Genomic DNA, 69646 nt, shown 5'->3' on the forward strand with positions numbered 1-69646 from the left:
TGAATTTTTAAAAACTGTTTTCTTTTGATTATCGTTAATACAGTTAAAACTCATTAACTGTATTAAAAACTCCTTAATTAAAAAAACATCATTTTGATGCAGGGTGGAGGGGTGTGTGTGTGTGTGTGCGTGCGTGCGTGCAGGGGAGGTTGGTGCAATCTGGGGAAGGGTGGGGTGAGGTCCCAGAAAGGACAGGGAACCAAGAAAGGGAGAGGAGGGGCCCAACTTAAGAAATTTTGTAAAAGAGTCAACAGGATGTTGCTGAGTGGGGGGGACCAAGCTGACTCTGAGGTTTGCAGTCTGAAGATGCTATAACCTAGATGTGAGATGCTGTCTGTTAGAAGATGTCAAACCCACTCCCTTCTTCATCCCCAGTGCCTCGCCCAAACTTCATCCATCAGTCCTGCCCGGAAGGCCCCACTTCCTGCAAACAGGGTGCCTGCTGTGGCAGTGGGGCCACAGGGCTGTACCCCAAAGTGCCAGGAGGGGGGGCAGCCTGCATGATGAATTCTAGGGCAGAGAAGGGAGACAGAGGCCCTCATTCCCCTTCAGCACCAGGAAATGCCCAGCTGATGAGGTTGTGGCTCACACAGTCCTCCCCCACTCTGTCCCCCAATCTAAGTCTTGCAGAGAGACACAGTGGTGACTGGGCAGTGGAGGGGCAAAAATCACAGATGCAGAGAACCAGGGACATTCAAGGGACGGGTTAAATGCTTTTGTATAGTGATTGGCTAATAAAAGGCTCTTGAGACCCAGTTGCAAAATTGGGATTTTTTTTTCCCAGCCACACTCAGCCTCCCAGGTAGGTGTAGATTCTACAGAAGGCTCTGCTGACCAGTCTTTCTTTGATACCTCATCTCCCATCCCCCAGGTGGGTAGGTGTCCTCTGCCTGGAGTCCTCCCATCACAGCATAGATCACTCTGTGTGGTATTTGCCATCAAGATCTGCTGACCCAGGGCTTCCCTGGTGGCGCAGTGGTTAAGAATCCGCCTGCCAATGCAGGGGACATGGGTTCCCAGCCCTGGTCGGGGAAGGTCCCACATGCCGCGGAGCAACTAAGCCCGCACCACAAGTACTGCAGCCCGCACGCCTAGAACCCGTGCTCCACAACAAGAGAAGCCACCGCAACGAGAAGCCCGCGTACCGCAAGGAAGAGTAGCCCCCGCTCGCCACAACTAGGGAAAGCCCGCGCACAGCAGGGAAGACCCAACGCAGCCAAAAAATATATGTAAAAAAAAAAAAAAAAAAAGGTCTGCTGACCCTTTTCATCCTTCTTGGCTCCTCCAGCAACGTCCACACTCTCTGCATCTCCCTCCCCTGCTCCAGCCCCTGTCCCTTCTCTGGCTCAGTCCTGACCCCACCCATCTGGCTCCATCTCTCCCAGACTGACTGCTCTTTGTGGGGCTGAGCACGGAGCGGTTGTTCATTTGGAAAGCCAGTATCCTTAGGCTCAGACCTAAGGTTTCAGCTGCACCTGCAGGGAGGTCTGAAAGGCTCAGACTCCGGCACTGGTTTGGAGACAGCTGCGGGGACCAAGAGACAGCTGGAGGGGACTGGTAGCTAGGCTGACCCCCTCTTCACCATGACAATAAGTGCAGAAGGCCAGGGCCCTCGAATGTCAGAACTGGTCCTGATGCCAGGTGAGTGAGGGCTAAGAAAACATAGACATGGGGTGGGGGTCAGGGTTCAGGGGTGATTCAGGGTGAATTATGGGGGGCCATGTGGGACCTGCCTCCTTTGTCAGGGTCCAGTAGGGTCCCAGTTTGTTTGGGGGTGGTGCAGAGTCAAAGCTGACAGGACCCACTGGAACATTTGCTGCAGGAAAGCTGGCATGCAGCTTCTGGAAGCTAGCAAGTGAGACCAACTCAAGCTTTGTGAGGGGCAGAAGCATATCTGAGTTCAAGACTTGGCTCTGTGCAATCTTGGGTGAGTGACTAAACCTCTCTGAGCCTCCATTTTTCCATCTGTAAAGTGGGATATTCACTGCTACCACCCCACAGGGTTGTGAGAAGGTGGTCCTTGTTGGGGCTCAGTAAGTTAACTCATGTTTTCACTCGGCAAACATTTATTGCCCCAGTGGTTAGAAAACGAGGGAAGTCAAGCTTGTCAAGGTCCCCCCGACTGTGCCCGGCACTTTGCCTGCAGGACACAACTCACTTCCTACTCACAAGGCAGCTGGGAGGTAGGTTCTGCTGTTAGCCCTGTTTGACACAGGAGGAAACAGGTGTGCCTTGGAGGAAGCCAGGGCCCGGGGGTGGCTTAAGTGGTGACCCCTAGACCCAGGACCTGGCCTAGGCTGGGCTGGAGGCCACAGGACTGGACCTTCTGGCCAGTGCAGCCAAGGGAAATGAGACCCGCATTGCAGGGCCTGGCTCCTGGCAGGATCCAGGCAGGCAGGTGGGATGGCAGGATCCCAGGCCCCTGTCCCGTTCAGATCTTCTCCACGTAGTTTCCTGGGAAAAGGCCCTCCTGGCCATGCAGCCGGCCTTTCCACCAGCCTGAGGCATCTGTGGGAGAGAAGAGAGCGTGAGGCTGAGCTCAGCCCGCTCCGGAGAAAGCCTTTCATGCTGGCTCTGTGTCTGTCTTTCTGTCTTATTCGTCTGCACTGGCCTGGCATAAGGCAGAAGCTGAAAAGAGAAGACAGAAGGGCAATTCCCCAGCGGTCCAGTGGTTAGGACTCTGCGCTCTCACTGCCGAGGGCCCGGTTTTGATCCCTGGTCCGGGAACTAACGTTCCACGAGCCGAGCGGTGCGGCAAAGAAAAGAAAAAACATGTCTTTTAGGGGACTTCCAAAAAAAAAGAGAAGACAGAAGGAAGGGAGGGAGCAACGTGTGGGTTTTCCTTGCCACTGGCTCACACTCTGACATTTTCTAGACCATTCACTTGTGCTAGTCCCTCATCCATCTCCTCCTATAGGTCCCTCCCCATAATCCCCTTGGTGGAACAAGGAATGACCCCTAAGGGTTCCCCTACCCACCTGCAGAGGGTGCTGTTGAGTCCCAGGCTCCTCTAGGGGCAACCCAGGGGCAAGGTAGGAGGTCTGGAGGCCTGGGCCATCCAGACATGGCCCATTTCCTACTCACAAGTAGGTTCTGCTATTAGTCCTAGTGCTTGACAGGTGAGAAGAATGAGGCTGGGGTACGGGGTGCGATACAAGTGAGGCCAGGCTCCCAGGGTGGCTTAGGAGGTGACCTCCAGACCCTGGCTCCTCCCATTTCTGCCCTGGCACACATACCTTCCATGAGGATCTCGATGACCTCGTTCACGTTGAAGCTCAGCTCGTCCACATCTTGGCCCACGTACTGGTACAGTGCCCGGCACCTTGGGCCATGTGTCCGTGGCTGGGGCTTAGGTCGGCCCACACCGGGCACAGGTCTCTGCCCTATGCTGCGCTTCCTCTGCATGCTGTGGGCACATGGAGGCACTCGTCTTAGCCCCAGACACTCCCCCACCTCCTGGGGCTGCCCTCCCACACCACCTACCCAGCCATGCCCTGGTCAGGCACATTGAGGAATTCTGTGTTGTGCTCCGAGGGGGGCCGTGCCCGTGGGCGTCTGCTGGCCCCCAAGGCTGAGGAAGGAGGGCCCTGTGGCGGCTTCTGGGAGCCCCGTCTGGATGTGAACTCCAGGGGTAGGGGGCCCCCTCTGGCAGAGGGAGGCACCCCATTGCGATCCAGGCCTGCAATGAGATGGGGGCATTTGTCAGGGTGATGCTAGGAGGATTTGGGGGGACTTGGCTCCAAGTTCCCTGTCTGAGGGAAGAGGCAGCTACTCTTAACCAAGTATGGTAAGGAATGGCCTGGAGGGAGAGACCCTGGGGCTAGGAGGCCCTAGAGGGAGACTCTGAAGGGGTAAGATTTTCCCCTACCCTCTTCTGTAGGAGGGTTTTTGTGGGTGGGTCTTGGAGGATGAATAAGAGCTCAAGTGGAGTAGGAATTTGGGAGACAGGCAGAGCAAACAGCCCAAGCAAAGGCCTGGAGGTAAGAACAAATTTGGTAAGTTGGCAAAATAAGATGTAGCTTGCATGACAGGAGTGTAAGGTGGGAGGAGAGAAGAGTTCAGTGGTTAGCTGGGTTCGGATTCTGAAGGGCTTTGAATACCAAACTAAGCTTTGGCTTTATTCTTTGGGAGATGGGGAGCTATGGAGAGTTCTGGACAGAAAAGAAGAGCATGGTCAACTCTGCTTGTTAGATCCTGTCGACAAGAGGTCTGGCTTAGGCCTTGGAGCCCACAAGAGGCAAGGAAGACACTTAGTGGGGGGTGTTTCTTCACCTCTAGGGGGCCCGGGAGCTGCCCGGGTAGGGGCCTGGGCCGACCTTCTGGGTTTTCCCTGGGCCATTCCTTTCCGTGTAGGCTCTGAAAGGGAAAGGGGAAAAGATGTAGGGATTTGAGTGGTGACTAGACAAGGTTCTTGGCCCCGCCCACAAGTCCAATCCACTCTGTGGCTCCGCCCCGGTCCCCGCCCCCCCGGCTCACTGGCTCTCCCATCAGGTGGGAGCCCCTTAGTTACTGGAACACTGGTTCCGCCCAATAATTGGCTCCGCCCCTCCGGGAACCTATCTCTTATTGGTTCCTGGGCCCGCCCACTCCAAGGCTCTCCCCATTCATAGTCGGCTCAAGGGTGGACTCCCTGGCCTCGCCCCTTCCATGTTTCTCGCCCACTCATTGGTCACCTCGCGAGCCCTGCCCTCTTCACGGCCGCGTTCTCTCTTTCGGTCTCTCAAGTCCCGCCCCTCCATGGCCCTCACCCACCCTTGGCCCGCGCCACTGGCTCCGCCCCCACAGCCTTGATTGGTCCCTATGGCTGGTCCCGCCCCTAGGGGCGTAGACTCACTGGAGTTTTTGGGCAGTCCGTCACCCACGCCGACCGAGAGGGTCCGGCCGCTAGCCTTGAGCATCGCCACGTCGCCGGAGCCACGGGAGAAAGTGACGCTGCGGGTGCCACCTCCGCCCCAGCCCTCCTTCTTCACCCGGAACTGTAGTCTGTGAGGAGAGGAGGAAGCTGTGGGGGTCCCCACCTCCCCCCAAGAGGGGGTCACCTCCCCATCCCATCCTTGCCGGACCCGGGCTGGGGTGGGAGGGGGCGAAGCACGGGCTTATTTCGGCCGGTCCGTGAGGCGGAGGAGGAAGCACTGTGCCCAGCCCGAGGATGGTGCAGGAGGTGAGGGTCGTACGTGTCGCTGAAGGTGAGGGGCAGGGGCCTCCGCACCGCCTCCTCGAAGCGCTTGCACAGGAGGCTGACGAACTCGGTCTTGAAGACGCTCTCCAGGAAGCTGTCGGCCGCGTCTTCTTGGAGGATGAAGAAGTCGTCCTGCCTCGTGCTGGGGGAGGGGCGGGAGGAAAGGCAGGTGAGAGTGACAGGTGAGGCTGGCAGAAGGACTGACATTTGAGATGCGACAGGGGAGGGTCAGGGGTCAGGTAAGGGGCAAGTGAGGGGTTACACAGGTGGGGGGAAACGGGAGAGGTGGCAAGGAGCTGGAAAAGGTGGTAAGGGTCAGGTGAGGGGACAGGTGCTGTTGGCAAATAAGGATCATGAATGCGAGGGCAGGTGAAGGTGACAGGTAGGACCAAGTGAAGGTTGCAGGTACAGCAGCAGGTAAGATGTTCAGGGTGACAGATGGGGTAACAAGTAAAAGGGCAGCTGAGAATGAAGGGGGCTGGCGGGGGTGCCTGTGGGAGCCCCACCTGAGGGAAACTCCCCGTAAGGCCTGGATCTCCAGCTTCTTCTTCAGGACCTCACGCACCTGGCCCTTCTCAGGTCCCTTCTTCACCTTCTCCCGCCCGATCACATACACACACTTGGGCGTCAGGATCAAGTCCCTCTTGATGGCCTATGAGGATGCAAAACCAGAGAGACTGGTGGCAGGAGCCCCGGGCGTCGGCAGCCTGGCCCCAGGGGATCAACCCCAGGCAGAGAGGTAGCCCTGGCAGGTCAGGTGAAGGACAGGTCAGGTGAGGGTCCCTCCATGTGAAGCTACATGAGTGGTTACTTTATGTAAGAAACAGGAGGTTAAGTAAGGGTATATTGGCTAGAAAGGGGTTTTTGCGCAGTGAACAGGTACAGGGTAGGTGAAGGTATGCCTGCTGGACATGGGTGCCCAGGACCGATGAGAGTTTACCTGTGCACAGGTGTATCTGAGCCAGGTGAAGGTGTGTCTAACTGAGAGGTCTGTCTAGACTGGGTGAGAATGTACCTAATGGTTAGATAGGTCCAGGATAAGTGAAGGTGAATCTGTGGTCAGGGCTTCTGAACAAGGTGAGTGTGTAATTATGGACAGATGTGTCTGGCCAGGTGAAGATGTGTCTGATGGACAGGTGTGTCTGGGCTACACGAGGGCGTATTTGATGGACAGCTGTACCTACATTAGTTGAGCCTATACCTGTGGGCAGGTGTGTCTGGGCCAGGGGAGGGTGTACCTCTGGTGGGAGGTGGCCAGGCTGGGGTCAGAGTCCCAGATGTGGCCGCCTGCTAGTGCCTCACCTTGAAGCGGCGGTCGTACTTGTTGACCGAGTCAGCAAAGTCCACTCGCTCCCTCTTGCCCAGGAACTGACGCAGCTCCGGCCGCTCCTCCAGGCCCAGGTAATCCCCAACGAAGTTCCTATTGATGCTGTTCCGTCTCCGCTCCTTCTTGTTCAGCAGGATGTTGGAAGCTGTGGCGACACAGGGTGGGGGGGCAGAGGTCACAGCCTGGCTCCTCCAGGCCCCTCTGTCCTCAGCCTCCCACCTGCAGCCTCTCACCTTCCTCCCGCATCTCCTCATACTTCCGGACTGCCACGTGGCGCCGCCAGGCCTTCTGGATGGTGCGGGCAAAGCCATCGAACTTGCGCTCTCGCATCTCCTCCAGAAGGAAGAGCTGGACAAGAAGGAGGGCCGGTGGGTCCTGGCATCTCCCCGGGGAACACAGTCTCCAGTTTCCCCTGAGCCCACCCCACCCACGTGCTCTTGCTGACAGGCACCCGCACACATGCTCTTACACTGTGGGCAAAAAATTTTGTCTTTCTCCAAATGACTGGACCCAGGGTCCCAATACGGGGCACAATCTTCTGCATTAAACTGTGCATTGGGTTGTGTCCCAATACGGGGCACAATCTTCTGCATTAAATTATAACTGCAGGTTTGTCTTGCTGGGTTCAAATCCCAGCTCTGCCACTTACTAGCTGTGTGGTCTTACCGGAAATGGTGTAACATCATGGTTTCTCATGCTAATTAAGCTATGGAATGTCATCCATGTGAGGTACACTTCAGTTTCAGAGATGTTAGAAATGCAAACCAGTGTGTATCTTGGAAAACCAACAAAGTACTGCAGATGTGAAAATCTGATGGATAGGACTGGGATGTGACCAGCTACCACATGGTTGTGCAGTATACAACCTGCACACCCATCCGTGGCAGCCCTGGAAAGGAAGCTTTCATAGAAAGCAAAGAAAAGGCTTTTGAATTTTAAGAGTCTCCACCCACAGGGGACTTAGAGAATAAACTATATTAGAGCAAGTCATCTGGAATAATAACCAGTGACTATATCAGGGAAAGGAACCTACTGGATATGAAAATATTACAAATCTACAGTAGTAAAAACAATGGGGTGCTGGTCAAAGAATAGAACAACCAGTTGGACCAGGATGGATGATGGGGAAATGTCATAATTCAAATGGAAATTTAGTGACAGAAGGGACAGCATTGTCAACCAGTGAAAATGGGAAACGTACTGAAAATAAAGTCGGGCTTTATTTAGAAAAATAATTGACATTTCACCCAGAGGGGTTTCTCAAATACACAAATATCACATCACTGCTGAAAGCATGGCTGCCACTTTGCTGACCAAGGTGGCTGATGTCTCCCAGAAGCCCCAGGCTTCCCTGCCAGGACTAAAAGAATTCTCACTTTAAAAATATATACCTTGAAGGACTTTTAAAGCTGTGGGTGTTTAATAACTGTGCATAAAAAGTGGGGAGTTCTCACCAGGAAAAAAAAAATCACAGGTTCACAGGTTGCAGGGAGTTGACTGGCATTTACATCTTCTTTTGATTCTCAGACCAATACTCTGTGGGTCCATGGGTATGTGTGCAAAGCACATTCAAGTAATGTCTTGTATAGGGTGTCTGGAGGGCACGTAAATGCATTCTGTGGTTTGCCGAGGGAAGGACAGTTATGAGTAAAGGGAGACCACCATGCAGAACTGGGGGTGGGCCAATCAACCAGGACAGGTGTCCTCCAACCTTGTGATTTCTGCCCAGTGAAGAGGATGTGTTTTCAGTTTGGGAAATGAATCTTCCTGTCTCCAGAGTTTTAAAGGCATCTCCTTTATGCTGGGAAAGGCAGGGGTGGGTGTGCCCCAAATCTGAGCTTGGCCCTGGTGTACTGGGTTGAATAGCATTCTCCCAAAACTCCTATCCACTCGGTGGGAACTTATGATTGTGACCTCATCTGGAAAGAGGGTCTTTGCAGATGTAACCAAGTTAACATGAGATTATACTGGAGTAGGGTGAGCCCTAAATCCAGTCTGACTGGTGTCCTTATAAGAAGAGAGAAATTTGGACCCAGACACACAGAGGAGAAGGCCATGTGTTGCCAGAGGCAGAGACTATACACTAAGGATGTAGAGGTGATACGTCTACACACCAAGGAATGCCAAGGATTGCTGGCAATCGCCAGAAGTTAGGGAAAGGCGAAGAAGGATCCTTTTCTGGAAACTTCAGAGGGAGCATGGCCCTGCTCTTGATTTTGGATTTCTAGCCTCCAGAAATGTGAGAAATTAAATTTCTGTTGTGTTAAGCCATCCAGGTACTTTGTTATAGTAGCCCTGGGAAACTAATACACTTGGGATGATGGGCCATGAAGGCCGATAGGTGTGTAACACATTCAAGGTATTTTGAGTCCACGTTTAGAAGAAACAAAATCCAAATCTAACATAAGTGCATTTTTAGTTGAGAAAGGCTCCAACTCCATTAAGTAATTTAATTCTTTGATCAATTTTTGATCTAGCACAGTTAACTTGTTTCCGTTTTACTAAAATTATTCTCATCAGGATCAGGTTTTTTCCTGTGCAAATTTTCAGTCTTTTTCCTTATAAAACTTTCCCGGCAAGCTTTTACCTTTGTGAATTTCATTATTTCCAGCTGATTCACCTTCTGCACCTCAAAATGTGCAGACTTCAATTTTGGTCAAAATTTGATTTTACCTTCTATCGTCTTAGGCAGCGCTAGCTTTATTTTGTCTGTTTCTTTTCAGTGTCAATTTTTATCTTTTCCTTTCAGAGTCAGATATTGCAATGTGCCAGTAACCAGCAAGCTGGATTCTCTTTCTCTCTCTTTCCCTCCCATTTTCCTTTTTTTTTCCCTTCTGCTCCCTGTTTCCTTTCTTTCTTATCTATTACCACTTAAATTCTTACAGGTGCAGTTTTAGCCATGGACAATTTTGGTTTGTGCTAAGTTTCTACTGCTAACAATATCTACTTTGTATGCTTTGATTCTAGACTGTTTTTATTTCTTGGAGCAAATTGCCTCCATAGGGAAAAGCTCTAGGAGGTAGATGCAGACACATTTGGGGGATGAAGAATCTGGACCTCCCAAGATAGATTATTTTTGTAGCTATGAAATCTCTAGAGGCTCTACCCCACTGTGTTATGTTTTTGCTTTGATGAGAGAATAGTTACTTGTAAGTTACAGTAACATCGAGGGAATCATGCAGACAATCTCCTGGTTGTCTTCATAAAGTCCCTGAGATGCTATAGAGCAGGTGCCATGATTATGCAGGTGATGGGCACCCAGCTGGGCCTGGCCCACGTCCCCAGCATACCTTTCCCTGGTGCTACAGCTTGTCCTGGGCTGGGGAACCTAAGATTCCCTTGGGAGTCTGGTGAACCAGTACAGCTCACTGAGATGACCATTTCCCTGTCTGCTTTCCAATCCTTGCACTGAAGCAGGGGGCCAGATGGGCCCTTAGGGGATTCCTAGCCTTGGTTTTTTGTTATTCTTGTCATTGTTGCTTTTTAAAAAACTTCCCCCACAGCTTTATTAAGATATAACTGACATATAACACCATGTAAGTTTAAAGTGTACATGAATTAATTTGATGCACATATATGTTGCAAAATGATTACCCCATAGGTTAGCTAACCCCTCTGTCCTGTCACATAATTACCATGTCTTTCTTGTGGTGAGAACATTGAAGACCTACTCTCTTAGCAAATTTCAGGTATATAATACAGTACTGTCAACCATAATCACTGCACTGTACATTAGATCCCCAGAACTTCTTTGTCATTGCTGCTTTGTTTGTTTGCTTTTGCCCCTGGAAGCAGAGGTGGCATAATGTCAGTGGTGCTTCTAGCCTTTTCATAAAAGGCTAAGAGCTGGGAATTCCCTGACGGTCCAGTAGTTAAAATAAAATATCCATCTCACGCATATATATGGGCTAAGAGCTGATGACACCGCACTGAAAGGGATTATTCCTATATTGGAGGATGTGGAATGAGGTTTGTCTTGGAAATATCAGGGCCCGAATAGGTCAGGTCTTGGAATAAGAAAATTGCCACTTTGACCTGAATCTCAGGCCTGGGGACTCAAATGTGTTCATGAATGAAGGAATGAAAGAAGAAAAGAGGAGAAAGAAAACAAGATAGGAAGAAGGAGGGCAAAGGGAAAAATGAAGATGGTAGAAAGAAAAAAGGGATGGAGGAAAGAAAGAAGAAAGGAAGGGTCGAAAAGACATTCTGAATTCCCTGGCAGCCCAGTGAATGGTTAGGACTCCAGGCTTTCACTGCTGAGGGCCCGGGTTCAATCCTTAGTTGGGGAACTAAGATCCTGAAAGCTGTATGGAACGGCCAAAAGAAAAAAAAAAAGAAAAAGACATTCTGGATAAGCTGTGAGTTCTTATCTCCTCCAAGGGGATGTCACCACAGGCGGCCATGTGTTTCTTCACTTGCTTCCTGGCCCCCATGGACCGTTCAGCTAATTCAGTTTTTTTTTGAGCACCTACTACATGCCAGGCACCATGCCTCGGACTTTCTGTTTTGTCTAATCCTCGCCCTGATCCTGCGGTGTGGCTATGACTCTCCCCACTTTCCAGATGGAGAAACTGAGGCTTGGAGGGGAGAGGAAGCGTGCCCACAGTCGCACAGTGGCCTCAAGAGCAGGACCATGCAGGTGATGCTGGTGTCTGTCTATCTGTCTCTCACACACACTTACGGACTCAGGGTTCTTGACGAAGACCTTGGTGCTCCCCATCTGGTACTGGTCTGGCTCCATGTTGACCGCCCGCAGCAAGTGCTGGACCCCCTGACGCTCGTCCCCACGCCAGTGCGGCCACGTCTCGGGGGTCAGAATAGCATACCTGAAGGGGGAGGGCAGGGGAGGGTTTGAGCAGCTAGCAGGGCGGCTGGGTGTTGGGGCCAGGGTGTGTGTGGTGGAGGGCGCCTCACCTCTGCAGGAACTTGGCAAACTGGCGGCGGTAGGCGAAACCTGCCCGGCGCACCCTGATGTTCTCCTTTAGGCCCAGATATTCCACCTGGTGCTTGACCCTGGAGGGAGGGCAGCCTGAGTCCCCTGGTGGTCCTGGGAGTTGGGGGGGTGTCTGGATTCGTGCTGGAGGCAGTTTAGGGGGTGAGTTCTGAGGTCTAGGGAGGGAGGTTCACTGCTGGCCACAGGGGCCTGCTTGAGAGTTAGTTTTGTGCATTGGGGGGGCCTCGGTTCTGGGGGATCTGTGTTTGTTCGGGGGTCAGTTTCAGTTTCAGGGGGTGGCACGTGGGGTTTGGGGAATGAGAGGGACTGTGTTAGTCCCTGGGGCATCCTACATACAGTCTGGGGTCCTCCCTTGGGGTCTTGATCAGTGTAGGTATAACCCTGGGGCCCTGAGGGGTTTTGCGCTCGTCCTAGGGGTCGGCTTGGGTGAGCCCTTTGATGGGTCCCACGACCCTGAGGGGGTTGTGGAGGGAGGGTCAGCTGGTGTGGACTGGCCCAGACGGGGCCGGGGGGGTCACCTGTTCTCCTCCCAGTCACGGGGCCTCTTGGTCTCGTTGGGCTTGATGCAGCGGAGGTAGTGGGGGGTGCACTTCTTCAGCGTGGATACCAGGTCGTTGGCTTGTTTCTAAGGGAGCGGGGAGAAAGTGGGGGTGGGGAGCACAGATGTGACCCTCTGGCCCCTCTCTCTTCCCACCCTGAATACAAGAGACAGGACACACTGGCTGGGTGTGTGGCACCTGACGGACCACGGGCTCAGGTGTCCCCGGTCCATTCCATACGTGACTCTGTCAGCACATATCACATGGGGTTAATATGGTGCGTCTACCTGACCCTCAAACCGCAAACCAGGAGCTCACATGTCTGCCATATTCACCACTTAGCCTGGCACATAATAAGTGCTCAGTGAACTTTTTTTTTAAATTAATTAATTTATTTTTGGCTGCGTTGGGTCTTCGTTGCTGCATGCGGGCTTGCTCTAGTTTTGGCGAGCGGGGGCTAATCTTCGTTGCGGTGCGTGGGCTCCTCCTTGTGGTGGCTTCTCTTGTTGAATGTTTGTTGATGGAGTAACTGAGCATGTGGGAGCATGTTGCCCAGAAATTTCTGCTTGTCGTTTGGGGCACAGTACTTTGGAAGCAGAGAATCACGTGTGTGTGTCTGAGAGGCTAGGGTTGTGCATTTTAGTCTCTCAGGGGAGACTAGAAAGGAAATCATTCCAGGTGGGAGGATCGGGGGAGCGGCAGGAGAGACCCTGGTGTGGATCACAGCTCTGCTGTGTGATCTGGGTCAGTGACTGCACCTCTCTGAGCCTTGGCCTGCCATCTGCCAGATGGGACTAGTCCCACGTCTGTAAAGTGTCTTGTGTTTGCTGCCAGCACTGATAAGTGCCCCATATATGGTTATTGAAATATTATTAGGATGGGACACCCATGTTCATAGCAGCACTATTCACAATAGCCAAAAGGTGAAAACAACCCAAGTGTCCATCAATGGAGGAATGGATAAGAAAAAACGGTATATCCGTAAATGGAGTATTATTCAGCCTTAAAAAGGAAGGAAATTCTGACACATGCTTGAACCTTGAAGATACGCTCAGTGAAATAAACCAGTTACAAAAGGATAAATGCTGTCTGATTCCATTTATAGGAGGTCCCTAGAAGGGTCAGATCCATAGAGACAGGAACTAGATGGTGGGGGCCAGGGGCTGGGGGAGAGGATGGGGAGTGAGTGTTTCATGGGGACGGAGTTTCAGTTTGGGAAGATGAGAAAGTTATGGAGATGGATGGTGAGGATGGTGGCACGAATGCAAATGTACTTAATGCTGCTGAGACGTATACTTAAAAATGGTTAAAATGTTAAATTTTATGTATATTTTACCACAATTAAGAAAAAAGTGACATGACCAAAAGACCAAAAAAACAGAAAACATTAGGATGATGGTTCACTTATGGATTTAGGGAGTTAGGAGGACATTAAGGAAGCTGGTCCAAGCTCCTTAACCCCAGAGCTGGAAGAAGACCCTGATGAACAGGGTGCCAGAGGGAGGGGCAGAGGCCCTGGAATGGGGGAGGGATTGACGTTGGAATGAGGGAAATGGACCCATCCCTCCCCATGCCCACCTTGATCTTGGAGCCGGCTGTACTGGGGCGGCCCTTCTTTTCTACATCCAGCTTCTCGGGAAACAGCATCCGGAGGAAGGCCCTGGGTAGGGATAGAGGGGAGGTCGGAGGTACAGCTGGAACTTGGGTGCCCTCCCAGAGGTGGGCTGACTAGGTGCCTGGGACCCAGAGGACATGCTGTACAGTATGGTTCTTCCTTAATGCTAGGGGGTGTGATGGTGAGAATCAGAAAGTTTGTTTTGTCTTTTTGGTTCCTTGATTTATTTGTACTGTTACTTTTTCCTCCATGACCATGTATGACTTGGGTAGCAAGTAAAATAGAACAAAGTTAAGCTAAGTGATGCAGCATCTCGGGCAACAGGGGCAGGTCCCCTGGGAGGAACCTCTTACAGGCACAGGTTTGCACGTGTGTGCAAAGAAATATGGACAAGGATCTTGTTGCTGTAGCTCTGTTTGTGATAGCCATAGATGGGCACAACCTAAGTGTCCATCAATGGGGGATCAGTTAAATTCACTCTGGTGAAACCGAGCAGGACCCTGTGGGGCCTTCCCGGAGACAGAATCCCCTGCCATGTCCCCTGCCTCTTGTTTGTAGAAAAGTTTTAGCCTCCCAGGCCTTCTCTGAGTTCCAAAGAGCAAATTTAATCAGGAAAGTGAGAAAATGCAGAAACAAAGGAAAGCAGCCAAGCAAGACAAAATAATAATAGTTCAGCCATAAAACAAAGTTAAGGACTTTTAGTTCCTCCTCAAGGGCCATAGATAATATCCTGAGCCATATCCTTGAGTTGTTTTGCAGATATTAAAACCCCCATCAGGTAGAAGAAGCTAACTATATGTTGACCACCAGTGCATAGACCCCAGATTAGCTGGAACCAGAAGGTTGATGATGGAGATTCCAGAAACATCACTCTGTTACCTCACCATCAGCCAATCAGAAAATTGTGCATGAACTGATCACACACCCTGTGACCCTCTCCCTCATGCTGTCTTTAAAGACCCTTCCCTGAAAGCTATCAGGGAGTTTGGGTCTTTTGAGTATGAGCTGCCTATTCTCCTTGCTTGGCCCTGCAATAAATGCTGTACTTTCCTTCACCACCACGCAGTGTCAGGGGGTTGGCTTTGCTGCGCATTGAGCTAGGGGCCCGAGTTTGGTTTGGTAACATTGTTACATTCACAGCTTCTTCCTCCTTCTCAGTGAGATCTTCCCTAACCACCATAACCCAGAAGAAGTGGACTGCTTAATAGATGCAGAGTATGTGTTTAGGGTGATGAAATGTTTCTGAACCTAATAGTGGTGATTGTTATACAACATTGTGAATGTACTTAATACTTAATGCCACTGAGCTGTATACTTTAAAATGGGTAGAAAGGTAAATTTTATATTTTGTGTATTTTATCACAACTAAAAGAAAGAAAAAAATGAATGATGCCCTCCTCACTGTCTACCCCTTACCAACTTAGTTTTTCTTCACACTTGTCCCAGTGGTTCTCACACCTCAGTGGGCACCAGAATCACCAGGAAAGCTTGTTGAAACACAGATAGCTGGGCCTCGCCCCTGGAGGTTCTCATTCACAGGTCTGGACTGGGGGCCAATAATTTCTAACAATAATTTCTGGTGGTGCTGAGGGTGCTGGTCCAGGGACCCCACTTTGTGAACCACAGCTCTAACTCTGTGTTTTACAATATGGCAGCCATGGGTCACACGTGGTTCCTGAAGCCCTTATAACGGGGCCCGTCCAAATTGAGATATGCTGTGAGTGTTAAAACACACACTGGATTTCAAAGAGTATGCAGTATGGAAAAAGAGAATGTAAGTATTTCATCGATAATTTTTTAGTACTGATTACATATTAAAATGCTACTTTGGGTAGCTAAAGAAAACATTAAAAAAATTCACCTGTTTTACTTGTTCACCTTTTTACTTTCTTAAAAAAATTCTTTCACCATTTAATATTCCACAGACAATTAGTTCTATGGTAAATCTTTTACTACAATTCTGTTTTTTAAAAAGAACAAACCCTAGACGAAATCTGACCAGCAGATGTGTTTTGTTATGTACACATAGCTTTCTTTTTGTGTGTGTGTATGTGTGGTAAAATACACAAAACAACATACAATTTACCATTTAAATCATTTAAAACTGTACTATTCACTGGTATTAGGTACATTTACATTGTTGTGCAGCACCTTTTTACTTTTTAAGTGTGCTTACCAGAAAGTTTAAAACTACACGGGTGGCAGGAATGGGATTGACTGCAATTTGGCATGAAGGATCTTTTGGGGTGATGCACGTGTTCCAAACTGGATTGTGGTGATGGTTGTACAACTCTGAACATTTACTAAAAACCATTTCTTAAAATGGATGCATTTAATGGTATGTAACTTATACCTGAATCAGGCCATTTAAAAATAACTATGTGTGTGGCTTCAGTTCTATTGGATGTGGAATAATATTGGACAGCATTGCTCTAAATCAATGGTTCCCAAACTCTAATGTACACATGACTCCTGGGGTCTTGCTAAAATGCAGATTCTGATTCAATCCATCTGAGGTGGAGCCTGAGACTCTATGTTTGTAATCAGCTCAGAGGATGCTGACATTACTGGTCTAGTAACCACACTTTCAGCACTATACGAACCACTGTCTTAGAACTTTCACTCATGCTATATTCTATTTGCCTTTTTTTTTTTTTTTTTTTTTTTTTGGGTGGTATGCGGGCCTCTCACTGTTGTGGCCTCTCCCGTTGTGGAGCACAGGCTCCGGATGTGCAGTCTCAGCGGCCATGGCTCACAGGCCCAGCCGCTTTGCGGCATGTGGGATCTTCCCGGACCGGGGCACGAACCCATGTCCCCTGCATTGGCAGGTGGACTCTCAACCACTGCGCCACCAGGGAAGCCCTCTATTTGCCTTTTTTTCCCTCTAGTTCAATGTCTGTCTCGCCACTTGGCTGTCAGCTTGATGAGAGCAGCGGTGTTCTCTGACCTGTTCAGTCCTCTACCCCCAAAAGTTCAAATGATGCCTGGTACACAGCAGCGCTTGAATAAAATCTTGAGGTATAAAAAGATGGAACCCGGTATGCTGCTGTGATCAGGGAGATGGATCCATACATATTAATACAGAAAAATGTATAGCGAGATGTGTTTTCACTGCATAAAAAGGGAAGCTGTCCACACCAGCACAGATGCTTGGGTTTGCAGAGGGCAGCGTTGGAAGGGCCATAAGGAACTGCTGCTAGGGCTTTCCTCACTTCCGCCTGTGGACCTCGGGCTACTGTTTAATCAGAACCAGTCATTAGAAACACAGCCAGCCCCCCAAAGTTTATGGTGTGATGGGAGCTCTGGGGAAGATGGGGTGGTCTCTGGGCCTCCCCCATCCCCACAAGGAGTTGCCCAGAGGCTCCCGCCTGGGACCACTCACTGCTCACTGGTCTGCATCAGCTCTATGAGGTCGGAGAAGAGGACATCACGATTCCTTTCGCAGAAGCCGCTGACGTCATAGGATACCTGGAGGAAGGCGACGTGGTGGGAGTGAGGGACTTAGGCAGAGGGTCGGGGGGGGGCGTCCTGTGGGGGCCTGCTCTGGGGTAAGAGGACTGGGTGGTGTCTACAGTTCAAAATGGGGGGTCGGGGGCAGCATGGGCCTGGGGGCCCTGGAGGTCTGATGTTCAAGGTGGGGTTGGAGGGTTAGGGCTACAGTCTGGGTCAGAGGTGAGGGAAGATGGGGGTTACAGTCCAGATTAGGGGGCGGGGGCTGCAGGCTGGATCCGAGGGATGGGGAGGTGACTGTTAGAGCTCAGATTGGGGGGTGAGGGGCTGCAATCTTGGCAGGGGTGGGCCCCGGGGTTCCACGACTGAATTTGGTGTCAAAAGGTCAGATTGAGCATCTGTATTGGGGTTGGTTGCGGGGCTGGGGGCTGGGGGACTGTGTCAGGAGGGTTACAGCACTGGCTGGGGGTTGGTGGGGGGAGGCTTTGGCCAGGCTTCTGGGCTGGGTCTGCCATCCCCAAGGGGTGGTGCCCTGCATAGTTCCTGTCTGGGCTACTTCCTGATGAGGGAAAATGGGAGCTCCAGCCCATTTTAGGGATTGGTGGGCTTCAGTATGGCCAGGGGACCCCTGAGGTTCTTCGCTGCCCATGTTAAGGTCAGTGGGAGAGTCTTCAGTCTTGTAAACTGGGGAGGGGGACCATGGCCAGGGTCGGAGGCCAGTGGATTTCTAAAGCCTTGGCTAGGGGTCTGTGTGTAGGGGGCTCCAGCCTATCGTGCAGGCGGCGGCTGGCCACGTGGCCCTGGGGACTCCAAGTTGAGATCAGAAGGAGGGGGGCTGTGTCCTGGGTCAGGGCTTACAGCTCAGTTGGGGCTTGGGGGTCTGCTGCTTAATTTGGGGTTGATGGGGGGGAGTTTGTGTCCTGTAGGGGGGGCTGTCCTGTTAGCTGCGAGAGCTGTGGGCTTGATCAGGGGCCAGTGGGTTCCACAGCCCCGGCTGAAGGGCCATGGGTTGGGGTGACAGGCCAGTTCTTGGGGGTCAGTGGGAGGGAGTCTGTGTTTCTGGCCAGTTGGGGGAGGGCTGGAGAAGGGGGTCGGTGGAGCTCTTCAGCCCTGGCTGGGGGTCTGGGCGGAATCCCCCTGGGGTCCATGGGGGCGGGGGTGGGGCGCACCTTGCCCGCGTAGTGGTGTATGACGAAGCCGGCACTCCAGCTGTTGAAGTGCTCGTGGGTGCCCACGGCCGCCTGCAGCTTCTGCAGCAGCGTCTGGTCGGCGCCGCCGCCCGTGGCGTGCATGGTGGCACACACGTCGTCCAGGACGCTCATGATGCCTGGTGGGTTCTGCGGGCGCAGGCGTCGGGTGGGGTGGGCGGGGCAGGGATCAGCCTGGCCCGGCCCTGCCCCCATCTCGCTCATTGGGGAGGGAGAGGAGAGGCTTCCAAATACAAGAGCAAAAGGTGCTGGGGGGGTGCCCAGATGTATGGGGGCTGCTGTGGAAGCTTGCTGGTGCAGGAGAGGGTGGGGGACCCAATAAGGGATCCATGCCTGTATCCCTTCCCCAGACTGAGATGGTGGGGGGACCTGTCAGCTTTGACCCCTCTATCCCCAGCAGCCTGCCTGGGGGGATGTTTGTTGAGTGAATAAGTGAAAGGTGAGCAGGTAAGCAGAGTGTATGGGCAAGGTGGCCGACAGTTATCGTCAGTGGGGCTCCATCTGCCCAAGGGGGAGCATGGGTGAGAAGGGCCTACGGGGGCTGGAACCACCCCGGCTCTCCCAGCTTTCCCAAGCCCAGCTCCGGGGCCCAGTGAGAACCCCCAGGTCTGCCCTGGCCCTCACCAGCTTGTTTTCGATGAGGTCACAGACGATTTTGTTGTTGAAGTACTGGATGGGGGTCCAGCGGATGCCCTCCTGTACGTACTCCTCCTGGTGGCGGCAAAGGGGGCAGGGATGGGACCAGGTGTCTGGGCAAAGGTGCCTGTGTTTCTAGAATTTGAGCTTCATGAGGATGGGTGAAGGAGGTGTGACAGATGTTCCCCCCCACCCCCCATATAACTCCTCTTCCCATCTCATCACTTAGGACTGTCTCTGATAACAAAGCCCATTCCCCCGTGTGGGGCAGGTCGGAAGTTTCCCCAGGGGTCCAAGAATTGAGCCCCAGTTGCCTGAAGTGTGACCTTCTCATGAATACATCCTATTTGGCTCTTTAAAAAAAATCCCTTTCTGGGGACTTCCTTGGCGGTCCAGTGGTTAAGACTCTGCGCTTCCACTTCAGGGGGCATGGGTTTCATCCCTGGTCGGGGGACTAAAATCCCGCATGGAGTGGGCAAACAAAAAAAAAAAAAAAAGAAAAGAATGGTGGTTTAAAAAAAAAATCCCTTTCTCACTTCCTCAGTCACGTCCTGGTATTTGCCCTGAAACCTAGTCTCAGGCTCTGCTTCTATGGGACGGGTTGAATGAAAACAGCAGAGATTTTTGTCTGTCCTGTTCACGGAGGTCTCCCTAGCACTGCAGACAGTGCCTGGTACACAGCCGGTGCTCAATAAATAACTGTTGAAGCTGTGAACAAAGAGGCTATTCCCTAGCCCTTGTCAAACCTTCAGAGGCAGAAAACCTCTCCTGAAGGAAGGAGCTTGGACAGGTCAGCAGAGACAGGTGCCAGTGTGGGGCTGGGGTGTGCCCTGGTTGCTTGGCAACCTTCATGGTCCTGCCCCCACCCCCCATGTCCCCTGCTCCTGGCCACTTGGCTGCCCTTGCCCACCTGTTCAGCCTTCAGGGTGAGTTCGATAAAGATCTGCTGTAGCTTCTCGTTGACGAAGTTGATGCAGAACTGCTCAAAGCCGTTTTTCTGCCAAGAGAGGGAAAGAATGCTTCCCTGAGTGGGCTGATCCTGGAGGCTCCGGGGCCACTGGGCCACCCTAGAGTGGCCGTGGGCCGGTGGCAGTGTCATACGTACCTGGAAGATCTCAAAGCCATAGATGTCAAGCACACCGATACTGTACTCCTCCTGGGGCTTCTGCATGGCACGGTTAATGGCCTGTGATGCGGTGGGGACACTAGGTGAGTGGCCTGCCACTCTCTTGAAATGCTCTTAGCCATGTTCACAGGCTGGGTCCCCTCCCACCTTCCCCACCTCTGTGCATACCCTTACCCCCATCGGTCATTCCTATGAGAAATCCAGGTGTTAGAACATCTGGGTTCCTGCCTTGGGAGCTGGCTCTGCCCCTTAACCCCTCTGCACCTCTACTTTCTCATCTTTAAAATGGGTAATAGTAGTAACTCTCTTAGAGGTCTATTTTCTAAGAATTAAATAAACTGATGCATGGAAAACAGAACCATAGCGGACACGCATTAGGTGCTATGGAATGTTGGCTACTACAGTCACTATTCTTGACCTTGACACGTCCCGTTCTCATCTACCCCCATCTAGTCCATCACTTTGTCCTCCTGACAGCACCCCCCCCACCTCGTGGCTCTCAAATGCACCCACCCCTGTCCATCCCAACAGCCCCCATCTCAGTCCAGGTCTGGACGTTTCCAATAGATCCCTCCTTCCTGGGCTCCATGCCACAGCCAGGAAGCCCCTAAATCTCCCATCAGATCACCTCCTGCCCTGCTTGACGCCTCCTACGGCTGGGCATTGGTGAGGTCATGCCCACCAACGGGTCATGACAGTCAAGAGGCCCCCCCCTCCCCCGCCCCCCTCCACTGCCTCTGGGCTGGTCCAAGCCCAGAGCCTGGTGCTGTCCCCGAGCTCCTCTCCCACGCCCGGCCCCACTTGCCTCCACGAGGAAGTTGAAGAGACGGGAGTAAAGCCCCTTGGCCAGGGCGTCCCGAGTGTACGCCGCCTGCTCCACGTTCAAGGTCACGTCAATGGACTCGCTGCGCCCGCCCCAGCGGCTGTCCATCTTGCGGCTGGTCAGCTTCTCCTGCAGCCGCCCGCTGTCAATGCCCAGGAGGTAGGCGGGGAAGGCCAAGACTGCCAGGTGATGGGGCGGGTGGGGGGAAGGGAGCAGTCGGCCGGGCTCTTGGGTTTCATGTGAGCGCCCCCATCTCTCCCCATTTTGCCCAGTGACACCGATCTTGTCCTCATGGGACCTTACCCCCAGGGGGGCCACACAAGGAGGAAGCAGGTCACACATGCGTACATGCCTCCACTCCGCCCTCCACAGCACCCACACTCACGGTCTGCACTCTCCACCCGGGCATAATTCCCATCTTCGCAGAAGCTGATGTTTCCCAAGTGCAAGATCCCTGCCACAAGCTGCAGGACCAGCTGCTGGACGTTGGACGGGATCCCGATGACCTGCATGGCACTCTGGGGGGCACAACAGGGACAGAGCCTGTGCCACAAATCCCGACCTCCAGCCTGCCCCCTGGGTTAGGTTTTGGGAGCCAAGGCACAGACTTGGGGAGTCAGGACACCTGGGCCTCTGTCCTGGCTCTGTCACTCATTTGCTCGGTAACCTTGGGCAAGTTCCTTCCCCTCTCTGGGCCTTTGTTTCCCAATTTGTAACACGGGATGTTTCCCGGGGCTGGAGGGGCAGCTGGTGCTTACCAGAGTCTCACTGAAGTCGCTCCGGTCATCGGTGCCGTCGACCTTGTAGGTGTCTGCTTGGTTGAGGTAGTAATAGTAGTCGGGGGTCATGAGCCCCAGGTTCTGCCGCTGCTCCTGAGAAGCCCCTTCCAGCAGCTGGAGGGCAAACGATGCTCATGCATGTGGTGATGGACTGGCACAGCCCTCGTAATCCCCAAGTCCTCACTGTCATGGGCTTCCAAATGCTGACCCTCCCATTGTCTCCCCCTGGGCTCCAGGTGGGGCTCCCTCTGCCCCAGCCCCACGGCCCCCTTCCGCGCACCTGGTAGTAGATGTGGAAGTTCCTCTCGTTTTCATTCTGCATGACCACTCGGGATTTCTCCAGCAGGAAGTTGGAGATCTTGCCCCCATCTGGCTCCCCACCGCGGCTGAACTGGATCTCAAAGTACTTGCCCTGAACCCGAGAGAGCCACATCAGCACCCCCAGGGTCCCAGGGCTGCAGGTGAGGAAGGATTGGGGATCGGTCTTATGAGCCTGGCCTCTTTGTCACTCTTCGCCACGTGACCTCAAGTTGCTTTTCTCTCCTCACCTCCCACTTATTGTTCTTTTCACCAGCTCTTTCCCTCCAGCCTTTGCTTAAGCTGTGTCCTGGGCCAGGAATGCCTTTTCCTCCCTCTCTGATGATTCAAGCCCTCACTTGGGGCATTTAGCCCTGTGCCTGGCACAGAGAAGTATCACAGTTTATTGACAGCTCCCCAGTCCCTTCACCATAACACAGAGGCCTCCATGTCTCTGTGGAATGCTACTGGTTCCAATGATCCTGGGTGTCTCCCATATGCTGTCCCTGAGCCCAGAGCAAGGGACCCACACCATCTTTGGTCTCTGACACCATCTGGGTTCCACTCTGGCTGGAGGTTGGAAGGCAGACAAGCCCCTTATTTCTCCTTTCTGCCACCTACATCCAATTACAGTACAAATGACATCATCATACTACACAATTAAACACCTACAATGTATGACAAATACTTATTCTATTGTATAATAAAACTATATAAAATAAAATAGAATTACATATTTTTGAGATTCATTCATGTTTTGGTGTGCATTAGTAGTTTGAAAACACACACTGTGTGATTCCATTTATACGAAGTTCTAGAACTGCTGAAACTAATCCACGGTGAAAAAAGAAAATATCAGAGTGGTTGCTTCTGGGGTAAAGTAGGAGTAGAGATCAACTAGAAAGAGACAAGAGGGAATTTTCTGGAGAGGTGGTGATGTTCTGTATATCGGTAGGGGTGTGGGTTGCACAGGTGTATGCATTTGTCCAAACTCAGTGAATGGTCCCCTTTAGATTTATACATTTTGCTGTTACTTTAAAAGAAATAAAAGAGAACTGCAAAATTATATTGGACTATAATTAATGATCTACATGCTGAAGTGTTTGGGGGGAAAGGTATGATGTCTACAGCTTAGTTTGCAATGCATCAAAAAAAATGGATGAATGGAGATACGATTAAGCAGGTATAGTAAACTATTAATGGTAGAATCTAGGAGATGGACATACAGGCGTTCACTGTAGTATTCATTCAACTTTTCCATGTATATGAAAAATTTTACAGTAAAATGTTGGAGAAGATACTTCAAATATAATTATATTATAAAATATATTAGAAAATAAAAATATAGCTAATAACTATAACTAATAATATTTAGGGAAATTAAAAAATATCATTAGTGTCTTAATTCATTAATCCATTTCCATTTCAGGCATTTACTGAAATTATTGAGGTCTATGAGATGGATATTAACAGCATCCCCATCCCAGCAGAGGAGCCCCACAAGGTTACATTGTTTTTCTTTGTCCAAGCCACACTTCTAAGCCGTGACAGAAACTGATGATAAATCCAAATCCATTTACCTACTCTGTCTTCCATTAGGCTCAGCATAGCACCTGACACAAAGAAGGACTCCAAGAACCACATGATGAAAGAAAGAATGAATGAGGGAATAAATGGGACCTGAAATGTGAATAGGAACAGACGTAGCCTGGTTGCAGCTGGAGGAGGAGTATTCAAGAACACTACACAGACATGTCATGGCCTCCACAGATATGCTGATGGGGAACTCTTTTTCAGATGAACCATGAACAGGAAATGAGTCTCCCAGTAAGGAGCAGGTATTTCCTGTATTCTTGAGAATACAGGTGATAGAGAGAGAGAGAGAGAGAGAGAGAGAGAGAGAGGGGGGGAGAGAGAGAGAGAGAGAGAGAGGTCAGTGAGTCAGTGTGGAGGGAGCATCTGCTCCAAGCAGGCTGCAGAGACTCACAAAGCGACTGGAATTATTGTTGCGCACAGTCTTGGCGTTGCCAAAGGCTTCCAGCAGTGGGTTTGATTGCAGGATGATGTCCTTCACATGCTGGGGAAAGAAGCAGGTGGGGTGGGAAGAGGTCAGACTGACGGGGGGTGTGGGAGTTCGGGGTGGGGGGGATGAAATACCGTGCAGAGTGGGGAGACTCAGCCCTTCTTTCTGTTTCGCCTTACCTGGACCTTCTCGCCTCCGCCCGACACCTTGGAGATGTAGCCCATGATGTATTTAGCTGCCACCGTCTTCCCAGCTCCACTCTCTCCACTGGGGGTGGGTGAGGGGAGGAATAATGAGTGACCAGGGGTGGGGGAAGTGCTCTTTCCAGTGTCTGATCAATCATTCATTCATTCACTGAATGAATGGCACCTACTGTGTGCCAGGCAATAGTCCAGGCATTGGGGATACAATAGTGAACAAGGCAGATCCAAGTGTCTGTCTTCCTGACATTTAGGTGGGACAGATGGGCAATAACAGGATGAATACATAAAATATATCATGGGTCAGATGGTGACAAGAAAAGTAAAGCAGGGCCAGAGGCGGAGAGGGACAACGAGGCTCTGTTTGGATCAGGAGTTCCAAGTACACCTCCCTGGGGTGATGATGCTGTTTTAGCGGGGCCTGAGCACGAGGGTCTGGGACCCTGACTCTGTACCTGATGATGACACACTGGTTCTCACAGTCAATGAGCATGTTCCGGTACATGTTGTCTGTGAGGGCATAGATGTGCGGGGGATTCTCGTACTGGGCCTGGCGGGGGAGGTCTGGGCTCAGCCTAGGGCTAGGGCCCGGGGGTCCTGGGGCTGTGCCTCCCACCCGGCCCCGGCCTCACCGCGCCCTGGTAGAGGTCGATCTCACGGTCAGTGAAGTAGGGCATCTGCTTGAAGGGGTTTACGGAGATGAGCACGGAGCCGATGTAGGTCTGGTTGGGGGAGGGTTAAGGGCCATGCAGTGTCCCGGCAGGCTTTGTCCCTCAGATGCACCCTGGGTCTCTTAGGAAAAAACTGATCTGGATCCAGAATGGCGAGAATAGACTATGCTGTGGCTGAGCTACCCCTGGGGCAGAGGGAGCAGTGAGGACCAGGACCACCCCCAACCGGGGCCCTGCTGTCACTCGCCTGTCCCCTGTCCTAACACCCAGCGCTCTTACTGCAGTAAGTGTCCCCCCATTCCTGAGCTCAGTTATGTGTGTCCCTTCCATGCTGCAGTCCCTCTGCCATCCTTCTCTGCTCTCATCCGCACACCATCTCTCCATCCATTGGTCAGTCATCCTCCTGTCCCTCTGTCTTTCGTCTGCCCACCCCGCCCGCGGCCCAGGGTACAAAGATGTAGTCGTCCATGAAGCGCTTGCGGAGGTTGCCCACGATGGCGTCCTCGGTGATCTGGGGCAGCAGCACCATGTCGTCCACACCACTCTGCTTCACATTGTGGCTCTGCCAGTGGAAACGCTCCTTGCTGCCCTGGGGGTGGGGGCCGCGGGGTGGCGATGAGCCCCTGCAGGGGGCGTGGCGGGGGATGGTGCCTCAGCACCCCCTCCTGGCTCACCTCCATCATCAGCTTCTGATGCTGTCCCCTTCCCCACCACCTCCCTTCCTTCTTCTGTATCTCCGGGACACCAGGAGAGGTAGGCAAGGTCTAGTCCCAAAGGAGGCCAGACAGAATGACAGCTCGGATACATCCCTCAACACTCTCTTTTGGTCCCACCACGCCTCTACTTAGTATCCCGTTGCCATAAAGGAGACAGCGATGCTTGGCCCAGCAGGGCAGAGTGTGCTTGGGACTCTGGTGGCTGTGGGAGGAGAGGAGGGCATCAGAGAAGGCTTGATGGCGGAGTCCCCACCCTGCTTCTCACGTCCCCAGCCCCGCTCTCCCTGCCTTGGTCCAGGCTGAGTCCCTGACTTCTCCATGGCATTTGACCCGCTGCCACCCCTTCCACCTGGAGATGGACTCCTTCCTCCCATTCCCATCCTCCTCCCTCGGGGTCATCCTAGGCCATCCTCTGAGATTCTCTTAGCCGCCATGTGTCTGTGATCTCTGCCTCTGTGCCTGGCTGTGACTCTGGTCCTCAGCTCGCACAGCCTTCCCACCACCCCTGCCGTGGGCTTCTCCATCCTCAGAGAGTCATCTCCTGCACCTTCCCAGGCTCCCACTTTGCCTTCTCATTCCCTCCCTCAGCTTTTCATCAGATGACACCTTCCTTAGGCCCCAACAAGGAGACTCAGACACAGGTGCTCCTCAAAACCCTTCTTCCAGGAAGCCTGCCAGGAATGCTCTCTCAGCCCAAATGAACTCATCCAGTGCCTAAAACACTCAAGCACACTGGCTCTCTCAGGCCCCCTCTGCCTCCGTTCAATATACCCCTGCCATGGAGGAGTCCAGCACACAGAGTGATGGTGGCTTGCAGCTCTCCTGTCTGGTGAACTCATGCTCAGACAAGATGTCCCTCCTCTGGGAAGCCCCTTACCCGCCCCAGACCTGGAGCTCCTGGAGGGCAGGGATTGGGATTGAGTCCTTGCTAGTCCCAGCAGGGAGGACCTATTGAACAAACAAGGGACAAGGGCAAAGAAAGAAACCCAGCTTCAGAGGAAAAACCCCCAAGATGCTGGGAACCAAAGTCAAGTCTTCAAAGATGACCAGGGTTTGCCAGGCAGATTGTGGGGAATGGAGATGGTGTGCTGGGCCCATCTGGGAAGGAATTCAGGCAGGGATCAAGCAGGAGGGTCAGCATGGGCAACTGTAGGGCAGAGGTGGATGAGAAGCCAGTCTCACCTGGGGGCACTGGGGAACCACAGAAAGTTCCTGAGCAGGGGAGGTGCTTGCTCAAATTCTGGACATGCTGACAACACTGGGGGCATTCGTGGAAGAATACCCACAGACACTAAATGAGCCCAGTCTTTGGTGTGGGGTAGATCTGGGTTCTAATCTTGGCTGTGTGACCTAACAGTGCTCAGAGCCTCAGTGGCCTCATCTGGAAAATGCGAGAAGCAGCCTCACTTCCCAGGGTTGATGTGAGGGATTAACTGCTTTGGGGAACAAGGTGGGGTAGGAGGATGATCCCCGGGCAGAGGGACACTTGACAGAATTAACATTCACCAAGCATCTACACCATGCCTGTTGCTGGAGGCAGATGTCACCAGTATTACTGGCAATCCTCACAGCAGTTCAGTGTGGTGTAGGCTGGGAGGGAGACTGGGACTTGAGAAGTATTTGACCCTTGACCAAGGATGCAGCTGAACTGTTTCCAAGGATGTGGGATTCGAATCTGGGTCCATCTGACAGCAAAGGCCAGGTTCTTGCATCCACGCTCATGAGTGGCTGCGACCCAAGTGGTGTTTGGGGTGGGATGTGAAAGCCGAGAAAGGTTGTTTTTTTTTTTTTTTTTTTTTTTTTTTTTTTTGCGGTTCGCGGGCCTCTCGCTGTTGTGGCCTCTCCCGTTGCGGAGCACAGGCTCCGAAATGCGCAGGCTCAGCGGCCATGGCTCACAGGCCCAGCCGCTCCGCGGCATGTGGGATCTTCCCGGACCGGGGCACGAACCCATGTCCCCTGCATGGGCAGGCGGACTCCCAACCACTGCGCCATCAGGGAAGCCCCTGAGAAAGGTCTTGATCAAGAGCAGGGAGAAAGGGCTCACCAGGCAGAGTGAACTGCCTGGGCAAATGTGCAGAGGTGTGACCGAAGCAGGAAGAGAATGCAGAGGAGGGGGGTGGGCAGGGCTCAAACCCCTGAGACTGCTTCCAGCCTGAGTATTAGGAGTGAGGTTTTCATATGACAAATACCATCTCATCTCTCTGTCTATGGCTTCCCATCATCGCCACCTCCATGCATCCACTCTACAAAGAATTCCTGAGCACCTACTTTGTGCCAGTAACTTAGAACTTTGGGAAGAACTCTTTCAGTTCCTCACTGTGTTGCCTCTAAGCCTTTGCACATGCTGAGCTCTCTGCCCAGAACACCCTTCCTGCCTGGCTAATGCCAGCCCATGCCTTAAGCCTTGGCTCAGGTGACGCCTCCTCCGAGAAGACCTCCCTGACTCCAGGACAGGTCAGGTGCTCCCTCGGAACCCCCCAGCCCCCAACCATCCTTCACCATAGCCCCATCCACGTTCTGGGTGTCATGCACAATAGCTGGGCTGTACTACTCCTGGGGGCACTTTAAGAATTGTGGGGGACTTCCCTGGTGGTCCAGTGGTTAGGACTCCGCGCTCCCACTGCATGGGGCAGGGGTTCAATCCCTGGTTGGGGAACTAAGATCCTGCATGCTGCAAGGCGCGGCCAAAGAAAAAAAAATCGTGGGAGCATATTTGGTTGTTCCAGGGATGGGGACGTGGCTGGGGACATGGCTGGCATTTAAGGGGGCCATAGGTCCCCTTAAATTTGCACATATACCTAATTACATTATTTTACAAATACATAATCGTCCTGCCCTCAGCTCCCCACCCCACCCCAGCAGAAGTTCATGTAAGTGACAAACCTGTTTATAATAATTGGAACTGAGAACCCAAACCTATTTTATGTATAAACAGAAAACCTATGTATTTTTTGCATGGTTGATACCCACTGTATTTTACAGGAAAGTGGCTATTGCGTAGCAAGGGAGATTTTAGTTTTGTTCAGATTTCACTAAGAAATGTCCAGCGTTTGGAAGCTCATGCTGCTAGTGAGGTTAATGTGTCCTGCTTGTGGCGGGGGGTGGGGGGGCTGTCTCGCTCGCTGAGACGTACCTGTGTCCAGATGAGAGCACCTGGCCACTCCAGTGGACGTTCTTGGGCCACTGGCCTGAGCACTTGCATCTTTCCTTGCACATTTTATTCTAAATAATTTTCTCTTCGCCTTGCAGGGGGCCACATTAAATGTTTTCGAAAGATGGAAGTCTGTGTGTTTCACTATTCCATTTCAGCGTTTCAAGGGGACCTGCCAGGATGCTTGTTATAAGAAGAGGGTGCTGGATGTGATGCTCTGAGAACTCCAGGATGCAGTGGGAAGGGCGTGGTGGCGGGAGGACAAGGATGTGAGAGCAGGAGCACGGAGGTGTTGGCAAGTGTGCCTAGGGCAGAGGCTGAGGTTGGAGGAAGCCAGGACCTGGGGAGGCCTGGAGGTGACCGGGGCTGGTTGGGAGAAGCAGGGAACTGTTGACCGGACCCCCAGCTGCTAAAGAACTTCCACGATCACTGGAGACTCAGAGAGACCCCATGGAGAGCGTTGTTGACATCAGGGTCAGAAGTTGGATCTAGAGGTCAGGGAGAGAGGACTGCTTTTGGGGAAGAGGGAAAGAGACTTCGGGGAGAGGAGGGGTCAGGGGAGTGTATTTCCTGTATTCAAGATGGGGAGGCTCTCCAGTGTGTTGGTGAGAAGAACCCATGAAATTCGAAATTCAGGGGTGAAGTGGTGTCATTCACGGACTGGGTGGGGTTGCTCTTTCCCTGAGTCGGTGTGGGGAGGTTGGGTAGGTGTGTGTAGGGGGAACTGGAAGTGGATTCTCTCTCTGGAGACCTCAAGGGGTGGGGCTTGTGTGGTAACCATGGTAACCGAGGACAACAATACATAACAGCAGTTCACACCCCACTGGCACTTATTCTGTGCCAGACTCTGGTCTAAGCTTTTTTCAGTGAATTACCTCACTGCATCCTCTGGGTACATGCCGAGGTCAGTACTCTGATTAGGTCCATTTTGTGGAAGAGAAAACTATGGCCCAGAGAGGTTAGGTGTCCTCCGCAAGGTCACACAGCAGGAAGGGAAGCCGGGTCTATGTCGGGGCTGGGGGGTGGCCGGGGTTGGTGCTTCAGGTCAGATGAGGACAAGGAGAAGATGAGATTGGTCCTGTCCACGGTTTCCCCTTTGGGGTCACCCCGGTCCCCATGCTCTTGGGACCCCTCAGGCTCAGCTGAGACTCAAGACCACTTCCTTTCTCTGAGGTCAGAAGCCCCGAGGCTGGCTGTGTCTGGCTGGCCCTCCTGACCCCGAGGACTTGGTTCCTCTTCCTGTCCCTTCCTCCTTCCCCCACCCGGCTGAGTGGGTCTCTGCCTCTAGTAGCCCCTGCTATCTCTCCCTCTGTGTCCCGCCCCAGGCACCCGGGACCCCCAGATCCATCCTAGCTCTATGTGATCACAAAAACCACGGGGTTGTTTGTGGCAGAGGGAGAGGTTTTCCTCAAGAGGGTACAGTGTGAGGGAGGAGAGTCGACAATTTTGGCAAGGGATGGATTGGGTGTGAGGCCCGGCTTAACAGTTGGCTCTGTTGACCCCAGGGAGGCCACTTAATTTCTCCAAGCCTCAGTTGCTCCATCTGGAAAATGAATTCCATAATAAATCTCCTCTGTGGGTTTGCTAGGGGAAGTAAATGAGCCAGTGCTGAGAAAAGATGCACTGGGGTCCCTCAGGAAATGGCAGCTGGTGGCCCCAAGAGCATTTAATAGAAGTGATCAGTGGCTTGACAGGATAGGGGAGCTGGTCGATGTAGACTCGTTGAATGAATAAATGAATGAAGTATCACTGGGATGAGACTGCCCCCTGCCCTGTGTCATGGGTGTCCATCTCTCTGTGACCCCCAAGTCTCCAACCGTCAAGTTGAAGCTGTTTGTTCCTTCCTTGGAGGGTGAGGGTACCACAAAGAGGTTGTGGTCATAGTTGACCACAAGCCAAGGATGACTCAACCGGCTGGGGTTCTTGTGAAAGATAGTCAGGGGTCAGAGGTGGCTGGGATGGGAGTGGGGACGTAGATTCTAACTTCAGCTCTTCAGAGAGGCTCCCCTCAACCCATGGCAGAGTGTATGGAGGGGTGGAGCTTCCCTGGTGCCAAAGGAGGGAGGGCCAAGGTGATGGCTCCTGTAGGGCTGGGGCATTGGAGCCCTCTAGTGAACACACTTCCTGAGCCCCTACTGTGCATGGAAGTAGGTGGGGACCAGGCCTAGACTCTGCCCTTGAGTAGTTCAGAAGCGAGTTGCCCAGGGGAGACAGTGATCCCAATCAGACAGTGCTAAGGAGAGCTGAGGCAATCAGAGAAGGCTTCCTGTAGGAGGCAGGGCTTTGCAACATGAATGTCCCAGACCGTATCAGTGGTGGCAGCAGGAGCCATGGGCCAGGAAGGCCTTGGGTGTGTGTGGGACACCAGGATCCTAGTTTCTTTGGAATAGAGAGTCCAGGTCCAAATGAGGCAGGGGTGGGTAGCCTGGAGAGTATAGGGGTCAGCCCACACTCCCAGGTGGCCTCTTACCTGGCAGGAGGAGGAGGAGGAGGAGGAGGTTGTAGGTCAAGGTGGCTGTTAAAAGTGTGACCCTGGGGATCACTGAACTGAAATCCTCTGCTATTTTGGGTTGTATGGCAGCTCCCCTAACCTCTCTGTCTCTGTTTTCTCATCAGGCAAATGGGAATATTGAGGGCCATGGACCTCACGGGGCAGTTGTGCAGATTCAACAAGGCCAGGCTTGTCAAGAGGAAATGCTAGCTTCCCGCCATCGCCAGCAGCAGCAGCAGCAGCCTTAAGCTGGCCGATCCCACAGGCACGGGGCACAGGGTCAGGAGGAAGGGCTCGATGAGGGTTTTGCAATTTGCCCTAACTGCTCTGGCCTCCCTGCTCCTGGGTGGTGATGAGCAGAGCCCCATACTGGAGAGAACAATGAAACAGCCACTTCCTTCCTCGCCGGGGTCCTGTGCACTGTGGCTGCCAGCCAGCGGAGGGGCAGAGGCGAAGCTGCTGTGGCAGTGGCTGCTGGCGCTGCCCTCCACCCCTGGCCACACCCTGGCCCTGCGGTGTGCCCCTGGAACCTTGGTCCTACTCAATGGGGTTCTGGGGCTACACCCTGTGTCTTTATACCATGCAAACAACATTGTCATCTCTAAAGGCTCTCAGGTCTCCCCCTCCCTTGGGAGGAGTGTCTCAGTTTTCTTTTGGCCTAAACAGAGGCCGTTCTCCAACATGTGGGGACCCGTGTCCTTCTAGAGTCTTTCTTCCTAACTCTCTCTTGACCTCCCAGCCCTTTCCGTCCATCCCCATGGCTGCCGCCCCTCGATCAAGCAGCCGCATCACTGGTCTCCCTGCTTTATATCTGTACTCTCAAAACAACCACGATTAACCTCAGGTCACCACCATTATCAACCGAGGACAACCAATTGCTGCCTTTACCTGCCCCCCAGCCAAAGCCAAACAGAAACTGCTGATAATCTCAATGCCAGCAGCACCAGCTAACATCAGACAGAAAAACATTGACGGATTCCACCACCTGTTTCCCTATCGTCACTCACCACCATCACCACTTATTATCACCAGCACCAACAACCCATAATAACCAACCACCACTGACAATAACAACCGCAATCACAATACTAGCCATCAACAACCACACATGACCCACTACCATTGAAGCAGCCGTCAACCATACCCCTTTCCAAAACCAGTGATGCACCACCACTAGTCCCAGGACCATCACCAAAAGTCAACAATGAACAACCAACAGCAAACCTACATTATCGTGACCACCTAACTTCAAATGATGACCACCTGCCATCATTCCACAGATCAACCCTCCAGCTGAAAACAACCAACCACCAACCACCAACATTCAACACTAGCTGGCACCAAAAGCAACCATTACTATCACCAACCCACCCACAAGAACCGTGGTCACCACCAACTTGGGACAACTGACAGCAATGACCACCATCACAACCAATGGTACCAACAACCCAACTCCTCTACAGTATCCAAGAATGAGGCACATCCATCCACCACCACCGCGAACCCCCACCATGAATGAGCATCACCCACAGGGGCAGTTACTGTGTATTGAGTACATATTATGTGCTCTTTAAAGCATTTTATGAACATTGTTTCACTGAATCTTTCAACACTCTTCCTGGCACCCATTACACCTCCAGGAAGATGTCAGCACCCCTAGACAGAGGTATTGGCCTCATGGATGGATTCCACCTTTTTTTTTTTTTGTCTCTGTGGTCCTCTTGCATGAGTTTCTCCCTTCCCAGACACGGTTGGCCAAGCAAATCATTGACTAAGCATTTCACACGGCTTCCTTAAGAGGGGCTGGTTTTCTCTCAAGTAGCAAATCATTTCCTGCGTTCTTTCGATCAAGGAGTCTTCCTGGCTTGGCTCCGTCTCGGAAGAGTTTCCATCCCAAGCCCAGAGCTCTAGGTGGTGGTTTGCTTGTGAATTAATCAAAGGGGTCCTTGGCTGGTGATGCCCAATTTATCACTGACTTTCTGAAATAAGACGTTATCTCTCAGGCTAAGGCAATCCTTGCCTCCACCTTGGTCAGCCACCTGCTGCAACTGCCAGAAACACTACAGTTTTCACCACCAGCTCTGTGACTGTCCCAGCCACCCACCCTCATTAACAAAATGACAAAAAATGAAAGCTGAAGTGGTTTGCAGAGGCACGGAGTGGAAGTGACATAGCCAGCCCAGCCTCCCTTTTCATGTGTGTGACATGATGCTACTGCATCTAGACCCAGGACCATGACAGTCTCCCCAGACCTGTCGCCACAGTCATCATCAGACCTCAGTCTCCCCAGGTGGCAATGCTTCTGGCTGCAGTGTTTTTTCCTGCCACCCTCCCGGAGAAGGGTACCGGTGGTGGTATGGACACGCTGCATCTCACCAACTCCTGCTTCTGTGATTGCTACAGCCAGACCACCCTGTCGCCCACACCAGCATGCTGTCACGCCACCATCACTGCAACCCACCGCCCATTTGACCCATCTGACACAGCTTCCCCTCCCAGCTGTGGACGCAGAGGGGCTGAACCCCAAACCCTCTCAACGTTCCAATGGAGAGATCTCCCAGACACCTTCCACAGCTTGACAAACTTCCAAATATGACATATGTGAGAACTGAGACTCACAGAGGGGAAGTGACTTGCCCAAGGCCACACAGGGAGGTGAGGCACCAAACTCAGCTGGGAACTGGGTTCCCTAAGCCCCAGGAAAGGGATCTGTCCCTGTCCCTGCAGGCACTGTGTGATCCCTTAGGACCACCTTCTGTCCTCCAGTTACTGCTCCATCCTTTGGTGCCCCATCCCCATTCTGGCATCCTGTCCACCAGCCGATGGGAGTTTGGTCCCCTGTGAGGGATGCTGGCAGCATCTGAGCTGCACAGAGGGACCCCAAAGGGTCTGCTGTGCCCATTCTCATCATCCCACTTTCTGATGGTGGCCTCTAAGTGCCTCTACCTGGCTGGTGCTGCCACCCCTGCACTTCAGGGCCCACCCTAAAGGACTTACCATGGTGGGGGGCTGGTGTCTGGGTCCCTGGGGTATGTCTGAAGGGGTCGTGGCAGGGATGCAGGCTCAGGGGGCTCCAGGGGGCGGCTTGGGCATGGCCCTGTTCCTGCTGCTTCAGCGGACTCCCAGACCTAGTTCCTCTTATGACAGCCCCCTTTTCACTTCCTTTGGCGGGAGGGGCCACGGCTAGAGGGGAGGGAAGCTGGGCCTGGGGGCGGGGAGAGAGCCCAGGCAGGGCCGAGGGAGCTCGTTGTTTGGGGCTCTGAGCCTGAAGGGAGAGGTTAAGGATGGATGACAGCCGCTGTCAGACCCCAGAAAGCCGCTTCTCCAACTCCTCTGGGACGCGGCTGCTGCAAACCGCACTGCAGGTCAGCTGGCTGCAGGACTGAGTGCTCCTTCCTGGGCTTCGAAACCACTTCAGATGTATGTCTCCTCTGGGCATCCCTGAGCAAACTCCCACCTCCAGAGCCGCTTCGGCTGGTCCTTCCTCCAGAAGGGACCTCGGGAGCCAGGTGTGTTTGTGTCAAGGGGGGGAGGGCAGCGGGAGTGGCGGGTACCAAGAACCGAGGACACCTGGAAGGTCCCAGACTTCGGATGTCACAACTGGAATTAATGACCCCCAGCTCTGTTACTTCCGGATCTCCCCATTTTGTCATCGTAAAACGGCGGCACCTGGCACACGTGGGATCCAAGTGTCGGCCCATCTCCGGATCTTTGGGAGACCAGCAGGAAATGGCAGCTCCTAGAGGCTGTCATCTGATACACATCGAGGAGGTGGCAGGGGCAGAAGCCGATCCTGGGTGAGCCTGGCAGGGAGGGCTGTGGCCAGGGGTATCCCTGGGCCCCCGGCAGCACGCCACACCCTGCCTAGAGGCTGGCACGACGCGGCGCCCCCTAGTGGCCACATCTGGGGAGAAGCCCGTTTCTCCCTGGACCTCCTGCGCAAGTTTGCTCAACCGACTGGCTTGGCTTCCGCAAACTTCAGCAATGCTTCCAGCCACTAGGAGTGAAGAGTCTGGAGGACCCCCACCTTGTTGAGGGCGTCAGGGGAGGCTTCTGGGAGGAGGCAATGTTTGTGCTGAGAGGTGAGTTGGAGTTAGCTAGGTGAACAGGGAAGGGGAGGGTACACCTGGCAGAGGAAACAGCTCTAGCAAAGGCCCGAAGATGGGAAGATGGTGGGGAGATTGAGGAACTTCCAGGAGTCCAGCGTGACTGGAGCCTGCAGAGTGACAGGGAGTGTGGTGGCTGCAAAAGCAGGCGCCAGGTTGCGTTGCTTTGAGCGCCTCCGTGAGCAGCTGTATTTTTGACCTAAAATCACTGGTTTCTAGTCTGTGTTGGTACAAGTCCCCTTTGGCCTGTTGGGGCCGACCTGCGGGGGGCTGTAGTCGCTTGCAGGATGGGGGTAGGGGACAGCTGAATGTGACCCAGTCTCACTGACACACACACACCCACTCACGCACGGAAATCTACACAAGACAGAACTTTATTGATGTAGGGCTTCCTGGCGAGGGGTGTGTGGGCCCCAGGGCAGGGCCTGTAGCACCATGATGGGGGTGGCCTGGATGACATGGTCCCCCTGGGGCAGGCAGGGCACAGGATGGGGTGGATCTTCCCAGCTCTGCCTCCCCCTGTAGCTGGTCTGGTTAGGCGGAGGGTGTCAGGGAGGTCGTGCTAATCCCCTCCCCCGTGGCGGACATAGATTCCCCCCCCAGCTCAGAGTGGAGGGGTAGGGCAGTGCTGGGGTGGGGGGCAGGGCACCGGCTGACCCCCTCCCCACCCCCACTCTTCACAGTACATATTCCGATCAAAGGCGGGGGTTGTGCTGGGGGTCTCCCTAAGGGTGGGTGGCAAGAGCACTAGGGCGAACAGTTGTCCCCACCTCAAACCCACCCTGGAGGGGGTCTCATTCTGAACTGGGAGACGGGAAAAGGAGGGGCCGTGGGCGTGGCCAGCCCCTCTCCATCCCCCTCAGCCAGGAGCCCCGCAAGAGTTCCCAATAAATAACTTCCGGCTCCGTCTCACCCTTCACTCCCAGCTCCTGCCCCCTCGGGCTCCTTCAGGCTGGCCAGCTGCAGGCCTGGTCGCCCCACCCCCATCCCCAGCTGGCCCCCAGCCTTGGCTCCGAGGACCGTGCGCCCTCTAGCGGCCTTGGCAGGTTTTGCAGCACATCTGGCGGAAGTAGGCTCGGCTGCAGAACTGAAATTTCAGCACCAGGGGGCAGTAGGCGACCTTGTTCACATCCTTGCACTCTGGAGCGGGTGGGAGAAGAGTAGGTGAGGGGAATCAGGTCTCAGCACCCCTTCCGGCAGCGGCGCGACCGCAGGCTGCACAGCGCTTCCTAGCTCCTCTGTGCCTCGGTTTCCTCACCTCTCAAAGGGGGCTTATACCAGTAACTATGTCATTAGGTTGTTTTGAGGATGTTGGGAGGAAAGTGCAGGTCAGGGGCGTGGACACCGTGCTACATCACGAGAAAAGCGTTCCTTTTCCAATGATCTGTTTGGAGCTGTAATCCTTACTCGTTTCCCTTTGTAACAGACTGAGGACCTTGAGCTCCAGAGCAGTCACTCCTCTCAGGGTATTTGTGTAGTTTGTGTTCAGGGTAATTGACAGTCTGTTCATGACAATGGACCAGGGTTCCCAGTTAGCAGTTAATGATGTATGACAGGGCCCGGTGCTAATAAAGGGCTTCACGTGGATTAATTTAGTCCCTCTCCCTAACACGGCACTCCCTCAAGTGAATATATTAAAAGCCTCTTGATAGATGAGAATACGAAGGCACAGAGGTGGAAGGTGAATCCAAGCAGTTTGGTTCCGGTGCCTTCAGTAAGTAACCTATTGCTCTCTATGAAACATAAATTTACTTAGGTAGAAAAAAATGGGTATATTTAAAGCAGTGGTTCTCAAGGAGGTGCGATTTTGCCTCCCAGGGGACATCTGGTGATATCTGGAGACATTTTTCAGTTTTCAGCACGGGGAGGAGGGGTACTATTGGCATGCAGCAGGTAGCGGTCAGGGATGCTGAACCCCCGACAATGCATAGGGCAGCCCCCGTGACAAGGAATCATCTGGCCCCAAACATCAATAGTGCCTGAGGCTGAGAAACTGATTTAAAGAAAAATATAAAGATAAATGTTATAGATGGAGATGATCAAGGTGAAGGTCATGGAGGTGGCTGGAGGAATGACCTGAGTTTGGGCCCCCAGAAAAATCAGGTGCCTACAACGCCTGGCACACAGTGGCACTTAATACATGTTGGCAGGCAGGGGATGGTGAAAGATGGTCTGGAGAAGACAGACAAAGGCATTTCCGCGGTTGCAGAAGCTCTAGGGCCAATGGTCTGGAGCCCCAGCTCTCCTATCTATGGCTTCCTCTGGACAGGACCCTCCTGGTTCCCTCCCCGCCTCACATACCTTCCAGGCCGTCCCCGGGGGGCGCGCTGTCACACTTGGCCTCGCACTGCTGCGTGGCGGGGGGCCGCAGGGCGTCCGCGCACTCGCGTGAGGGCTGCCCTGTGTGGCTGGAGCAGCGTACCGGGCGCTGTTGCTGCCCGAAGCCGCACTGCGCGGAGCACTGTGGGGAGTCGCGGATGAGCCGCAGACCAGCGTAGCCACCCACCCTGCCACCCGTGCCCTGGTTCCCGCCCTGCAGGGCGCGCCCGCCTACCTCACCCCACTCTCCCGCCACCCAGCGGGCCGGCGGGCAGCGGCGCAGGTTGCAGCGCATGGTCGCCGGCGGCTTGGCCGCGGGCTGGCAGTGCGTGGGGGGCAGTGTGGCGCGATGATCTGCGCTCTTACAAAGGACGACACGGTGGCGGAGGCCCGGCCCGCAGCTGGGGGTGCACTGCAGTTGGAGGGGGCGTTTCATGCTCAGTGGGCGCCTCCCTCCCCGTTCACACAAGGAGTGGGAAGGATGCTGGTCCGCTGGGAGGTGAGGACGGTACAGCTAACTTTGGACCAGTCACAGGGTGGGGGGAGGGGCTCAGTAGGGCTAGCGGGAGTGGGGAGGCGCCTCAGTGTTCACCCGACGTGGGCAACCCAGGCCCCTCCCTGCTCTGCACAGGGCGGGAAGGGGCGGCTGACCTCCGACCAGTCGAGGGCGGCCCACTCCGGAGGGCAGGCCGGGCCGTGGCAGGCCTCCAGCACCGGTGGGCGCGGCTGCGGGCAAGCGCTGTCGTCCAGCGCCTTCTCCTCGGCGGCCGACACGCGGCGCTGGCACACGACGGAGCGGCTGCGCACGCCCGCATCACAGCTGCGGCTGCAGCGCGACCAGTTCCCTACGACCCAGCTGTGGGGGGAGGGGCAGTCTGAGACAGGACGCCGGGCCGGGCAGGCCACCCTGAGCTTGGGGCACGAGCAGATCCTCCTCCTCGCCAACAATTTACATCATTGTGGAAGCTGGCACTGGGATGCCTGTTGCTCCCGTGCCCCACACCCCGAACTCAGAACAACTTTATTCTGCACCCAAACTGGGGGCTGGGAGACGCATCACCCCAAGGGGAGATAATTACCTGGACTTGGCCAGGGAGCACCATTGTTCTGACTTTGACTCCGGGAGAACCCTGACCTCACCTTAGGGAGCACCCACTCCTCTGATCCCAGCAGCACCGTCATTCCAGTGCTTGCCATCCCGACCCTGCACCCTGGCAGGCACTCACTCGGGTGGGCAGGGCTCTGTGTTGCAGGCGCGCTGCCTCTTGGGTAGCTTGCTGTGGGCGCTGCAGTGGTGCGGAGCCACGGCTGAACTGTCCAGCTGATTGCGGCACTCCACAGCCTGCACCTGGCTGCCTGGGGGCGGGCGAGAGGTCCGCTCAGCCCTGCCCGACCCAGAAGGTCAGCCTGGTGACCAGAACCTGCCCCACCCCGTCCCACCCCGGCCTCACCGCCTGCACACTGGGCCGAGCACTTGGTCCAGGGCGCGTAGTACCAGGAGTACGGAGGCAGTGCATCTCGGGTGATGGGTGCATTGAAGCGGTAGCGGAGGACTGGCAGCTCAGTCCGGGCCAGCACCTGGGGTTGTAGGCGGGGATCAAATGGAAATCAAGTTCGAGGCCCCACAAGGATGCTAACGTCCTCCTGCACCTTGCTCCCAGCCCTGCCGTTACCATGACGATGAGAGATGCGTTAATGGGTCCCAGGGCTTCTAGGCTCTGGGTCTGATCCGGCCCTTGTCGCAGCTGAAAGGTGGTCCCGGCCAGGGGCAGGCGGTGGGGCTGGGGGGTCCCGGGCAGCCCCTCCAGCAGCAGGGACTCCTGGTCCCCCTTCAGGGCTGGGGGACAGCATAGGGGTCAGAACCCCGGCCACGCTGACACCGCCCCTGCTGACCCCCAGTCCTCATCCTCCCACCTCTGGCTCACCCAGGTGACTGAGGGAGAGGTTCAGGTCCTGGATGAAAATGTGGACGGAGCCTTTGGGGATCCAGACGACTTCCTCGTACCCTGGACAGTGGAGCTCAGATGTCACCCACTTGGCCCTTCCCTGCACCTGCCTGTCTCCCCCATTCCTGGTCCCTGATGATAACAACTAACCATTACCATGCTAAGCACTTACAGAGACATGCCACCTCATCCGCAGCTCTGACCCTGTGAAGTTAGATGTGTCATCACACCCACTTTACAGATGACAAAACTGAGGCTCAGAGAGACAAAACAAATTGCTCAGGTTTTACAGCTAGGAAGTGGCTGGACTGGGATTTGAACCCACACTTTCTTACCTCTCAAACCATCAAAGTGGTCCAACCTGCCCCCACCCCCAACAAGCAGCAGGGCTGGGCTTGGGCAGAGGGAAGGGGGCACCACGGGGCCCTGACCCACACAGGGTGACTTGGCAGTTTTAGCAGTGAGAGTCAGGTTTGCAGTGAGCTCCATCACTTACGACCTGGATGAACTTGGGCCCCTGTGAACCCTCTATCCCTGCCCACCTGTGACCCCCATGAGTCCCAGTTTATCTGTCTGTACCCCAAGACTGTCCCCTGAACTCCACACTTGGCCCTCGGTGTGTGCTTGGTCCCTTAAGCCCACCTCCCCTCTCCCACCTCATGGGGGTCTCTTCCCTTCAGCCCAAGGTTGGGAGGCATTCAAGTTCACCACACCCTGCAGCTATCCCCACCCCTAGTAAGCTCTGTGCTCTAGCACAGAGGGTCCCTCAGCCTCCTTGGAGGGTCAGGCGCCTGCCCCCTCAAGACCCGGTCTGAGGCCCTCAGGATGGCGCAGGGGACCCCACCCCCTTGGACACTTTAGTTGCCGAGGTTTAGGCACCAAGAACCCAAGCCAGTCCCTGACCCTGACCTGGGGCATCATGTCCAGGACCTTTTGGGGTTCCTTACACCCCACTGGGCCCTTGGCCCTGAGGAGTTGCTGATCTTGGCTACTGTGGTGGCCCCCAGCCACCAAGTGCGGAGTGTGAAAGGGAAGCTGGGTGGGGGGGTCTCTCACCGGCTCCAGGCCAGGCTGGGCTGAAGACCCCCTCGATGGTTTCGCAGGCGCTGCCATCACCCCCACACACTCTGCACTTGTCTTCCCGCAGGTCAGAGCCCAGGACCCGGTCGCAGCCCACGTGCTGGGGAGGGCAGTGGTGTGCGTGGGGGAATTCAGGGAGCCGCCCCCCTCCACCTCCGGCCCCCTCTCCCCTCCCCTCTCGCGGGGAGTCCCCTCCACCTTGCACTCGCCGCTGACACAAATGTCCACTGTGTCTGGGCGGCAGGGCGTCCCGTCCACCACAGCCGCCGCCCTCTCCGTGTAGAAGTTGAAGCCTTCTGCTAGGCACGTGAGCGAGCAGGCCTTCACGCCCCCTGGGGGGCACGGCCCCATCAGACTGAGGGCCAGACCCCAGACCCAACAAGGACAGGCAGGTTGGGCAGAGGGAGCGGGGCCTCCGGGTGTTCAGTCTAGGCGCTGCTGAGCCACATCCCAGGCGCTCTGGCTCCTTGGGTGAGGGGAGGGCTCAGGGCAGACCCCATGGTGTGGTCTCCACCTGCGGCTGCCCCGTCACTGCCCCAAGGCCTTCTGAGTTCCCTGCTCACCTCCCCGGTACGTTTTCCACGTGTAGAATTTTCCACGGAAGGGGACACTGTCAAATTCAGAGCACTGCATTTCCCTGAAGTCCTGGGAGCCTGGGGGACAGTCCTGGGGCACAAAAAGGGAGAAGTAGGGAGGCCAGGTGTTGGGGGGGGATGCAGTTAGGGCAGAGGCCTGGGGCCGGAGAACTAATGCTCTGAGCAGGGGTGGGTTGGAGGAGTGAGGCTGGAGGCCGTGGGGGGGTGGTGGTGGTGGTGTCTGAGATGGGAGTAGGTGACTCATTAGAGTTTGTGGGCAAGCTGAGGATGACACCTGGGTTTCTGGTCTCAGACCATGGGGCCTTGAGAGAGCTGGCTTAGAAAGGAGCAAGGCCCACTCTTCGCGAGTGTGGGGGACGTGTGCACGGGAGTGTTGGACAGGAGACTGTGGTCCTTGGTCAGAAGGCAGTGCAAGCAGGGGACGAAAACTTGGCCACTGGATTTTGGGGCAGGGAGCTCGGGTCAGCTTTGGGGCAGGAGCAGGGCTTTTGGGGGAAATTGGGCAGTAAAGGGATGAACATGTGTAGCTGGAGAGGGCTGTCAGGGGCCAAGCAGTTATTTCCAGGTGGGAGACGCATCTACTGCACAAGTGTGAAGAGTTGGAAGGAGACAGGGCCCAGGGCTGGTGTAGGGAGGTCCGGGAAAGGAGGAGGTGGCCGCTGCAGGTTTCCCCAGGAGACGGTGGCCAGCTGGCCCGGGCTCGCTGGAAGCTGATGTATGCCTTTCTTTTCCCGCGTGTAAGAGGGGCCAACGGTACCCGGCTTGGGATCCTGGGGGGGACTCACATCGGTGTTGCAGGAACGGTGCCTCCGTCTCTCGCCCAGGCAGTACTTGCCCCCGATCGTCGGCCTGGAAATGGGGGTGGACAGCAAAGAAATGGGGCAGGGGGAGTAGGGGGCGAGGACCGCCCGCCCCGCTCCCCCGGCAGCGGGGCCTGGGGGCTGACCTGGGGCTGTCGCAGTGACGGCTGGAGGAGGACACGCCGCCGCCGCACGTCCGGCTGCAGTCGCCCCACGGGGTCCACGGGCCCCAGGCGCCGTCCACGCCCTCCGGCCGCGACCCGAAGGGGACGCAGACCCGCTTGTAGCACCACTGCGGGTGGGATAATGGGGAGCGGTGAGTCGGGCTTTGCGGACTCTGTGGGACTTGGCGCTCAATTCTACCCCCACCCCAGCCCCCCAGCCGGAAGTCTGAGCCCTCCTGAGGTGGAGCGAAAGCGGGAGGGGGTGGGGGACGGAGGTGGGGTCCGAAGACCGGGATTCTGTCCGGTAATATGGGGGCGTGGCTAGGGAGAGACACTGTTCAAAGAAGGGGCGTGGCCTAAACGTAGGATCCCGAACGGGTGGTGAAGCTAGTGTTGGGACGAGCGTGCAGGGCATGGCTTGGGAGCGGGTGTGGCCTCAGGCCAGGGGTGGGGCTTACAGGCAGTAGGCGTGGCCAAAGCCGATGGAGGGGTCTGGGGGTGGTGGTGGGGGCGTGGAGGCTCTTGGCCTGCGCTCACCCCCTTGTCGATGGTGTGCGTCTGGCACAGCGTGCCCTCGGCGGCCGGGATGCTGTTGGTGATGCACCGGTTGCTCTTGCTCAGACACCACAACTCGCTGCAGACCTCCTGCGGGCCAAGGCGCCCGCTCAGGCTCGCCCCCCTCCCACCTGCCTTGGGAGGACCCAGGCGACCCGCTCACTGCCGGCTGACAGTGGGGCCCCAGCGTTCCTTTCCTGGGTCTCTTTTTGCAACTCCTTGCGGGGGCATGGGCTGGAACCGCTCCTCTGCCTGTAAGCAGCACTTTTAAAACACCTAGGAGTGCTGCAAACTCCCTTAGGCACCACAATCCCCATTTTACTATGAGAAAACCAAGGCTCAGCCAGGTAAGGTCACTCACTAGAAGTCACACAGCTACTAAGGGTTAGTCTGGATCCTAACCTAGAACTTTGATCGCAGCGTCTATGATCTTATCCCTCTACAGTTCAACCCGTGGCATCTCCCAAGTTTCTAGGAGAAACCTTGTGACCTACTGAGAAATGAAGAGGAAGGATTTTTAGAATGGGCAAAGCAGCCCACCCAAGAGCAGTGGTTGAAAAGTCAGGCCTGATGATGGCTCAGGTCAAGGGCCCTGTCTCTAATTCTTTTTCCAGCTGGTAGTTCTCATTGTTTCCCCCACCTAAACTGGGGAGGCTCCCAAACCTTTTAATCTATGGAGGGTTGAGAGGGGATAAGGGCAGGCTGGGTTTATGTGGAAAGTTCCTCTAGTTCTCCCAGTGAAAAATCAGCCCATCTTCTTCCTGAGTCTTACTTGGGCTGGCCCAGACCCTGGCAGCAGGTCCTGTCCATGGCAGGAGGCTGGCCCAGTCCCAGGGAGTCACTCAGACCCTTTAGGTTCAGGTTAATTAATACCCCTGGACAAGCCCCACTGGGTTCAGGTGTGGCCAAATTTGACCCTCTAGCCTACATCCTGCCCCATATCCCAGGGTCTTTCCTCCGAGAAGTGAAGATCCTTCTGTCCCCTTTTTACAATCACATGTAATCTTCTCTTAGAACCTGATCCTTCCAAACTTTGACGATTTGGGATTGGACTGAGCAATGGCGGTGAGAAGGACCTTTCCCGTGTTAGCCTCTGAGACACACCTGCACACACATGAGAAGTTTGGAGGGTTGTCCTCAAACCTGCTCCCTCAGAGGATACTTCTCATCTAAAAACTCAGCCTGGTTTGCTGGATTCACTTGGCTTATGTTCTCCTGGCCATATGTAAAAATATCACAGGCCCTGATGCCACTTCTGACACCTCTTAAAGAGAACTGCCTAATCCAGTCCTGCTCTTCCTCCTCTCCACAAGGAGGTGCCATGGTATATATGAATGAGTCCTGGGCCACTCTGGGAGACTTCAACTCCACCACTGACTTGCAACACATTTCCCCTCTGGGTCTCATCTGTTAAGATGGACCTTGTCTATATATGGCTGAGGGGCATGTAACAGAGTAGGTATGAAAGGGCTTGCATAAACACCCTGTTATTGAGTAATAAGACCACAGCTATCTCTGGACCAGGCACCAGGCCCAGCTCTTTACACATATTAACTGATTTACATGTAGTCAATAATTTACCCCTTTGCCAGGAGGGCCAGGAAGGTGTTCCTTGGAAAAATAAAAGGAAGAATCAATTCAACATACAGGCAGCAGTGGTCCATGCTTGATAATCTGGCACTTTCTCCACTTACCCACCCCTTTATAAAATTTAGATTCATAGGGAAACCTAGATTCCAATCCCAGCTCTGTCATGTTCTCAAATGGTGACTTTGGGCGAGGCATTCTCCTTATGCCTCAGTCCCTTCTTCTGCAATGTGGGGACAATAGGGTTGTCAGGAGTTTAACTGAGATGATACATATCACATGCTTGGCATACAGTGAGCATTCAATAAATGTCAGCCATCGTTGTCATCGTTAGGATACCTGGGACACAGCAGATGCTCAAGAGTACCTTCTGAATTCTTTAAGAATTCATTAGAGGGAGCTGTAGTTACCAGCCAAGTTGGGTGGGGTGGGGTGCTGAGAGTGGATTAAATACGAATTGATCCAGTGTTTGTCTCCGTGTCTTGCACTGGAATAAAGTGAGGGCATTTTAACAGCTGCCTGCTCCCTGTTTTGAGTCAACATGGTCTTAGCTTGGACAAGTCATTCAAGCTGATCTTTTTGAGTCTTGAGGGTGTGGAGAACTGGGACTGCGTCTGGGCTACTAAGGCTGAGGCTGTGAGGAGTTAGGGGGTGTGTTCAGGGAATTGGGGGAGGTAGGCAATGGAGGGGCAGACCCCAGATGAGCCGGTGGTTCCTGGTGGCTGAAGAGGGTCACCAGCTTCCTCGGGGGAGCTGGGAGTGGCAACCCCAGCTCACTTCTCTATGGGTGGATGGGGCTTTGGGAGCTGAGTATAATCCTCAAGCAAGAGTGGGGAGTGATCAGGAGGCTCAGAGCTTGTCCAGCTAAGGATTGGGGCCAAGAGATCTTGTGAACCAGTCAGTGGGGGATGGAGGGAATGAAGACAGGGTATTCCTAGAAGGATCTCTCCAGTTTTTTGCCAAGTGAGGAAGTTGGTTCATCCCGAGGGAAACTATTTCCACGAAATCTGGATGTTTCGTTACGTTAAAAATGGCCCAGTTAGGGATCTTGGGACGTCAGTCCTGCTGCAGCAGAAGGTGGACCCCCAGGCTCTCCCCAGCTCAGTCCCCAAAACAAGGGTCTGGAGAACCAGGAGATCCCATTCTTGTTCCCGAGCATTGTGACTGTGCATGACACTTGTAATAACCCCATGCACCTCTGTCCTCCCATCCCCCCTTGAGGCCCACTTTCCTTCCCAGCTCTCCCACCCCCACTGCCTGTGTGTGGGGTGCCCACATGGAGTTTCCCACCCCTGGTGGCCCCCCCACCCTGGTGGTGGCGGCCCCCTCCCCTCCCAGGAAGGAAAGCAGGAAGGCTCTCTCTACCCCGTATTTACACTGACGCGATTTGACTCCATGCTGGAAGCGGCATTGTTCATCTGCATCATAGGCCTGGCCGGGGGCCACTGTTGGGTACACGAAGTCCTGTCTGGGCGGCCGGTTGTTCAGGCAGAGCCCCAGGCCCAAGCTGTGGCGAGAAGAAAGCAGCTGTCACGCTGGAGGGCTGCAGGCCAAGAGCTCAGAGGCCCCAGCCAGGTGGGGGTCCCGGGGAGCAGCCCTGTGAGCACATGACCCTTCTCAGAAGCAGCCCTGACTTCCAGAGGTCCTCCCCTCCCCCAACGTGAGTGTGTGTCCCTGGGTGGGACAGGTAGGTAGGTCCTCACTCCAGAAAGCTGGTGATGTAGTCACGGCTGCAGGAGGACCACACAAACGGGTTGGTCTTCATGGTGATGTGCGCGGCCATGAGTTTGGCTGGGTCCTGGCCACGGGCCCCGCAGCTGTTCCCCACGCCGTCGTGGTTCATACCAAACCTGGGGAGAGGAGTGGCGGCTCTGCTGGGTGTCGAGGGACCTGCCAGGCTCCTCCCGCCCGCCCCCTCCCGTGTCCCCGCCTCACGTGTGTCCGATCTCGTGGGCAATGGTGAATGCTGTGGCCAGGCCGATGTCTTCGTTGATGCTACAACTTCTCTCTCGCTCACACATCCCGCCCACGGGGGCCAGGCCTGGGGAATGGGTGTGTGGGGCTGGAGCTGGGGGCTCGGGGCCGTGTGCGTCTTCGACCCTGTCCACTCTGCCAGGTCCCCACCCCCACCAGGGCCAGTGTCACCCAGCCCACTGCCTTCAGACGTGCCTGAAACCTAGGGGACCCGGGTACCTAGTGTGCCGCAGGGTTTGTTCTTGTAGATGCAGATGTCATAGCTGTGAAAGGAGATAGGGGGCCGTGAGGGAGCTGGGCTGACTCCCTAAGCCCCGCTGCTACCATCCTGCCTGTCTCTGGTGGCTGAGTCCTGCCTGGGAAGCGTTCCCTGCCTCGGAACTGAAGGCTCACTCTCTTCCCCCAGCTGGCCTTGGAGATGCCGGGGTGCGTGAATGACCGACTGAATGAACGACAGAGTGAGTGAAGGATGCGTCAGTGTCCGAACAGCCCCACACCTGCCTCCCCACATCCTCAGGCTCCCAGCAGCCCCTCCCCCTCCCTGGCTCCCCAGGGGGGTGGCTGCACAGTCCCGGCCTCTTCCATCTCTCAGCAGAAGTGATCCCTGCTTAGACCTGGACAGTGCCCTGGACCACTCGTCCCCTGGCTCAAGTCCTACTGGAGCCGTCCCCGCCCCTCACCGTGTGATGAGCACCGCTGTGTCATGGTTGGCCACGCCGTTCTCTGGAATGGCATTGCCATGGCCGCTGCGGTTCACGATGGATTTCTGCCACTTACAGAAGCTGTCCAGGGACTTCCCAGCATGGTGGGTGATCTCCAGGGTGGGCTGAGGGTAGACAGAGAGAGGTACATGGGTACCAGCCACCCAGGGGAAGGTGGGCAGCGCTCGCGTGCAGGGGAAGGTGGGCCCCCCCGCACCCCGCACCTGGTCCTCCGTGAGCAGGATAAGGCGTGTTACCAGGATATTAACGATGTTTCCCAGACTCGAGTCCTGGAAAAGTTTGGCAACCTGACCTCCAAGAAACAAGAGAGACCGAGTCTTAAGAGGGGCCCAGAGTAGAAAACAAAAAGTGAAACGATGACAACAGCTTGCTTCAATCTAGTACCTACTGTGTGCTGGGGCTCAGGCTAAGCCTGCTGCCTAGATCTTCACAGGAGTACGTATTATCATTCCCATTTTACAGATAAGCAAACTGATGCTCAGCTAGTTAGGATGCACAGCTGGTAGGCACTGGAAGTGGGATTCAAGTCTGGCTAAGCCTGCTTGCCAGTGCGTTTCTTTCCAACTCACCCCTACCCTGCTCAGCTTGTTTGTCTACTTGTCCTCCCTCCTCCCTGCCCACCCGCCGGCTGCCTCTGCCCAGAGATGGCCTAAAGGATGTGCACATCTGGCCTCATTCCATACTGTCTGAAGGTACCAATTTGAGCATCACCACCGGAAGGTGGAAGTGTGGGGGCAGGAAGCTCTGGAGACAGTGGTCAGAGGGGAGGAGGAAGTGCCCAGGGGTGAGTGGGCACAGAAGATGGAGGCCACTCTGTGCAATGACCTTGGAGCCCTGAGCCATCACTGTCCCATGTGGAAACCCTGGCAGGTTTGAGGGAACTTTGGAAGCCCAAGGGAGGAAGGCGGGTCCTGGGCAGAAAGCAGGGGTATCAGATATGAAGTTATGTCAACATAACGGGCCATCTGTCTGCGCTAAACTTCTTGTCTTTCCTTTTTGCTTTAGTGGAACAACAGCATCACTCATCAAGCCCTTACTATGTGCCAAGTGCTCTAGCTGGCTTCCCTCTCACTATCTCTTACCCTTTTGTGATAGATACTAGTATAACCCCATTTTACAGAGGCAGAAACTGAGGCTCAGAGAAGTCCACAGTCTTGATCAAGATCTAGGATGGGTGCTGACTCTGAGTGTGGGTCAGCCAGGTCAGCCTGTATGAATTTACCGGTAGGCGCTTGGGTGAGCCCTGCATGAAGACAGATGCACACCGTGTGTACTGCTAACTTGAGCAAGTACCTGCAAGTTGCCCATTTATTTTTTTATACAACAAATAATTACAGGGCACCTACTGTGTGCTAGGTGCTGTTTTAAGCTTTAGCAATTCACTGCATCCACCTTAGCCTTATGAAGTCAGTACTATTATTATACCCATTTCACAGATGGGTAAACCAAGGCAGAGAGGCAAAGTAACTTGCCCAAGGGCACACAGTTCAAAAGTCGCATAGCTGAGATTTCAGGCCAGGCTGGTTTGCTCCCGAGTCCATGCTTCTAGCCACTGTACTAGGCTGCTTTTCCTCATTCCTGGCCACAAAAAGCCCTCCTTTCTCACTTACCCTGTCCCCTCTCCATTCTGTTTCACTGGCCTCAGGTCAGGGATGCGGGGGATGGTGACATCCCTTTTCCTAACCTCTGGAGCGAGCTCTGTGTTCTTGGGGCTCCATGACCAGGGAGGGGGAGGCACTTACAATGTTCATGATGGCCAGCACATACTGTTCCACGTCTCGGCGCCCGTGGTAGGCCACCATCATCTTGTCAGCCACCACCAGGGTCTCCACATAGCGCTCTCGGCTGACCGAGCGCTTCAGGCCTGGCTGGCCGCGCTCTGTTTCATTCCCGAGGGGCCAGGCAGGTGGCGGTTTCAGGGTGCGCAGCCACCAAGGCCGCCCCTTCCACGGTTTCTCATCTGGATGGACAATTTCTGGTCATTCTGCTGCTTGCTCTGATTGTCCAACTCCCTGTCTGATGATTCATCTGGCTGTCAAATAGCTCATTCTTTTGCTGCTGGTTCTACAATGATGTGGCTGTCTCACTGCCAAACTGGTTGGTTGAACAGCCGCCCAGCATCCCATGACAATCAACATGACCGTGCAACTTCCCGACAATTCCACTGCTCAAATGGATGTGTGTAGCAGCCTGCCTCACTGCCAGAATTGTGTGCTTGTATGGCTCCCTGGCCTTCTGACTGTGCAACTTTTTACTGACCCTGCTGCCAACTGTCTGGCTGTAAAACAATCCACCTGACGGTCTTATTGCTTGGCTGTCCCAGTGACTGTCCAATTGTGACCCCATCCACTTTTCTGTTTCTACAACCCACTGTGGTTGTGTGTCTGCCACGGTGTGCTACTCTGGGACTCTGGGATTATGCAACTAATTCAATGTTCCAGTGGCTCTGCATTTCCACTGGACAGAGATCATTTTTTTAGCTGTACGATTGTCCTGGGGAATCTTCTGTTGTCTAGCTCGTTTCCTTACTTTCCCATTCCTTAAATGTCTGATGTTACAACTGTCCTCCTGCAAGTCTGGGTGTAAATCTGATCCTCCGAATGGTGGCTAAGGTCTCCTGGTATTTTCCTTGTGCAACTGCCCCAATATTGGTTACCACCATCCCGCTGCTTAACTGACTGATCAGACAGTAATCCTAGAGATGGATGGTTTTACACCTGAGCACCTGCCTGGCTGTCCAGCTGCCCGTCTCACTCACTGTTGGGCCATCAGACTACGGCAGTGATGGATGTCTACTGTGATGGATGGACATTGTGATGGATGGATGGATGTCTACTGTGATGGATGGACATTGTCTACTGCCCTGCTGACTGTCTGCACTGCTCCCTGATGTAGCTGCCTGCTGACCTTCTGGATGGAGGGACACTGCCATCTACCTCTGCCTCAAGGCAAAGATGTTGTGCAGTCCCTTTGCCCGGCCCCAGAGAGAAAGATGTACCTCTCACTCCACAGGCTGTGTCCAGGTGGGGGTGACGCAGGGAGGAACGCTTGTACACCACGTGTGGACCACTCTCCTCTGGGCCCCGGTGCCCCTTGGGCCCACCTTGCAGGGGCTCGATTAAGTATTCTTCTTCATCTGCCACAATCAGGCCATGCTGGGGGTTGGGAAGTGGGACAGAGGGCTTGGGTCAGGTTCTGGTTCCCAGGACCCCTGGGACCCTATCTCTGTCTTTATGATTTCATTCCTTCTACTTTACTGGGTTTATGTTGCTATTCCTTTTTCAGTTTCTTCGATGTTTAGCTCATTAATTTTTAGCCTGACCTAAGGCTACACATTTTCTTCTACGTGCTGCTTTAGCTGCCTCTTAAAATAGCTAATCCTTTCGATTAGCTCGAAATGTTTAAAAAACTTCCACTGTGATTCCTTCTCTGACCTATATAAGTGTTTTTCTTAACTCCCAAACTCGTGGGCATTTCCCCCTACCGCCCAGAACCCTCCACTCACCAGGCCCCCACAGGTGCTGATGGCCACATGGGAGCTGCCGGCCTGGCCCTGCAGGTGGCCGGCATAGAGGCAGTGGGGCCGGGCGGCCCTCTGCCAGGCCAAGCCCTCTCGAGTCCAGTACTCCACGGAGACATGCCCTGCCAGGAGGCGAGGGCTGCGGGTCAGGTTCAGCAGGAAGTGGGTGCTCGGTGCAGCCACCTTGTAGAAAAGGCGGGACTCTGCTTGGGGCCCTGTGCCCCGACGCTGCCTCCTGGGGGTTGGGGGTGAGAAGGCCAGCAGTGCCCCGTTGTGGTCCACTCGGGTGGGGAAGGCGATCTCATAGCTCTCCAGACTGGACAGGAACTCATCTGTGGGTGAGGGTCAAAGGCTTGGGGATGGGCCCTGGGAAGGACCCCTGTGTCCTGCCTGCTTGGCTGCAGGGTAAACAAAGTGAATCCTGAATCCAGGTCACCTGCTGCAAGACTCTGGTCTCACTGACCCCAGGGCCTACCCCACCACGACCACCGTCCCAGCTGTACTGACCCCTCCTCAATTCCTTGCTCGGTCCCCACAACTACCCCCGAGTCACCCCTACCTTGAGACCGGAAGGCGTGTGTGACCTCGAACGTGAGGCCCAGCCCCAGGGCGAGGGCCCAGCGGAGGATCTGGCAGGCAGGAGCCATAGAGGCCACGTGTCCACATGTCTCTCCCCAGCCCCGGCTGCCAGCAGCCCCCACAGCGCTGCCTTCCCTGTTCACAGCCTGGGCAGCATCACCGGGCTCCTGGGATGGGAGAGCTGGGTCAGCGGGGCCTGGTTCTGCTGCCGGGCAGAGCCAGTGCCAAGGTCCCTCACCAGGCAGACAAAGACACCTGCAGCCAGCCCTTCACTCCCAGCCTCAGGGATGCCCATGGCATTCCCCCCTCCACGCCCCTGGTTTGAAGACTCTGAAAGCATTTCCTTACTCAGTAGCCTCTCTGTCCCCCCCTCCCCCCGCTTCCCCACTATCCTCCGTATGCTCTTAGGACAGGCAGGGACCTTGACTCCATGAGCACTTACTACGTGCCAGCTACTGGCCAAGCATGTTCATGCCATCTCGTTTCATTTCTGCAATAACCCAGAGAATTCATTCATCGGGTGGTGACTGTGTGAAATATGGATACAGTCCCTCCCCTCCCACTCTCCCCGGCCCCGTGGGGCTCAGTCTCCCAGGAATGACAGATGACAGACAAGTAAACGAAAAGACGTGTAATTCAGATCAGGACACGTTCTTTATGAGAAATAACCAGGAGGCTTGGAAGCAGAGGTGGGAAGGATGAGAAGTGAAGAGACAGGAGACAGTGCAGTGGTCCAGGCAGAGGAACAGCAGGGGCAAAGGCCCAGGGGCAGGCAGGAGCTTGGTGTGGACCCAGGACCACAAAGGGCCAGGGCAGGAGGGCAGCAAGGGGCTGCTGGCCTGGGACACACTTGAAGACTGGTCAGCATGAATTTTCAACCCAGATTAAACCCGAGGCCAGTGCTTGGAGCACCTCTTCCCCCTGGGGGCCCTGCCTTCAGATTCTGTGCCACGGGTAGCACCACTCACCCCGCCAGCGGGGCTGCAAACCCCTGCATCGTGGTCTCTGTTCCTGTGACCTCTCCTCCACCCTACATTTCCAGCCCGGCCCCTAGTCCTGCTTCCTCTCATTTCTCCTCGAAGCTCCAGGCCTGCCGGGCAGGTCTGTTTCTCCAGCATCTGCCCCAGGCCAGCCTGCCACAGACACCACTCTGGGCCACCAGCCTGTGCCAAACCCTCCACCCCCCTCCTGTCTCCGCCCTCCTTCTCCTACTCTGTGCAATTTCCCCCTTAATCACATACTGTCTTGTTTTCTTTGCAGCCAGGCCAAGTCTGAGAGTCGATCCCCAAACAGGGCAGTTCAGCTCCTGAGAGATGGAGCCAGGTTTCCTCCAAGATGCTGACTTAGAAGCTGACACCCACCCTCCTCCCCGGCCACTTCTGATTGGACCCCTCCAGCTATGGGGAGCTCACTCCCACTCTATGACCGTGGTGCTCATTTCAGATGGCCTGATGTTTACCCCTTGGGTTTCTCTCTCTGTCTTTTTTTGTTGTTGTTGTTTTTTTACCTTTTGGGGGCTTCAGTTGGTGGCGCGGTGTTGAACCTGTGTGTGAGTCTCTCTGGGCCTCAGTGCCTCTTCTGGGAGCCTGGACAGGGTGGGAGGGGGCAGTGAGGAGAGCAGAGCTGGGTCTGGAGTTCAGGGGTCGCTGAGGACACCCTGCCCTTCTCCCGGGCCCTGGTGATCCTCCTTTTGGCTTTCACCCTCCCTCTGTTCCCAGCTCCCCACCCCCACCTCCCTCCTCCCAAGTTCTGTCCGCTCCATCCCCATCCCCTCCCCTTGACTAGCTCTGGGATCAAAGCCCCTTCTGTGGGGGAGTCCCTCGAGCCCCTTCCTGCCTTAACACCCACCCCCATGCCGAGGTGGCAGCATTCTCATTGCAAGTGACGCTGGAGCCCCCCAGCCCCCCAGTCCTGCCCCTCTCCTCCTTCCCATACTGCCAGGCCTGGTGCAGAAGCTCAGTGGCTCTGTGGCTCTCTGAGTCCTCACCTCGGTCCTCTGAAGCTGGGCCCCTCCCCCCTACAACCTCTCCCCTGCCTCTGGTGCTTCTAGCTCAAGTGGGGTGTGGAGAGGGCAGAAGGACCCAGCACAGGTGGTGGGTGAGGTGCAGGATAGGAGGAGTCTGGGTGGGGGGGGACGTACAGGTACAAGGTGTCTGCCAGGGTGAGGCCAGGGTGAGAGAATCCGCAACAGTGGTACAGCCCACGGTGGGGCTGGGAGGTATGACCTGCTCTGGGCATTAGGGGGACCACGAACAGATTGGTGGCTCTGGGGGGGGGAAGAGAAGGCTTGGGGGTGGGTAGAGGATTACTGGGCCTGAGCCTGGGGGTGGGGGGCCACAGGATGTCAGCTGGGGGTCTCCCCTGGGATGTGTGCGGGTGACTACACATCCATGACTGTGTATGGCTGTAACTGTGTATATGTGACTTTGTGTGTGGTGTGTGCCCACGTGACTGTGTGTGTCTGCCCATGTGACCCTGTGTGTGACCGTAAGAGTGTGTTGGTGTGTGTGTACCCAGGCCTGGCCATTCCCTCCAGCCCCTCCCACCTAGAAGGCAGGAGGGAGATGGCCAACGTGGGGGAGGGTGCCAGGCCGCTGGAGGTGGGGGAGGAAATGCCGGCGGAAACAGCCTCTGGAAACAGAGGCTCCATCCCATCCCCGGGATCCTGCTGGGATCTGCCGCTCTACACCCAGATGTCCAGGGCCGGGCTGGGGGACAGGGCCGCGGAGCCTCCCTGCGGAGGCCAAGGCCGAGACTGCCCAGGCAGAGGCCCGGCCAGCCCAGGCTCTGCACATCTGGCTGGGCAGGCAGGAGAGGCGGCAGCCCCTGCCCGGAGAGCAGACAAAGGCCCGGCCTGCAGGAGGAGGGGGCCCGGCACCCGGCGGGTCCGCAACCAGCCGCTAATTAAAGGCTCTGAGCTGATGGCTGGAGACACTCGGAGACAGACGGTTGTGGCCCCGATGACCAACTCAGGGGAAATGGGCGGCGCCACTCCCACACCCAGACACACAAACACACATTGGCAACGACGTGCACGCACACACACTTGAGGGTGACCACACCTGTGAGGCTGGGGACCAACAACCAGACACCGCAGACCCACAAAGGACTCCCCAACACTCAGTACACACTCACACCCTAAGACAAACATCCGAGGCACACAATTACACATTCCCCAGACCTATGTGCATACACACACACACAACCCAGAGTCACACACGCAGGCTTACGTGCACAGACACGTACACACTCATTTCCACACTCACAGCAGACCAGGAACAAATTCACTAAGTCCTCCAAACCTTGAGACCCACCAGATGCACGTACACACAGGCATTTACACACTCATGAAACTCAGACATACACGGAGACACACCGGCAGATGTTTGGAGAGACACACTCATCCAGACATTTACACCCAGGAGATGCTGACCTACGTGCACACACTGGCTTACACTCACACTTCCGCAGACACATAACACCCAAATCACCCATCACACACAAATTCAAACATAGCCAGGCACTTACATTTTCATACAGCCACACACGCGCAGACACACGGCATTTATACAGACGTGGATGTCCACACACACACACACACACACACACACACACACACGGAGCAAACAAACCCAGACAGGCGCTCCCAGGAAATCAGGGGCGCGTTGCGTGTCGCACACGCTTAGGGACATCGCACACCTCCACAACCCCCATGGCCCGACGTCCATCGTCCGGCGGCCCACGGCCATCCCCGGGCGACGACGCGGACACACAAAGTCCCCCTTAGTCCCGCACCCCCGCCCCGCGCCGCCCCGCGCCGTTACCCGCGGCCGGCCGCCCGCCCGGGCCTCCGCCTGCAGTCCCCGCCGCCGTCTCGCCGGCCCACGCGCAGGAAGGGAGGGAGCGAGCGCGGCGGCGTGGCCGGGGGAGGGGGCGCGGGGACGGCACTTCCTGAGCAGCCTGCCAGGGTTATAAAAAACCCCCAAACCGCGCGCCGCCAAGACCCCGCCCGCCGCCGCCGCCGCCGCCGCCGGTGCAGGGCCGCGGGCTGGACCCGAGCCAGGGACCCGGGAGCTCGGGCGGCCCCGCCCGGACAGGCGCCCAGTCGTGGGGGCGGGGGAGGGATAGAGGATGGGGGTGAAATACGGTGGAGGCGGGGATAATGGGCGGCGGCGCGGGGGGACCGGGGAGAAAGAGGTGGAAGGGTGGGGGGAGGGGAGAAAGACTAGGGTAGGGGGCTAGAGAGAGAGGGAGAATTGGGTAAGGGTAAGGGAAATGGAGGAAGAGGAGAAGGGGGTGGTTGGGGAAGTTGGAAGGGAAAGAGGCGGGGCAAGGAGGAGGAGGCAAAGTGGGGGGGGCGGTAAGGGGCAGGAATGGGGCCAGAGGGGGATGGGGGAAGAGGGTGGGGGAGGGGAGGGCCCACTCCCTCGCCGGCATCCACAGCGTCCACAACAGCTGTTATTTATTGAAGGCGAGTCCTCGCTCAAACAAGCATTTATTGGGCGCCTCCCGTGTGCCAGGCACGGTGCCCGGGGAGGCTGAATACATCTCAACTCAACCCCCGCCCTCCCAGCGCTCCCCTCTGGGAGTTTGACCAGCACGGAGCCTGGGCTTGGCCTGGCTGGTCCCATTTCACAGAAGAGGAAACTGAGGCCAGAGAGGGGGTGAGTGAACGCTCCCTAGCGAGGGAGCGAGGGGGTGGCCCTGTGGGATTTGGTTACCCCTGGAGCAGTGCTCATTAGATGTGGAGCTAAGGCATGAATAGGGGTGACCTGCACAGTCAGGGCCGGGATGGGATTTGAACCCCACGTGGCCGGCTGCCCCCCAGGCCTCTGGGTGCCTGTCTAGGGGCTGGTGTTCCGGGAGGGGCAGGGCGGTGACCCGCAGACCGCACGATTCCAGGCATTTTCCAGGCCTGGCCTCCAGGGAGCAAGGCAGAGGCTGGCCTGGCCTTGCCCTTGGCCTTCTCATCTTCCTCATCCCTTGGGGGGAGTGGGGGGCGTAGTAGCCTTTACAGGGCCAAGGCGGGAGGGGTTCAGCCAACAGCAAACATTTGTTTTCTTTGCCTTGAACTTGGAATGACATGTCAGGGCTCCTGCATACAGTAGGTACTCCACAAATACCAGAGTCCTCCTGGAGCTCCCACCAGGTTACAGCTCCACCTCCACCCCATCCTCTCCCCAGACCAGGCCAGAGGGGCAGCCCATTCTCATTTGCTACCCACTTTCCCGCCCCCCCCCCACCCCAGGGAGAAGCAAGTCTATGTAAGCCCTCTCTGCCTCTGCCAGCCTGTCCCTCTGTACCCGGCAGGGGCCTGTTGGGAGCCCACCCTGAGCTGCCTTCTGTTTACTTCTTTCTCCATCGGAGGGGTGACTGCCTTTGCATTCTCAGTTTGCCCTGATGCTAAAAGCTCCTCCTTTCAGCCCAGTGTCTGCTCCAGCCACAGGTCCTTAGTCTGGTGATGGGTGGCCGCCAGACAGCACTGAGAATTTCAGGGCTGCTTTGAACAAGGAGCTCCCAGCTTCTGCCACTTACTAGCTGTAAAACCTCCTATAATCGTCTGGGAAACTGGCTCTTTGCATCCATTCCCCCTCCCTGACGTGCCACAACCCCAGATGTCCCTTGGGTGCTCCCTCTCCCCACTAGGTGTGGTCTGGGTAGGGCATGTAACTTGGCCCTAAGCCACACCCACATCCCATCTCCTGGCCTCCTGGACTGATTGGAGGATGGGCACATAACCAACCCGCAATGAGCTGTGTCAGGGCTTTTGCAAGGAATCCTGGGAAACAGACTTTTGCATCTTGAGTAGCATTTGAAGCTGAGTCCCCATCTTACACAACAGGGAGAGACCTCTAATAAGACTGAAGCCAACAGACTTGTTGCCAATGGGGAGGGAAGGATTGGGAGTTTGGGATTAGCAGAGGCAAACTATTATATATAGGATAGATAAACAACAAGGTCCTGCTGTATAGCAGAGGGAACTATATTCAATATCCTGTGATAAAGCATAATGGAAAAGAATATGAGAAAGTATATATATATATATATCTGAATCACTTTGCTGTACAGCAGAAATTAACACAACATCATAAATCAACTATACTTCAATTTAAAAAAAAAAAGATGAAGCCACCCAGGTGGAGGAGGGCAATGGCCCCAAGGCCATCATTTCAGCCCTGAGCCAGCTGTTCCTGAAGCCCATAGCTGGGCTTTCATTCATGCAATCTTTATTAAGCACTGTTTTGTGCCAGGTGCTGGTGCAGGTACTGGAGACACAGCCAGGAGCAATGACAATCTCCATTCCCCAGAGGTAATTGACCTGCCTCAGGGCCTTTGCACTTGCTGTTCGCTGTGCCTGGAATGCCAACTGCATCTCATTCTTCAAGTCTAGTCTCAAACATAGCCCCCTCAGTGAGGCCTGCCCAGCCACCACCCCTCCACTTCAAGATTAACCCCCCCCCCCACACACACACACCTCCTCTCCCATTTCCTGACTAATTTTACTCTCAGCGTGAGTCACCACCTGACTTATTCTGTGGAATACTTGTGTTTGTTGATTCTGGAATGTCAGCTTTGAGGATGGAGTCTTCATCTGTGTGGTCCACAGCAGTCTCCTTAGTGCCTAGAACAGGGTCTGGCACAGAGTTGGTGTCAGTATTGAATAAATAGGAAGCTGTCAAAAGGCTCCCTGTGGAGGTGGCATTGACATCCTGGTTTGAATGTTAAAGAAGGAGGAAGTGAGGGGGGGTCGTGAGGGCATTCTAGGAGAAGGGCACAGCAAGTGCGAAGGCTGTTATGGCCAATACATTATCTTTTGACTTAAACCAGCTTGGACCGATTTTAAAGATTTTTTTTTTTGTAATTTGCAACCTTTAGAACCCAGAGTGATGTAATGAGTTGTGCCTGGAGGGGTGCAGTACTCCAGGGCTGCCACAGGAGGGTGCAGCAGAATCTCATTCTTGCCCTTGGACTGTAAGAACTGGGAAAAGAAGAGAGACATAATAATAATAATAATAATAACCACGATGCTGAAGCACTTGCTTCCAGGCCTGTTTTAACTTCACATCAGTCCTATGAAGTGGGCACCATTATCATAGCCATTTCCCAAATGAGAAAACTGAGGCACAGAGAGGCTCAGTAACTTGCTCAAGTTTGCCCAGCAAGGAGTAGCAGAACCAGAATAGAACAACCAAGATAAAAGTCACAGGTTATCTGACCACCTAGGGGGAAGGCAGGTGAGCTTCGAGGTGGGAGATCTCCCAGAGTGGGAGGGAATCCTTGAGGTGCCCTGGGATCATTGTGTTGAGTGGTGATCCCTTTCTCAGGGCCTGGAGCCCCCATCTGTAGCCCACCTGCCAGATATTTTTCCCAGCCAGGGAGTTGGTATCATCTTAGATGCTGAGACAAATTGCACCTGCTCAAGGTCAGGTGAAACTGACAGAGAGGCCATCCTCTTCTAGTTGGGGGTCAGGAAAGGCTTTCCGAAAGAAACCACATTTAATAGGAGATCTGTAGGAAGATTAGGAGAGGCAAGGAAGAGAGTTTCAGGCTGAGGACACATCACGGGCAGAGACCTGGAGCGGGAGAGGGAAGGGCGTGTGGTCAGTTTCCTTTCAGAGAAAGACAAATACTCTATGACCTCACTTTTTTTTTTTTGCGGTACGCCGGCCTCTCACTGTTGTGGCCTCTCCCGCTGTGGAGCACAGGCTCCGGACACGCAGGCTCAGCGGCCATGGCTCACGGGCCCAGCTGCTCCGCAGCATGTGGGATCTTCCCAGACCGGGGCACGAACCCGTGTCCCCTGCATCGGCAGGCAGACTCTCAACCACTGCGCCACCAGGGAAGCCCCATCTATGGCCTCACTTTAACGTGGATTCGAAGTGGAATGGTGGTTGCCAGGGCCTGGGGGGTAGGGGAAAGGGGGGGATGTTGGTCAAAGGGGGCAAACTTCCAGTTAGAAGATGAATGAGTCCTGGGGATGTAATGGACAGCATCGTGATTACACTACTGTATTGTATACTTGAAAGTTGCTAAGATTGTCAGTGGTCTCACCACAAGAAAGAAATGGTAATTATGTGTCATGATGGAGGTGTTAGCTGATGATATATAATTATATCACGTTATCACAGTTGTACACCTTAAACTTACACAATGTTATATGTCAGTTATATATCTCAACAAAGCAGGGGTACAAAAAGCAATTCAAAACCCCCAAGGTCTGCCCAGCAAAGGTGACATAACCCTCCTGCCTTCCCCCTCGTTTCCAATGAGACCTGGAGGTTCCCTGCTCCCACTGCCTCCCCAACTTCCCCCTCCCCCTCATTACAGCACACACAGATGCCCCTCCTCCCCGGTTTGGGGCCAGCTGTTGGAGACATCACCCCTGATCTCAGAGTAATGATCTGAGCACTGGCCTCAGTTTCCCCTCTGCTGCTGGGACAGACAAGGCTCAGCTGACCCCCTCTGCCACCCCCAGAACCCGTGGCAGGCGATTTGCTTCAAGCCCAGCACTTTGTGACTTTGACGTAAACTTCAAATGTGGTTGCCTTTCTTGTCCTGCCCTGCCTGGATCTCGGTGCTCCTGGCTTATCCACATGAGTGGGCGGCATGGGGCCACTTAGAACAGGACCTGGCACCCAGTAAGTCCATAATAAACAGGATCAGGATGCTGCTGCTGCTGCTGCTGTTGCTGCTGCTGCTGCTGCTGTTGCTTGCCCACATCATTTTCAGCGTGATGGGTGATTGGTCCAGCGATTCTCACCCTTAGCACTACTGACATTTTGGGCTGGAGAGTTCTTGCTGGTGGGGGATAGAGAGATATCCTATGCATTATAGAAGTTTGGCAGCATCTCTGGCCTCCACGCAGCAGATGCCAGTAACACTCTCCAATTCTGAGGACCAAAATCATCTCCAGACACTGGCCAGTGTCCCCTGGGTTGGGGGGCAGAATCAGTTGGGTGAGAACCACTGATTTGAGCCTAGGTTGTTTTCTGTCTATACCAGATCCACTAGGATGAGCCGTGTCCCTCCCAGCCCCGGGTTGTTAATTCTTTCAGTATCCTGACTTTAGACACATAAAAGCCTTTTTCTTTTTCTTTTTTTTTTTTTAATGCTGAGATAGCCTCTCTCTAAGAGACAGTGGAAGCTGACATACTGGCTGTTACTTAAATGAAAGAAGATCCTTGGTAACTGGAAAACCCCCATCATCAGACAAACATCAGTGAACACTTAAAATCCTGCCCTACTGGCTTTCCCAGTGACAACCATTAGCAGATAGGGACCCGGAGGCTCAGAAAGGCTAGCACATAGCGTGTGACAGCGTGAGTGTCTGAGTGGCTGAGCTGGCCTTCCTGCTCGAGCTGGACAGACACCCCCAGAACCATGTGTTTGACCATCCCCTGGCCTGTGTGTCCGCCATCCAGCCAGGCTGGACACCTACAGCCTCTGTCTCACGGTGAAACCCCCTGGCTTGGCCATCCGTGGGAGTCTGGCCTCTTCCAGGCCTGAGTTAGAGGCCACACGTTTTCATCCACTGATTGGTACATCACCTTGTGTGGTGTGTGTCGCTGTTGAAAGATCCCTTACTTAATAAACACTGTTGATTCATTTCCACTGAATTCATGGCCAGCAGCTTTATAACTCCTGTCTGAATCGACCTCGTCTGGGACTGTGCACCGCGGGCGCCCTGTGTGGCCGCGAGAGCCCCACCAGCATTGATTCCGTGGTTACCCATACATGTCAGTGAGGCAGCAAATTTGCGGTTGTGGGATCTGTGAATCCTGAGGACAGACTGTGTACCGTTTCAGGTGGGAACGAGTGCTGAGAAGAGACTCCTGGATTGGGGGGATGAAGAGGGAAGATAGGGGTATGTTAGTTTCCTAGGGCTGCCCTAACTAAACGGAAGTTTATTCTCTCACAGCTCGGGAGGCTGGACGTCCAAAGTCAAGGTGTCAGCAGGGCTGTGCTCTTCCTGAAGGGTCCAGGGAAAAATCCTTCCTTGCCCCTCCCTAGCTTCTGCTGGTTGCCTGTGACCCTGCGAGTTCCTTGGTTTGCAGATGCATCTGCCTCCCTTGTCACATGGCTTTCTTCCCTGTGTACATGTACCCAATTTCCGCCCCCCGCCTTTTATGATGGATTTAGGGCCCAGTATGGCCTCATGTTAACTTGTTGACATCAAGACCCTGTTTCCAAAGAAGATCACATTCACAGGTTCTGGGTGGATGTGAATTTGTTGGGGGGACCCTATCCAACCTAGTCCATGGGGCTGTTTTAGCGTGGGGACATCATGGGTGACCTCCTGGAGGAGGTGACGTTTGAACATGACCCGATGGAAGTGCGGGAGATCTGGGGGTAAGAGGCAGAGGGAAGAGCCGGTACAAAGGCCCTGAGGTTGGGCTGTGCTTGACTTGTTCTGGTATCATTCAGAGGCCCACGTGGCTGGAGCAGAGTGAGCGAGGGGGAGAGAGGAAGGGGGGTGAGGACAGGGAGGGGATGGGGCAGGTCGTGCAGGGCCTTGTGGGCCTTGGGGAGGACTTGGGCTTTTACCCCAAGGGAGATGGGAGCTCTGGGGGGGCTGTGGGCAGAGGAGGGGCAGGAGACTCCAGAAAAGGACAAAATAGCACAAGAGCAGGCCGGGTCTTGGGTTCTGTGTCTTACAGAATTCCCACCATCATCCAGTGATGGACTCATTTGCTGGCCCCATTTTCCAGATGAGATCTGGTGAGTTTGATTCACTGCCCCAGGATTGCACAGCTGCTAACTGTTCCCTGATCGATCGTGTTTGATCCGTGGTTCGAATTCTCCCCTGTCTGTCCTCCTGGTGTCAGGAATAATAGATGAAGGTGTTCATTAAAGTCTAACTCCTGTCACGAAATTGGGTCATTTGTAGACGCGTGGATGGACCTAGAGACTGTCATACAGAGTGAAGTAAGTCGGAAAGAGAAAAACAAATATTGTATATTAACGCATATATGTGGAATCTAGAAAAATGGCACACATGAACTGGTTTACAAGGCAGAAATAGAGACACAGATGTAGAGAACAAATGTACGGACACCAAGGGGAGAAGGGGGGTGGTGGATGAATTGGGGGATGGGGATTGACACGTATACACTAGTATGTATAAAATAGATAACTAATGAGAACCTGCTGTATAGCACAGGGAACTCCACTTCGCTATACAGTAGAAACTAACACAACATTGTAGAAAAACTATACCCCAATTAAAACAATAAGTCACTGCTAATCTGATAAACAAACAACAAACAAACAAAGTCTAACTCCTGTCATTGGTCTTTATAATGTGGCCGCATGGCATTCAGTTGGCTGACAACGGTGATGCCTCCGTTAGAGCTCTGTGGATGGGTACAGTAGCCTGTGCCATGGCCACATGGAGACATGGCTCTGGGGGAATCTGAAGTCTTGGGTGCAGGAATGGGGGTTTGATCAGAGAGCCAGGAGATTGAGCAAGGAGCAAGGTGGTGGCAGTGAGGGCTGAACCCCCTTCCTGTGCTTTGGGGATGTTTCTGGTCTCTAACCAAGGGTGACATGCAGGGCTTTTGTCCTCCACATCCCTTCCCTCCAGGTTCAGTCGAAACGACTTACTCCCTCTGTAGCTTGATGGCCCCCCTTACCTCTCGGGGCTGTCACAGTGGGCATTTAATTGGGGACTTGGATGCCCAGAGCACGTTCCGTGGAACCAGAGCCAAGTGTGGGGATTAAGTAGAGCTAAATGGGGCCGTTCCGTGTGGATCTTCTCAGAGCCTTTCATGTGCTCAGAGCTTTCCAGAACTTATGTGCCCCCCTTGACATTTTTTCCCCTCCGAAGCATTTCTGGGGGTCTAGGGGGGTCCTGGAATACATAAAGGAAACACTGCCTTAAACCAAAGGGGAAACTTGAATGGTGGAATTTCAGGCAGAGATTTCTGGCCAAGCATCAAAGATTTCCTGCTTCTCCCCCTCCTCTTCTTCCCAGGACCTGGGCACTGAGAACAAGGCTGGTGTCCCACGGCTCCCTCTGGGGTGGCCCAGTGGGGCTGCAAACTCTGGGCAACCCAGCCAAATTAGGAGCTCAGGATGAGGCTGGATGGGGTCAGTCCAGGCGGGACTGGGGGCTGGGCTTGTGGGGCTGACCGGGCTCCTGGGGGCGTGGAGAGGCAGGATTTCTGAACCCGGATAATGTCTCTTGATGTCTGAGGGTTCTCGAGGTGGGCGTGTCTTCTGGGAAGGCCAGAGAATCCCCTGGGATGAAGCCCAGAGATTAGCTCAGGAGAGAAACATCTGATTCCCCGCGGACCCCTGAGTCCAGGGTCACAGTGGGAGGCCGCAGATTGGCCCTGCTCTTCCTAAAGTAAACACGCACTGCTGGCCAGGCCCCCTCGGTCCAGCTGCCAGGCCTCTGCCCAGCCTCCGTCAGCGGCCCCTCCAGCATGGCAGCCCCTGGCCTTTCACCCTCTACCTCCTTCTGCCCACCCGCTCTGGCCTCTCCCAGCATCTCTGGCTGTGGGGACCCCAGGGACTCGGTCACCCCAGGCCTTGCCCCCGTGTGGCCCTGATGGGCACGGTCTAGAATGGCACAGGGAAGTGGAGGCAGATGCAAAGCTGGCTGCCCCTGGGCTGTTATTATTACTGTTGTTGTTATTGCCAATGAGACAGGGATGCTGGGACATAGTTGAGAACGCAGAGAGAATGCATCATCTCTGGGACATCTTGACCTTGGGGCCCTTGACAGGGCTCCGAGGGTCCGCCCCCTACCTCTGTCTCTGCCTCCCCTCCCTCTGGCTTCTCAAGCTGCACCTGCAGCTGCCGTGGGGAGGAGCTTCTCTAGCTATACTAAGGATGGTTTCCTGCCTCAGCTTCCTGCACCGAGACTAGCTTAGCTATTCCCACCTGGTCTCGGGTCCCAGGACAAGCCCCCACCTTGCTGCCTTGCCCTGATTCTCCACGGGGGAGCATGTCTGCGAGTCTGCAAGGCAGGGCTGGTGGATTAGGGGAGACAGCGAGGGGTGGAGACAGTGCCCCCAGTGGAGGGCATCACATGTATAAAAGTGTGTGAGGGCTGGTTAGAGGGAAGGCCAGGGGCCCAGGCTGGCTGGAGCAGAGTGCCGAGATGTTTAGGTTCAATGAAGTAGTAAGAGAGAGCCATGCAGGCGCTTTTAAATCGTTTAAACTTATGGTAAAATAACATAACATAAAATTTACCACTAACTTTTTTTTTTTTTTTTTTTTTTTTTTTTTTTTTGTGGTACGCGGGCCTCTCACTGTTGTGGCCTCTCCCGTTGTGGAGCACAGGCTCCGGACGCGCAGGCTCAGCGGCCATGGCTCACGGGCCCAGCCGCTCTGCGGCATGTGGGATCTTCCCAGACTGGGGCACGAACCCATGTCCCCTGCATCGGCAGGCGGACTCTCAACCACTGCGCCACCAGGGAAGCCCCACCACTAACTATTTTTCAGTGTGCAATTCAGTGGTGTTACGTACATTCTCAGTGTTGAGCATCCATCACCTCCATCCATCTCTGGAACTTTCTCATCTTCCCAAACTGAAACTCTGTCCCCATGAAACACTCACTCCCCAGCCCCTCCCCCAGCCCCTGGCCCCCACCATCCCACTTTCTATCTTTGTGAATTGGACTCCTCTAGGGATCTCATGTAAATGGGACCATACGATATTTGTCCTTTCATGTCTGGGTTCTTCCACTTTACATGTTTTTCAAGGTTCATCTATGATGTAGTATGTGTCAGAATTTCATTCTCTTTGGAGGCTGAATAATATTCCATTATATGGATGGACCACATTTTATTTATTGGGTCATCTGTTGATGGACACTTGGGTTGTTTCCAACTTGTAGCTACTGTGAGTAAAGCTGCTATGAACACTCATGTACAGATATTTGTTTGAGTTCCTGCTTTCTATTCCTTTGGGTATATACCTGGGAGTAGAATTGCTGGGTCCTGTGGTAACTCTCAGTTTAATTTTTTGAAGAACCGCCAAACTGTTTTCCACTTTACATTCCCACCAGTAACACAAGAGGGTTTCAATTTCTCCACATTCTCACCAATACTTGTTATTTTCTGTTTCGTTTTGTTTTTGTTTTTAATTGCCATCCTAGGGCTTCCCTGGCGGCACAGTGGTTAAGAATCCACCTGCCAATGCAGGGGATGCGGGTTCGAGCCCTGGTCCGGGAAGATCCAACATGCCGTGGAGCAACAAAGCCCGTGCATCACAACTACTGAGCCCGCGAGCCACAACTACTGAAGCCTACACGCCTAGAGCCCATGCTCCGCAGCAAGAGAAGCCACCGCAACAAGAAGCCTGCGCACCACAACGAAGAGTAGCCCCTGCTCGCTGCAACTAGAGAAAGCCCGCGCAGCAACGAAGACCCAACGCAGCCAAAAATAAAAATAAATAAAATAAATAAATTTATATAAAAAATAAATTGCCAACCTAGTAGATGTGAAGTAGTATCCCACTGTGGTTTTGATTTGCATTTCCCTAATGACTAATGCTATCACACATCTTTTCATGTGCTTATTGGCCATTTGTGTACCTTCTTTGGAGAAATGTTTGTTCAAGTTCTTTGACCAGTTTTGAACTTTTATTGTTGTTGCCAAGTTGTAAGAGTTCATTATATATTCTGGATATTAATCCCTTATCAGGTATATGATTTGCAAATATCTTCTCACATTCTGTACGTTGTCTTTTTGCTTTATTAATAGTGTTTTAAAAAAATTTATTTATTTTATTTTTGGCTGTGTTGGGTCTTCGTTGCTGTGCACGGGCTTTTTCTAGTTGTGGCAAGCGGGGGCTACTCTTCGCTGCGGTGTGAGGGTTTCTCATTGCGGTGGCTTCTCTTGTTGCGGAGCATAGGCTTCAGTAGTTGTGGCTCGCGGGCTCTAGAGCGCAGGCTCAGTAGTTGTGGCACATGGGCTTAGTTGCTCCGCGGCATGTGGGTTCTTCCCGGACCAGGGCTCGAACCCGTGTCCCCTGCATTGGCAGGCGGATTCTTAACCACTGCACCACCAGGGAGGCCCTAATAGTGTTTTTTGATGCAAAAAAGTTCTCAATTTTGATGAAGTTCAATGAATCTATTTTGCCTTTTGTTGCCTGCGCTTTTAATGTCATATACATGAAATTGTTGCCAAATTCAACATCATGAAGATTTCTCAAACTTTTATGAAGATTTCCCCTAATGTTTTCTTCTAAAGGTTTTATAGTTTTAACTCTTAAGTTTAGGTCTTTAAATCCCACGGAAGATTCTTGAACACGGAAAGTTCAGGGAAGTCCTGCCAAACAGTACCTTGAGACTTCAGAGCACAGGTCATGTGGGAACCAGACTGTGGGTTTGGCCAACCCCAAGGCACAGTGTGAGTCAGATGTGGATCCCAGGTCGTATTAGTAGAAATATCTCGTGGAGAACTTAGGAGGTGATGTTACTAGAGATCAAAGTCAAGAGATGCCTGGGTGGGTGGGGGGAACTGGGTGTGGTTGACATGTTGGAAGCCTGCGAAACCACAAGCAGGATGGCCCAGGTAGGGGGGGTGAAGAGTTAAGGGAGGAGATAGATAGAGCAGGAGCCATCAGAGATGGAGATGGGGGAGGCAGGCTGGAGAGGTTGCGTAAGAGAGAGCTGTGAATCTCAAGCAGGAGAGAGTGCTCACCAGCATCCAAGGGACTCAGCAACAAGAAGCGCAAGGAGAATGAACAGGACATTGTTGGGGAGCTAGCCATTTGCCTGGTACTCAACCAGTCAAGGGAGCAGGGTCCCATCAGGGGGAGAGTTCGAGGCTGGATGAGAGGATGGGAAGGAGGAAGTGGATCTGCAGAGTATAGACAGCCTTTCCTTTCCTATTCAGCTATTTTTACCACAGAGTGTGTCTTTTCTACTGGCTCCTTCCCCGCTTTCATGAAAGAAATAAGGTATAACTTACATGCAGTAAAATCCAATTTTAGTATACAATTCAGATTCTTGGCAAATGCATACAGTTATGCAACCACCACCTCAATCAAGATACAGAATATGCCCCCATCCCCAGCCTCTGGCAACCACTGATCTGTTCTCCGTTACTACAGTTTGCCTTTTCCAGAATATTGTACACATGGAATCATATAATATGTAGCCTTTTGTAACTGGCTTCTTTCACTAAGCATAATGTTTTCGATGTTCATGTGTAGCATGTATCAGTATTTTAATTATTTTTATGGTTGAATAATATTCCATTGTATGTATATGTGTATATATATATATGTATGTATTTTTTTTTAATCTATTCATCCACTGATGGGGATTGGGATGTTTCTGCCTTCGGCTATTGTGAATAATGCTGCTATGAACATTCCTGGGCAAATATTTGCTTTAATACCTGTGTTCAATTCTTTTTGGTATAATTTCCGGGTCATATGGAAACTCTGTGTTTAATATTTTGAGGAACTGCCAAACTGTTTTCCAAGTGGCTGAACCATTTTACATTCCCAATGGCAGTGTATGAGGGTTACGATGTCTCCACATTCTTGCCAACGCTTGTATTTATTCGACTTTTTGATTCTAGCCATCCCACTGGGTGTGAAGTGATATATCACTGTGGTTTTGATTTGCAATTCCTTAATGACTAGGGACATTGAGCATCTATTTATGTTGGCTGTTTGTATATTTTCTTTGGAGAAATGTCTGTTCAGGTCATTTGCCCATTTTCAAACTGATGGACGTGCTTAAAACAAATATTCTGGCTCTTCCTTTGGCCACTCCGAACCAGCCCTCACCAAATTCCCACTCCTGTGTCTTCCCATGGCCCCATCTCCATCCCTGAGTCTCCTCCAGCACCCGGGGGACCAACAGCCCATCTCGACCTATGAAAGCTTCCTCATATTCCCCTTACACTTACAGGACTAAGAAAGACCCTCAGGGACCCTTCCCCAGCACAGGTCTGCACCAGGGTTGCCTTGCTGGGCCCACTTTAATAGAAAAATGACCTGTAGCTGCTGTGGGAAGACAAATTTTCTCAACATTATAAAAGTTTTCATACATACAGAAAAATGGAAAGAATTGTACACTGGCCTGCCCACCCTTAGATTTGACAATTAACATCGTGCTATAGTTGCTTTATCAGATATGCCTCCCTCCCTCCCCCTCTCTCTCCATCCATCAATCCACGTTATTTTTAGGATGCAGCGATCAGCACCCGTTACCCCTAAACACTTCAGCATGGACATCACTACCTAAGAGTTCAATATCTTATGTTTCTTTGCTATTGGGGAAGGGGGTGAAACAGGCAAGAAACAGACAAGTCTTCTGTGTACATCCCCTGACTTTGGAGAAATGCAGACACCCGTGTAATCCAACCTCGATCAAGATATAAAACATCACCGTCATCCCCAGAAAGTGGAAGGTAGGCAATTTTAAGTTACCTGCCTTGGTAGATACTAAAGTACCTTTCATCACCAGCCCCCCAAACAGGGTCATACAAACTTCCTATTTCCCTCCTACAAATAGATGTTTCGATCCCAACCCTGAATCATACATCTCATTCCAATTCCCTGTTGATAGACATTCAGGTTAGCTCATGCTTTCTAGAAACTTGTCCATGATGGGGTGATGGGGTGGGAAGAGGCAGGGCAAGAAAGGGATTCTTAGGATGATGGAGAATCTCTGAGGCTAAGGGGGAAGAGTCAGTGGAGAGGAAGAAGGGAAGGCTGAGGAGCAAGGTCCTTGATGGCAAAACTTGTTCCAGCCTCAGGGCCTTTGCACCTGCAGGGCCCCTTGCCTGGTGTCCTCTCTCCTGGCCTTTTATCTATCTATCTATCTATCTATCTATTTGTTTATTTATTTATTTATGGCTGCGTTGGGTCTCCGTTTCTGTGCGTGGGCCCTCTCCAGCCGCGGCGAGTGGGGGCCACTCTTCATCGTGGTGCGTGGGCCTCTCACCGTCGCGGACCCTCCCATGGCAGAGCACAAGCTCCAGATGCGCAGGCTCAGCAGTTGTGGCCCACGGGCCCAGCCGCTCCGCCGCATGCGGGATCCTCCCAGACCAGGGCTCGAACCCGTATCCCTCGCATTGGCAGGCAGACTCTCAACCACTGCGCCACCAGGGAAGCCCCTCCCCTGGCTTTTTGAACTGTGAGCTCTACCGTCCTTCAGATCTGAGCTCAAATGCCACCTCCACAGAGAAGACGACATCCCAGCTACAACCACTTGTCTTTTCTCGCGCTGTTCCCTGTTTATTTCTTTGGTGGCCCTTACCTCAATCTGTCATTTTGATTTTTGTCTCTTCCTTGCCCATCGAGCTCCCCTCCCTCCCCTAAAGTATTAGCTTCAAGAGGGCAGAGACTATGGTTGCTTCTTTGTCCCCGTATCCCCAACACTGGGTCTAAACACAATAAGAATTCAACACATGTTCATTCAAGGAATGAATGGCTCCAGGGGTTGGGGCGTGGGGACCAGTGGAGGCATCTAGGCTCTCCGTACAAGGTCTCTAAAAAGTCAGAGGTAGGTTTAGGGGTCTCTGATCTGAGGCCAGCAG

General features: G+C 54.0%; 2 protein-coding genes across 4 annotated transcripts; both read right to left on the bottom strand.

Annotated features, from left to right (window-relative positions):
- Positions 1-2119: 2119 nt before the first annotated feature.
- MYO1F (myosin IF) lies at positions 2120-32775 on the bottom strand (the record flags this gene model as incomplete). The annotated part of the gene is made up of 28 exons (XM_079703757.1): positions 2120-2508; positions 3237-3406; positions 3484-3679; positions 4273-4356; positions 4835-4983; positions 5175-5321; positions 5686-5831; positions 6482-6651; positions 6740-6854; positions 11188-11332; positions 11421-11519; positions 11979-12085; positions 13578-13659; positions 16997-17082; positions 18234-18401; positions 18897-18983; positions 19819-19905; positions 20014-20094; positions 20840-21036; positions 21243-21375; positions 21616-21750; positions 21917-22048; positions 23921-24010; positions 24136-24223; positions 24612-24706; positions 24789-24878; positions 25279-25416; positions 32728-32775. 28 exons carry the CDS (start codon positions 32773-32775, stop codon positions 2432-2434), a joined length of 3342 nt encoding a protein of 1113 aa, XP_079559883.1. The 3' UTR covers positions 2120-2431.
- A 2882-nt stretch (positions 32776-35657) lies between these two features.
- ADAMTS10 (ADAM metallopeptidase with thrombospondin type 1 motif 10) lies at positions 35658-51201 on the bottom strand (the record flags this gene model as incomplete). Of its 3 annotated transcripts, XM_079702679.1 has the most annotated exons (24): positions 35658-36431; positions 37593-37752; positions 37846-38022; positions 38262-38466; positions 38837-38966; positions 39062-39188; positions 39284-39447; positions 39536-39616; positions 40613-40736; positions 40835-40968; positions 41200-41302; positions 42018-42081; positions 42179-42324; positions 42734-42841; positions 45704-45845; positions 46042-46188; positions 46274-46379; positions 46532-46575; positions 46993-47138; positions 47238-47321; positions 48777-48994; positions 50033-50189; positions 50540-50886; positions 51114-51201. In XM_079702679.1, 24 exons carry the CDS (start codon positions 51199-51201, stop codon positions 36322-36324), a joined length of 3312 nt encoding a protein of 1103 aa, XP_079558805.1. In that variant the 3' UTR covers positions 35658-36321. The 3 variants fall into 3 exon arrangements, with proteins under 3 accessions (XP_079558805.1, XP_079558807.1, XP_079558806.1); XM_079702681.1 differs by lacking the exons at positions 46042-46188; positions 46274-46379; positions 46532-46575; ... (4 more) ...; positions 50540-50886; positions 51114-51201 and having other exon boundaries at positions 45721-45765; XM_079702680.1 differs by lacking the exons at positions 46042-46188; positions 46274-46379; positions 46532-46575; ... (4 more) ...; positions 50540-50886; positions 51114-51201 and having other exon boundaries at positions 45715-45765.
- Positions 51202-69646: the final 18445 nt, after the last annotated feature.

The sequence above is a fragment of the Hyperoodon ampullatus genome, assembly GCF_949752795.1.
Source record: "Hyperoodon ampullatus genome assembly, chromosome: 4".
Taxonomy (NCBI): Eukaryota; Metazoa; Chordata; class Mammalia; order Artiodactyla; family Ziphiidae; genus Hyperoodon; species Hyperoodon ampullatus.